We start from the raw sequence: 72,089 nt of genomic DNA on the forward strand, positions 1-72,089 counted from the left end.
AAAGAGTTACATAGAAAATGCGGAAAATACATGTAAAACCATAAAAAAAGTAAAATGAGACTACATCCTCGAATCGAATAACGCTCGGCCCCTTGACTCCATTCACCATCGATACACATCCTCTAAGCGTCACGAATCTTACCGCCTCTAAAGCTATTTTCCTGCACATAAAACAAAAAGGAATGGGTCTAATGCCCAGCAAGGAAAATCTAACACATAGTCATACACATAAATTTCATAATAAACGTAAAGACATACCATAACACTTAATACATACACTTATTATAATGGCCATTATTACTTGGGGTCCCATAGACTAAACAAGCTTATGCCCATGAGATTAGTGGGGTCCTACTAGCTAAGTAGATATATGCCCATAATCTTTTTGGGGTCTTGTTAGTCAAATAGGGCATAAGCCCAAGCCTACAAACATACAAATTCATAATATATTCATAACATATCATATTTCATAACATAACACATAAGATAATATAAACAATACACATATAGATTCTATCCTATTTTCCTTACCAAAGTTACCGGAATATGATGGATTGAGTTGGGACTTTTGGAACACTCCTAAAACCATATGAGAAAGAGTGAGTCTTATGAAGAAGAAGAAATGAAAATGAATAGGAAGACTAAACCATTGAGAAATATGCTTACCACAACTTATGTGCTTAAGAACTTGGATTCCCTAACCAAAATAAGAATGAGGTTAGGGGACTGAGTAGAAGGCTTTGAGAAAGAAAATAACATGAAACAAATGAAATAGAGTTTCGGGTTTACCTCAAAGACTTGCAAGATCAATCTATCCACAACCGAAATACTAAAGAACCTTACTTCCCAAAGTGTTTGATAAGCTAAAGATGATTAAGCTTATGATTTCCCAAACCAGGTGTTTACACTCTCACACTCACTTAGCACTAGCAGCTTCTGAACTTAGAGTAAAAGGTGAATAATGGCTGGGTACTAGGTCCTATTTATAGAGTTTGGGAATGAAAGTATCTTGATTTTACTTGAATAAAAATAACGGCATTTTAGGTGAAAATCATTTGAATAATCGTTCAGCAGAGGCTGAAGACTCGTTCAAAAGATGCTGGACTTATGAAGAAGTTTGAATGGCTGAAAGGAAAAGAATTCAAAAATGTTTGAATTTATGCTGGAGGAGGCGATATATCGCCCCCTATAGGCGATATATCGCCTGGACCATTGTTCCCGAGGCGACCGTGCATCGATTCGTGTTTTCCGTATCTACGTGCTGCGATATATCGCCCCCTATAGCTGCGATATATCGGCACACGCTGAATAATTAAACACGAAATTACACATTTTTAGCTAAGTTTGAATGGAGTAAACAGCCTTGACTAAGCCCTCGACGTATTCAAAGCTGCTGACTGACCCTATAACATTCAAACTTTACTCCTTATTAAATTAAATCCTCAAAAATACTTAATCCTTAATCACCATTCATAACATGTGCTTAAAATCCTATTGGTTGATATCTAAACCTTATAGTATAATAAATAAAATCCTTAATATCAGTCACATTAATCAAACCTTAGGTTAACTTAATATTCTTAAACTATAGATTAAACTTAGAAAATCTATAAGTACTACTATGAGTGTCCAAATAATTCCCGGTCTGAACCAAAAATCCACAGTTACAAAGATAATACTATACATACTATAATACTACTAAAAAATTAGCTAAGTAAAGCTCTTGGACTCTACATGTGTGGTGCTTTATTATTATTTGGTTATGCCAGGGTTACCTAGCACGAGACGATCTTAGGAAGTAAGCTAGTGGGAAAGTCATAACGGGATTTATTCTTGACTCAGAGTGAGTCAAGGGGTATTTAGAGCATTATCGGGTTATTAGGTAATGGGAATAAGTATTTGATGATAAATTGGGAGTTAGTAAGATCAGGGGGAAATTCTGGAGGTTTTGTCTATTTTGTCCCCGGGGGTGTTTTCGGGACCCCGAGCGTTAGGGTTTGTTTGAGGCTACTTAAGCTTGAAGTAACCTTTAAAGGAATAAAAAGAACGTTCAGGAAGTTCTCTCTCCCTCAAAGTTCCATTTTCGTCTTCCGATCGCATTTTCGAAGGAAACTTGAGTTCTAGGACTCAGATTCAAGCGAGGATCGAGACATAGAGATCCCAGGAAAGATTAGAAGCTTATTAGCCAGAGGATTTAGTTGGAAACAACTCAATCAGAGGTAATTCAAGTTTTAAGTTCTAAGTTTTTAAAGTTTTTAAGCTTGAATTGGACTTTGTGTTTTGATGAGTTTTTGGTTGAATTTAAGCTTGGGTTTTATGGGCTTGTGATCATAGGGATGTTTGAGAACTTTGATTTTTGAGATTGGAGATGTTTGCATAGGTTTTTGGAAGATTTTAAAAGGTTAAAAACGAGGAAAAGTGGCTGGTGCGAAGTTGGGCCGCAGCCCTGTTCTAGGGCGCCGCGGCCCTAGCTTGTTGAAGGTGTAGGAGGCTCTGCCAAGGGGGGGCGCGGCATGGTGCATGGAGGTCTGCGGCCCTTAAGGGAAAAATTGCCCAGAATTGTGTTTTTGTCATGGGAACGTAACTCTAAGGGCCTGGGATCGATCCTACTACCTAGTTGAGTGGGATTCGACGTCCTGGAGGCTTGGGTTGGGTTTGGAAGTATTTATTTACTCATTTTGATGAGGTTTTATATTATGGTTGTGACTAGGTTATCACTAGAGGCTTGGAATCGGGATCGTGCTTGTGGCTCGTTTATTGGTAACGTGTGCTTGGACCAAAGGTAAGAAAACTGCACCCCATATGTGACATGCATGATTATTCTTGATGCATGTTGGAGGTTTAAATGTGATCATTGATGGCATATCAAATGCTTAGCAATCTTGCTCACTTGTGTATGGTTATTATTAAGGCATTTCGGGTGTTTAAATGTGATGCATGTAATGCACGAGAAACATGTGTTTAGGGCATGCCATGAATGTTGAATATGAGACTGATCAGAGCTTGAGTCTCTGTGTTTGTGCATGATCATAATTGTGCTAGCAACTATTAAGTAAGCATGCTAAATGACCTAAGTTTGGATATTTGACATATGATATATGCCTAGTAGCATTACTTACTTGTGCATGGCACTGATTCATTAGTCAGCATTAGCAATGGTGTCAGTATTAACTGTGAAGCTGTGACTCATTAGTCAAGTTCGGCAGTAGTACTGAGCACTGGTCACGTGGTATTGGCTCATAAGTCAAGAATGGTCTTAGCATGTTTAATGCAAGCCGACAAAGATCAGATCTAATTGACATCTGCATTGAATGACTCAAATCAGCATTAATGCCGGACCGACCTCAAGTTCGATGAAAACTAAAAGCGCTTGTCTAGTCTAAATGCTAGTTATTTAGAGCCAGAGCTAGAAAGGCTAAGGTGACCTACAAGTCACATGGCTAGGAGGGTATGGGACCTCCAGAGTGTGACTCATTAGTCACTAATACAGAGTGTGACTCATTAGTCACTAATACAGAATGTGACTCATTAGTCACCTATATAGGGTATGACTCATTAGTCAACCACACAGAGATAGACTCATTAGTCTTCTATACAGAGCGTGACTCATTAGTCACCTATACAAGGTATGACTCATTAGTCATCTATACAAGGTATGACTCATTAGTCATCTATACAGAGTGCGACTTATTAGTCACCTATGCAGGGTGTGACTCATTAGTCACCCACTTCGAGATTGACTTACTAGTCATCTATTCAAGAAGTAGGTCCCCAAAGATTGACTCATTAGTCATCTATTCAGATGCAGGACCCCATAATTATTTATTTGCACCAGCTTGCATGCGTGATGAGGGCTATTATTACTAGGCATGCACATATTGATTTGATGACATGTTATTATAGTTCATGAGCATATTGAGTTTTCTTACTGTGCTTCGGCTCACGGGTGTTATGTGGTGCAGGTAAAGGAAAAAGAAAGTTGGACTATCCTTGAGTTGGAGAGCTTAGGTGATGATGTATACATATGCGGCTGCTCGACCGCCACGACCGAGAGTTGAAAGAGGAGTTAGGGTTAAACCCTGTTTTTCCGCTTAGATCGGCTGGTTGTAAATATTTTCTTGTAATAAACCTTTAAATTATATTTTTGGGATCCCAATGTATACAGTAAACGTTCTAGTGAAACGTTATATCTTAACCGAGATTTTTAATCCCTAAACCGCTAATCATACTTAGTACACGATTATGGCCAAATGTCTCGGTTAGCGAGTTTAGCACTGTTTAAAATGTGCACCGTAACGGTCCCTAGAGATTAGGGCGTTACAACTGTATTTAGTTTATTTAATTGATTTTTAATTCTTGTGGGACGATATTGGTCTCTTGACCACTTTATTACTTGTTTGACTTGTGCACTTGCAAGCATATCTATTATTTTTTGCAACAAGTTTTTGACACTGTTGTCGGGGATTAAATAAGTTAAATTGAATAAATATAGTGAATACATATTTTATTTTATTCTAAGCATTTGTATATGATTGTTTTTTATTCTTATTTTAATTTAAGCGTTTTGTATATTATTATTATTTTTTAGCTTATGGGTCATGTTAGAAGGTTTAATCTTATATGATGGATTATTCATGTTATTGCCCATCCACACATAGAGAATTGTCAAGAATTCGACTACCAAACGAATGGGCATGGTTGGATGAAATTAAAAATGAGATGGATTATTCTTGTTACTCTCCAACCATACGTAAGTAATTGCAAAAAATTAGACTGTCGGAAGAATGGAAATAGTTGGATGAGATTGAAGATGCAATCATATATGATAAAGAGTCACATGAGCAACCAATACATGTCTCTATTTCAATAGAACAAGAGATGCATGAAGAAGGAAATTTGTTGAATGGAGTAGAAGATGTGCAAAAAGAATAGAATGTGACAGTTAGAAGAGGATAAACTAAGTTTTCAAATTTCTTATTTTGTATTACCTAAATTGAAAAAAATTCTTTTATTTTGTAGGTGATGATGTGCTACAATTTATAACTAATCGACTAGTTAGCAAAAATGCAGTGCATTCGACGAATGAAATACTCAACCATCGATTAAGATTTGGTTAGTTTCATTTGAGACTATGATAGTGATGCCGCTACTGATGGCGGTGGGAGGACCGACCAGTGACTCTTTGACTGTTTAGGAGGTACGTTTTTTTTTCTTTCTTTTTCTTTTTCCCTTTTGAGTTTTTTTTAAACAGTGAGAACACTGTTTAATTTAAGTTTTGGGGGGGGGGGGGGGAAGAATGTTTATGATTTTTTTTATTTGTTTGGTTAGAGTCTAGGTATATCTATTTTATTATTATGGATTACTATACTATACTAAACTAAACTGAGATGTTAATTCTATAACTCGTGGGCTTCGATGATGACTATTATGTTTAACTCTTTCATGTCTCTTCATATGTGTTTTAAATCTTGTTGATTGTGTGCTTGACTTATCTTACTTGTTGTTAATGTTGTTATCTCATTCACTTTTGATCACATGTTTATCTATGATTCTTATGCAATATGTGCCTTTGTGGGTATTGTAGAGACTTGGATTCATTTTGATTGACATAGAGACAACTTGAACTTACTTGAGTAACTTGTTGAGGTGAAATCCTAAGTCTTTGTTATGTAGATATGATAGATGCATTTTATTTGGAACGTTTGAGCCAAAAAACTAACCTATACATACATTTTTCCTTTGTTTCACTTTTTGAGCCTAATATCGATATCTCATTCTTTGCTATTTAAACGCATCTTGAGCTTGTGATTTTCATATTTAAACTTGATTAATTTTTATCCTTTTACCCTCTTTTGCACCATAAATGTAGGAATGAATTGTATTGATTTATGAAGTGTGTTGTAAAGTGGGGAATGGGGTATGTTATGACATTGTTATTTGAGAAGGTATGATGTGTTATATTGAAATGTTTCTTATCAATGAAAATAAAAATATTTGTAAAAAATATATAATTTTTATATAATATTAACCATACAACTTTGATATATCATTCCACAAAAGCCATATAATCTTTATATAATATTAATCATACAATTTTGATATACCATCCTACAAAAAACATATACATTAGTTGGCAAATGATATACCAACAACCCATAAAAAATGAAAAAAATCAACATAAATTAAAAATAAAAACTAACTAGACAAAATTAATATACATATACCATGATATTAAAATATATGTAATGAAATAGTATCAATGTAATTTGTTAAATGGTATTTTTGGTAATATATAATATTAAGAAGGTAGCTGGGCTATTTTCCTACAAAATTAAAAACATAAATATTTACTTACTATCACACACTATTAAAGGTCATTTTGCACCAAATCCTATTTTGTTTTGAGTCTTTTTACTATACCAATCTTTGTTTTCCACTAATATTTTATCAAAATTTGCTTTTGAAAATCCATAACCTAAAATTCTTCCCCTCATTTTTTGTTTTGTAAACAAAATTAGAGAAAATAATCGGCCTAGCTAATTTGTGAGCATAAGAATAAAAGTATGAGAACAATTTAATTAAATTGAGTCCATTGAAAACGAAATTAGCACACTTCCACAGCAAGATTGATGCTTGGTTTGGTATTGATGTTCTCGTTGAGAAGCTCAAATATTTCCAACGGTAGATTATTCATACTTGTGAAAATGTTACCATAAAAATATGCTTCTTCTATTGTTTTTATGCAAAAATTCAAAATAAAAATTGAATTTGTATTACAATATAATATAATATGTTTCACTAATGTTCATATTCCATTTTTTATAGGATTTTTTAAGAAAGATAAATTCACTATTCAACAATGATGAGGTGATACACTAGATTTACTCCAAATATGACTACCATTTATATTATTTTATAAAATAATATAATATTTTGATTAAATGAATTTTGTGACAAATATTATTTTGTCAAATGTAACATATATTGTGTAGTTACAATTTGAGAAATGACGATCATAATAAGTTTTGTAACATATAGAGTGGAGTTACAGTTCTTAAAAAATGATGATCATACGTTTTGCAACTCTCCCAAATATTCAGTAATTGATGTGCAAAAGTAGTTACACATCTTGAATTTAATTTTCATTAGCTATAATATTTTATAGTTATTGTGCACATATTTCTAACAGCCAAGGGAGTTTGGTGGAATTAGAAAATCAAATGGTGGATGAAAACTCTATAAATAGAGACTATTTTGCTCACTTGCATGTATGTGAAAAAACACACTACATAGATTAGAATACTTGTGATGACATGCTCATCTTTAGAACACTATGATGAGTATGAGAGAAATCTTGATAAATCCTTAGAAACATTTCTAAAGTATTACCAAAGTGTTCTTATGATAGTGGAAAAAGTTTTTAAAACAAATGTTTTGAACCTTGTTTAAGCCTTGTGTTGTTCTTGAGATCTTCATCTTCTTTCTCGTATTCTTATGTTGATTTGCATAAGTTATGTAATCTCTTTTCATCTTTTTCCTTCACTAATCTAATATTATTTGTTAATGTTTTATATACATATATATTGTATCGTTTTGATTGTAATCATCTTTCATTGTTAATATTCTCTAGTATTACCTAAAACAACTAGTAACAGAAGTAGCAACTATATGAGTAACGGAAGAGCAAGTTCATGTGTCACTCTATTCATAAAACGCAAAATATATTAACAATGAACAAATTAAAGAATAGAAACGATTTTGAGAGAACTTTTGAAAAGTAGCTCAGTAGGTTGTCAAAAAATTACAACCCAAAAGGAGTGAACCTTTTATTTATATAGCTGAGTTAATACAGAGAAAATTACCCTTAAGCTAATTACAAGAGTAATTAAAAGAAAGATTAACACAACTGTAATGCCCTAAACTCCAGGCACCGTTACAGTGTGCCTTTTAAACAGTGCTAAACTCGCTAATCGAGTCACTTGGCCAAAATCGTGTAACTAAGTATGATTAGCGGTTTAGGGGTTAAAATTTTTGGTTAAGATATAGCGTTTCACTAGAACGTTTACTGTATACATTGGGATCCCAAAAATATAATTTAAAGGTCTATTACAAGAAAATATTTACAACCAGCCGATCTAAGCGACAAAACAGGGTTTAACCCTAGTTCCTCTTTCAACCCTCGGCCGTGGCGGTCGAGCAGCCGTATATATACACATCATCACCTAAGCTCTCCAACTCAAGGATGGTCCAGCTTTCTATAGCCTTTACCTGCACCATATAGCACCCGTGAGTCGAAGCCCAGCAAGAAAACTCAATATGCCCATGAACAGTAATAACATGTCATCAAATCATAAGGCACACGCCTAGCAAATATAACCCTACTCAAGCAGGAAATTAAGTTCACGTAATGATGAATATAAAACATCAATCGATGATCATAATAATCATCCAGGGCTTTCAACCCCAAATAGAAGAGTGACAGTTGTAATCGCCACTAAGGTGGGTTCCATTCCCATTAGCCATGTGACGATAGGGTCATCGGGGCTTTGTAGATAAGTGATCATTTCACTAGCTTAAACAAGATAGGTGTTCGATGAACTAGTCACCAATATAACCTACCGCATGACCATAGAGTCACAACCATGGGATTCCGCTCCCTAGCCATGTGACAAACAGTCACCTAGGCCTTTGGCCCTAGCTCTGAGCAACTAGTCCTAGACTAGTCAAGCGCTTATAATTTTCATCGACCTTAGGGTCGGTCCAGCATTAATGCTCCTAGAGTCATTCAACGCTGATATCGATTAGATCTAATCTTTTATCTGCCCTGCGTTCATGACGCTTATGTCGTTCCGGCTCTTAGATCAGTAATACGCATCCAGTGCCAACCCTGACTAGTCAGTGCCATACACAAGTAAGCAATGCTACCAAACATATATCATATGTCAAATATCGAATACAGGGCATTCAATATGCTTACGTAACAATTGCTAGCATAATTAGGATCTTGCATAAACGCAGAGGTTCAAGCTCTGATCAATCTCATATCCAATATTCACGGCATGCCCTAATCACATGTTTCTCGTGCATCACATTTAAACATCCAACATGCATCAAGAATAATCATGCATGTCACATATACATAGGGTGCAATTTTCTTACTTCTAGTTCGAGCGAGAATTAGAACAAGAACGACCCTTGAGAACGATCGATCCTTTAATCCCTTAGCGGTCACCTAGTCATAACCAAATACAATTTTCGATTAATGAAAATCATCAAAAATAGGGTCTTGACCTAAACCCCACTCTCGGGACGCCGAAATGTACCCACACGGTGAGTAGATTCGATCCCGGGCCTTAAGGATTGAAACCCCAAGCCAAAAACCCGTAAAAACACTCAAAACGGGATTCTGAAGAAGCAGGGTAGCATTGTAGCGCTACCCCCCTAGCGCCTCAGCACTCAAGACAGAACCAAAACCGCCCCAGAGCCACATCAGGTAGCGCTGTAGCACCCCCTTGTGGGCGCTGTAGCTCTACCTCCAGCCTGAAAATGCCCAGAAACTTCTCCCTTTGACTCCACCATTTCTAAACCAAACCAAAAGCTTCCCAACATCATTTAAACCCCCAATTGAACACAAATATCATCTACATACAACCTAGGCATCATAACCCAAGCATCCCTTGCCAAAACTCCCATCAATTCCCAACTTTCCAACTAAAAAAACCAACTGAAACTCAACTAGGAAAACATAGCAAAAACAAGATTTCTAATGGCTAAAAACTCACCTCAATCTCAGCAACACACCCTCTTCAATGGTAGAGCATAACCCTAGCTTATCATAGCTTGGTTCATTGGCTTGGTTCCTCAAAAAGAGCTTGAAAATCCAAAGAAAAATGGGGGAGAAAAACTATCGGGAGAGAAAGGAAGTGAGACTCTATTTTTTAAAAGCTTATACAGCCTTAATGGCTAATATAAATCCTTAAGGGTGAATAGACCTAAATGCCCTCAGGTCTAAAATAAACCTTAACAGCCACCAAGGGCACAATCATCCTTTCGCACCTATTTCGTTAATCATAATTAACACCCACCAATTCTCGTTATTCTCAATATTCTCAAATACCAATAATTCATATCCCATTACCCTTTAATTCCCAGTAATGTTCTAATCATCAAAATCACCTCGAGACTCACCCCGAGCCCCGAACTTAATCCCGTTATGACTAGACCGAAAACTTGCATTCCATGATCGTCTCATGCCGAAAGGCTCGAACATATCCACATATAATGTGGTACCATTCATAACTCACCCATATGCACGAAAATACACAATTACGGCCTTAACAGGCCATATTACCAAAATCCCCTTATAATTAAAAATAAACCTATATTGCATGCATTTATCATCATATTATAATATAATTCACATAAACATGCATATAATCATTTAATATCATAATAAATCAATTATGGCCCTCCCGGCCTCCTAATCAAGGTCCTGAACCTTATTAGGAAATTTGGGGCATTACAACAACTAATTAAAGTTGTTACAACAACTTCTAAACTGATTACATTCAAACAAGAATGACAGATGAGAGTTATTCAGTTACTGCTATCATCCCCCCTCAAGCGAAAAGGAGTTGGAGACACTTTGAGCTTGTATTTGAGATACTGAAAACGATCAATAGGCAGAGGCTTTGTCAAAACATCTGCAATCTGATCAATTGAAGGAACATAACGAACATCAAGTGTTTTGGACAAAATATGATCTCTAAAAAAGTGAAGATCTATCTTGATGTGTTTAGACCGAGCATGAAAAACTGGGTTTGCTGCTAGTGCAGCAACACTTTGATTGTCAACCCATATTACCGGAGGGGCGGCTAGTGTAAAATGCAACTCATAAAGCAATGAAACAAGCCACTTGATCTTTGCAGAAGCATTTACTAATGCTCTAAATTCACTTTCAATACTTGACCTTGCTACCACTTGTTGTTTCTTTGCAGACCAGGAGACTAGATTTTCACCCAAGAAGATTGCATATCCATCAGTAGACCTTCTATCATCTATACAACTGGCCCAGTTAGCATCAGAGTAACCATGTAATGACAGAATTGCAGCTGGTGTAAGAAGGATCCCATCAGAAATAGTACCTTTCAAATGCCTCAGTAACCTTTTGCAAGCTTCCCAGTGGACATCAGTAGGAGCATGGATGAACTGACTTAGCTTATTAATGATAAAAGCTACTTCAGGCCGTGTAAGAGAGAGATATTGCAGTGCCCCCAAAGTACTTCGGTATAGAGAAACATCAGCAAATGGAACTCCTTCATTGAGAGAAAGTTTGTGAACTGAACTTGTTGGATTAATTGCTGCCTTGGCACCTTCCATGTGCAGTTTGTCCAAAAGATCAGTGATGTATTTTGTCTGAGATAAGTACATGCCTATGGAAGTTTTGCATATTTCAACACCAAGAAAGTAATGTACTGAGCCCATATTTTTAAGAGAAAATGATTTATTGAGATCAACAATAAGCTTTGAGATAAGAACACTATTTGGTCTAGTGATGAGTATATCATCCACATAAACCAAAAGAATAACCAGCTGATGTCCTGACCCAAAAACAAATAGTGAGTTATCTGATTTCGAAGCAACAAAGCCCCACTGAAATAAGGCTTGTTTCAACTTTTCATTCCAAGCTCGGGGCGCCTGTTTCAGACCATAGATAGCCTTGTTCAACTTACAAACAAAAGTAGGCTTTGTTGGATCAATAAAGCCTTGTGGCTGCTGCATGTAAACTATTTCACTCAAGTGGCCATTGAGAAAGGCAATCGACACATCTAGTTGCTTGACAACCCAATTAGATGATACAGCAAGAGAAAGAACAACGCGAACTGTTGTTGGCTTAACAACCGGACTAAAAGTCTCTTGATAGTCAACCCCAGGTGTTTGGAGATAGCCCTTTGCTACTAATCGAGATTTGAACTTATCCAAAGTGCCATCTGGTTTGAGCTTCATGCGAAAAACCCATTTGTTGTCAACAAGGTTCATGTCTGATTGATAGGGAACAAGGGCCCACATACCCGTCTTTTGAAGAGCATCAAATTCTTGTTTCATAGATTGATACCACTGGGAATTCTCCAAAGCTCGTTTAGTTGAAGTCGGCTCTCTAGGAAGCAAGGACTCGGGTAAGGGATGTTTAGTTGCTGAGTAAGCCTTGGGCTTGTAAATGCCATGTTGAGATCAAGTGGCCATAGCATGAGTCCTTGGATTCGCTGAAGGAGCTAAAGAAGCTTCTAAAACAACAACTGATTGCACAGGAGCATGAGCTGACATTTGTAAAACAACTGCTGATTGCACAGGAGCAGGAGGTGGCACGGTTGAAACAACTGTTGAAGGAACAACAATAGTTGTTGTAGCAGGAGCTATTGTATTTGGGGGCAAGGTAGGAGAATTAGTGCCACTTGAAGCAGGTTGTGCAACAGAGGAAGCTCGTGGAGCAGCAACAGTTGAAGATGGGACATTGAGAGGAGCATTATTAGTGGATGTGTGCAAAGGTACAGTGGTAAAAGTAGCGGAATGATACAACATATTAGACAAGTTTTGTACCTGATTTGTTGATGAAGGGTGAAAGGCAGGAAAGTGTGTTTCATGAAATAACACATTTCTTGCAATATAAATTCTTCCAGCCTTGCTTTGACAAAGATATCCCTTGTGTTGCATGGAGTAGCCAATAAAAAAAACATTGGTCAGTTCGAAAATTGAGTTTGTGAGTTTGATAAGGCCTCAAGTGTGGATAAAAAGCACACCCAAAGGTCTTAAGAAATGTATAATCTGGGACTTTCTGAAAGAGGCATTCATAAGGAGACATATCTTGTAAAACAGGTGTAGGTAGCCTATTTATAGAGAACACAACAGCCTGAAACGCATACCACCAGTAGGAAAAGTCCAAACCCGACTGAGCTAGCATAGTGAGACCAATTTCCGTAATGTGCCTGTGTTTTCTCTCAGCCCATCCATTTTGCTCGTGCGTGTGGGGACAGGGATGTTGAAATTTTATACCTTGATCCATAAAAAATCTAGCAAAAGGCATGTACTCTCCTCCCCAATCAACTTGAATACCCTTTATCGGTAAGTCAAATTGTTTCTCTACCAGCCCATTAAATTTCACAAAAACATCTAGAGCTTGAGACTTTAAAGTCAGTGGAAAAATCCATGTATAACGACTGAAATCATAAAGAAAGTGGACATAATACTTAAAGACATCAATAGAAGAAACATGAGCTGGGCCCCACAAGTCTGTATGAATAAGTTCAAGGGGTTGGGTGGCTTTAGTTGTAGAGATAGGGAATGTAAGTTTGTGAATCTTTCCTTTTTGACATGCTTCACAAAATTGTAGATTTTTAAATGTGCCCGAATGTGGAACTCTAGAAAAAAATTTCTTCATTGTACTAAGGGTTGGGTGCCCAAGTTTCGAATGCCATATATTAATATCTTGCAAAGTAGTAGAAAGACAAATTGGAGATGAAGAATCACAAGAATCCGAACTAGTGCTCTCTTTATTGGAATCATACAAATCAGTACAAGAGTTTGTTGTCATTTTAGTGACAGTATTACAAGTACAAGAACAAAAACAAGGCTGAGTTGTGACAAGATTGCATTGAAGAGTTGTCTCTGAATTAGCAGTAGCAGCATCTTCAAGTAGATAAAGACCTCCTTTAGTCTTCTCTTTGTGCAGATTAGTCCCTGTTTGTTTGTCCTTAATAAAGCAGCAATTTTTATGAAATTCCACAAAAACATCATTATCCTTGGTTAGTTTGGACACACTAACCAGATTCTTGGTAATGTCAGGGACCAATAAAACATAATTTAATTGCAAAGGAGAGGAAGTAGAAGAGGGAAGAATGGCGTTACCAATGTGAGAAATATGAAGCTTCTTACCATTTCCCACTGCAAGGGTCTCCGAACCAGTGTAAGGGGTTGCAGAATCCATATTTTCCATGCCAAAAGTCACATGGTTTGTAGCACCTGAGTCGGCATACCAGGCATTATCATCACTAAAGTCATGAACAGAAGTGGTAACATGTGCTTGTGGATCATAATCAAACTCTTGTTCACTAAGATAGGCCCTAGGTTGAGAATGTCCAACTTTAGGTGTAATAAAGTTTTTGTCAAACCTATAGTGGCACACGGCAGCAAAGTGTCCAATTTTGAGACACACTTGATAGTACAAACGATTGTTGGGTGTTACACTGCGAGGCACACCACGACTATAACTTTTGAGACCAGAATCAGGAGGAAAATTGCGGCCAGAACCTCCATAGGACCTGTAGTTGCCGTTGGTGTAGTTTCTTTGGCAGACATCTTCATAGAGAGATCCCCAATTGTCTGATGCCTTTCAAGACGATTCTCATGAGACATCAATAGAGCTTGAAAAACCTCCAAAGATAGAGAATCACTTCGAGATGTAATGCCCGAGACCACAAGGTTAAATTCAGAGCCAAGACCATTGAGGATGTGCATTACAATATCATCATCAGTCATTGTACATCCAGCTATAGAGAGGCTATCACACAGAATCTTAAATTTATCAACATACTCAGAAATAGAAAGATTACCTTTCTGTATGTGAGAAAGTTGCCCCTTGATTTGGAGAAGTCTTGCCTTCGATTGACTGGAAAAACATTGCTCAAGAGCACGCCACACCGAATAGGAAGTGCTGAAAGTAGCAATGGAGGCAAGAACACCATCAGACATAGATGAGCGAAGCCAAGAAAGCAGAAGTTGATCCTTTCTTCTCCAACTGATATACTCAGGATTTGCGGAACCGTTAACAAGATTCTGAACGGGATGAACATCACTGAAGAGAAGATCATCAAGACCATGACCAATGATCGTGGGTATGACCTGTGACTTCCATGAGAGAAAATTTAAGTGATCTAATTTGACAGTAAGAGAAGAATTGAGAGAATTTGAGAATGGGTTTCAAGAACCAAGAACATTGAAAGATGAATTGGTAGAAGTTGTTGTAGGAGGATTTTGTTGTTGAGAAGAGGTATTCTGTGGATGACCTTAGTCAGTAGCTCTGGATACCATGAACAAATTAAAGAACAGAAACAATTTTGAGAGAACTTTTAAAAAGTAGCTCAGTAGGTTGTCAAAAAATTATAACCCAAAAGGAGTGAACCTTTTATTTATATAGCTGAGTTAATACAGAGAAAATTATCCTTAAGCTAATTACAAGAGTAATTAAAAGAAAGATTAACACAACTAATTAAAGTTGTTACAACAACTTCTAAACTGATTACATTCAGACAAGAATGACGGATGAGAGTTATTTAGTTAATGCTTTCAAACAAGAACCACCAACAACATTAAATAGAAATCAACAAATCTATACCGCTTGAATCAAATTAAACACCAAATAATATTTGATCAGAAAAGCAAGCAAATGACTCCATCATAAAATACTTAAATAAATGGTCATTTTAATAAAATTTAATGTAGTCATAATAAACACAAAATGATCACATAATTTAAAATAATAGATTCTCAATTTGAAATAATAGTAATTAAAAGTCATAGTACATATATTTATAATTTATATATTTTGATGGTGAATGAATGGAATGTATTCCAATTATAAAGAAGGAAGACTTATTAGTTATAATATGCTTTTTAACAGCTTTTGTTCAGCTACTACTGTCTTTATCATTGTTATCAGCCAGCCTTTGCAGTTTTTATCTCTCAATGGTCCCACTTCTACTCATAATAAACCATATATGAATTTACAAAATATTTATATATACATACATATAAATGTGTATATCATGATGATTGATTTCTTCTGTACACTTCTTTATTGGAGTATCATAATAAGGAACTCAGATACTATGTTATCTACAATTATTTAATGAGTAATATCTAACTTAGATAATTTTTAACACTCACGTTTGGTTGCTTGAACAAGTTAATTTTTAAAATAAAAAAAAGAACATGTATCACCAAAAAAAAAAGTGAGTGCAAAAAGCCAAATATTATTCATTGCTAAATTATATCTATACAAAAATGTATTTTTTAATCCAAAAATATATATTTTAATATTACTTTTGTCTTTTCTTTTTATGGAAAAAAGAATAATTCAACTTCAAAAGATACCAAGATAGAAAGAAATAAAAAAAAGCAGAGACAAACTTTCAAACTTTCGTGAGTTTGATTTTTTTTTTTTTTTGAGAAAAGACCAATTATATATATATAAAAGTATTGTAAGTTTGAAATTTTAATCAACAGTTAGTACTAATTTTTTTTACCACTTTTATCTATTGATTTTATTTTGTGGAATGTATTTTTTTTAAAGCTCAACCAATAATTACGTAATTTTTTTTTATAAACCAATTATTACGTAATTAGATACAATAGTAAGAATGTATTTTTTTTTTTTTAAAGTAAAGCTAAATGTTTAAGTTGAAAAAGAATAGCATTCTTTAAAAAAAAGACTTTAAACTAATAATAATATTTGTCATCTTTTATTCGAATAAAAGACTTTAAACTAAAAGTTATGAAAGCCAAACGCAGTTATTATATAAAATTAGATTAAGAATGATATAATCTAGTATAGAGCACAGTACAATCTTGGTTCCCAAACACTGGATTATAAATTAAGAGTGAGTGACGGCCGGGAAACTCTTAAATCCCAACAAAAATCAATCCCTTCCGCATTTTCAGTTTTCCCTCCATTCGTGAGCCGAGCCTCAAAAAGTGGCTGAGAAAAAAACCCTCACTCACAGACACTCAAAAAGGTAATTACACTCTTTTTGTTCTTCCTTAGGGTTTCGATTTGAACTTGCTTATGCCTCATTTCAATGCTTGCTTTCCCATTTTCTATAGACTACATTTTAGTTATTTTATTTTACATGGCGAACTTTTTGTCTTCTTTTTTCCGATGGATTTGAATATATTCTTCTAACTTAATGGCAGATCTGTTGTATGCACCGCGAAAGTTTGAAACCTTTTGGTTGTCTACAAAGGAGTTTTTTTTTTTTTTTTAATAAATATGAAAATAAATACTTACTTTGTTTCATGTATGTTTGTTTGGTATCTTTTATTGTATTGCAGAAGATCCTAAGTTTAATTTAGTTTTTTTTGGTAAATTTTGTAATTTATGTTTATGATCAGAGAGCGTTTCTTTTATGTTTTGAAGTGCGCTTCTCTGTTTAATATTTTTTTTTAGATAACAATGTTTTTGAAAAAATCATGTTTGCTATGTTGAAAATATAGCATACCCAGAGGGCCAAACGTTGAGCCCTTTTAATACCTGGGCTTATTATAGTGTTAGATTATTTTAAAATATATATATATGTATATTTTGCATTTTAGTTTTTTTTTACTACTGTATTATGGAGTTTCTTGCTTGATTTAAGAGTGTGTAATCTGTTGGATGATTTAAAGTGTTGCTTACCTATTGAAATTTATGTGTAGATCAGTGTTATAATGGACGCAACTAGTATGAGTACACAAAATCGCCCATTTTCAATCAAACTGTGGCCTCCTAGCCAAAACACTAGGCAAGTGCTCGTTGATCGGGTGATAAACAATCTTTCAACTGAATCCATTTACACTGAGAAGTATGGAACTCTGAGTAAGGATGATGCTGAAGAGAATGCAAAGTACATTGAGGAGAAGGCATTTTCCACAGCAGATCAACATCATGAAATGGAGCCAGATGGTGATGGAGGTTCTGCAGTGCAGCTCTATGCAAGGGAATGCAGCAAGCTCCTCCTAGAAGTCCTAAAAGGAGGTTCTATTAAAAAGGACAAGAAGTTAACTTCTGAAAACAATATTGCCTCCAAGGAAACATTTTTTGATATATCCAAAGGCCAACGAGCCTTTATTGAGGCTGCGGAGGTTGAAGAACTTCTAAAGCCATTAAAGGAGCCAGGGAATTCTTATTCAAAGATATGTTTCAGCAATAGAAGCTTTGGTTTAGAAGCAGCCCAAGTTGCTGAACCCATTTTGGCTTCTCTTAAAAGCCAGTTGAAAGAAGTAGACCTATCAGATTTGGTTGCTGGGAGACCTGAGGCAGAAGCTCTGAAGGTGATGAATATATTTGCAGAAGCCTTGGAAGGAAGTGTTTTGAAGTCTCTGAATCTCTCAAACAATGCCTTGGGTGAGAAAGGAGTTAGAGCTTTTGGAGCTCTTCTTAAATCACAAGCTGAGTTGGAGGAGCTCTATTTGATGAATGATGGCATCTCTGAAGAAGCTGCTCGAGCAGTTTGTGAGTTGATTCCTTCTACAGAGAAACTTAGAATCCTACATTTTCACAATAATATGACAGGAGAGGAAGGAGCAGTTGCTATCTCTGAGGTTGTGAATCGTTCTCCTCTGTTGGAGGACTTCCGTTGCTCCTCTACAAGAGTAGGCTCTGAAGGAGGAGTGGCCTTATCTGAAGCTCTAGGGACGTGTACCCATTTAAAGAAGCTTGATTTGAGGGACAACATGTTTGGTGTGGAAGGTGGAATTGCATTGAGCAAAGCACTGTCCAAGCATGCACACATGACAGAGGTTTACCTGAGTTACCTTAACTTGGAAAATGAAGGTGTGGTTGCTATATCCAACACTCTCAAGGAATCGGCTCCTTTACTTGAAGTCTTGGATATGGCTGGTAATGACATAACAGCTGGAGCTGCTCCAGCTCTTGCAACGTGCATAAAATCAATGAAGCATCTCAGCAAGCTGAACTTGTCTGAAAATGAACTCAAGGATGAAGGTACTATCCAGATCACCAAGGCATTAGAAGGTCACTCACAGTTGACTGAAGTGGATATGAGCACTAACTTAATAAGAAGAGCCGGAGCTCGTCTTTTGGCTCAGGTTGTGGTCCAAAAGCCTGCTTTCAAATCATTGAACATCAATGGAAACTACATCTCTGATGAAGGCATTGATGAGGTGAAGGATATTTTTAAGAAAACTCCTGATATTCTTGGTCCTTTGGATGAGAATGACCCTGAAGGAGAAGATGCTGATGATGATAATGATGATGATGGTGATGAGGATAAAGATGAAGATGAATTAGGATCAAAGCTGAAAAACCTTGAAGTTGGTGCAGCTGACTAGAGGCCATCCTATGCTAAAGTATTTTTCAATTAAGACAGTCTAAGCCTCATAGCCATTAATATCGCTGGAGGCATTTAATTAAGCATTAGGATTGACTGTTCTACTGAATCTTATTTTGAGGAAGAGATGGGGTAGTTTAGGCAAAGCATTTTGGATCTACAGATATCAGTAGAATTAGTTGTGTTAGTTATTTGGTTGTTCATTGTTCCATTCGAAGTTGTTATTTTGGATTTAAGGAGTTTATTATGTCATCAGAAATCTTGGCAGAAAATGGTTCCTTGGAACTTACCAGGGATCCCATTTCCAGGGGATATTTTAATATTTGAAACTAGTATTCGCTATTTTTGCAACGCAGCAAAAGTGTCTTGTATGGGTGTCAGTAATGATTATAGCACTTATATTTCAGTATTTTGGCAGCAAACCCATGAAATTTTCTTATATTAAACATTATGTACTTGTTAAGCAATCCCTTCCCTGGGAGAATTGAAATTTGGTTAATGTGTTTGATGACATGCCTCTTACAAAAATAAGAGATGCATTTCGTGATTGATCATTTTACAGTGTTGCTGATTAGCGCAAAGACAAAGTAGAATAATAAAATAATTGATTGTAAGTGGGCATTAGCCATCTTCATATGCCCAAATGTCTGATCTGCCCTATTAAGTTAGCTTAGACCCCATGTACAAAATCAATCTAGAGGGCTGCTGAATATGTACTTAGACAACAATTTTATCCTTTCTTTCATCAATCAACTATGATCAACTCCATCCATTTCCTCTTCCATTGCTGTTCTGACCTTTGGAATCAGAGAATGAGCCCTGAGTAGAGTAGCTTGATCTCTTCTTTTTGTGGGTTTTCCATGTCAATATCTGTCCGTTCCAACTACTTACACCAACACCTTGATAATCATGTCTCTCTGCACTTGTTCCTTCTTCTGACTTGAGTCTCTTCAGTGCTGGTGTCTGAGCATAGGTATCTTCACTTGTTCCTTCACTGGCGAGCGGTGTAGTTTCAGTTAGTTCTATAACCTTATCCTCTTCCACACCATTACTGTTATTACTAGCTTCACTGGTCTCTGATATAAGGTGGTTTTTTCTTTTTCCTTTGCCAGGAAGCCTTGATATGTCTTCTCCATTTTCCACTGCTTTCATCCATTGTACATCGCTCAGGGAATCAGCATAAACAACTTCTTTTCTTCGTCGCTTTCCTGTTATACTTCCGCTATGAAACCCTTTGGTCTCATGTTCTTTGTCAGGTTTAGAATATGCCCATTCAGGAACCTCATGATCTTCCATAAGTCGAGATCGGTAATTCTCCTTTTGCCTTCTCTCCTCGTCCATCTTCTCAAACATCCAGAACTCATCATCTGACCGAGCAGCAAGGCGGTTGATTTCTCTCTCACTTGGCACGTCTGTCCCAAGTGAACTTGTACCTCTGCGCATGATCTCTTCCAACATCTCTCTTCTGTCTTGAGCTGCATAATAAGTACAGCATGATTGTTACCTCCTATTAGAAAGGTGCATAGGGTTTATAAACAAACATTTTCCACTCATTTCAGGCATGCAGGGACTCGTTCATGGAACTGACTATATGATAATTGGAGAGCCCTATTAATTTGTCTTCTTTTTCCAAGAGAAGAGAAAATGAAAGCATGAAAATTAAAATGTTTCACCAGGTGACCCTGAACCCTGAGAGCTCTAAACCATGTAGGAGCAAAAAATAGGACTGACTCTACTATCCTAGAATACACTGATGAACAAGTATTTTTCAGACCACACTGGCATAGCGGTGCAAGTGTTGTGTGCTTCAAATCACAAAAGACATGATTACGGTGTACAAAATGCAAGACAACGAACCTGTTGAAGTTGTATTGAATAATCCAGCTTGAATAACTTTGGCATCTATACCCATCTTCTGTTTAGCACGTTCCAAGATAACCTCTTCAATAGATCCAACACTAACCAATACAAAAACCCTGACTTCCTTTTTTTGTCCTATACGATGCGCTCGATCCTCTGCCTGTTGGTCCATTTGTGGATTCCAATCGCTGTCAAAAATAATTACTGTATCTGCTGTTTGTAAGTTCAAACCAAGACCTCCAGCACGAGTACTCAGGAGAAACATGAAGAAAGGGGAGTCTGGAGCATTAAATTGCTTTAGCAGAGTCCCTCTTTCCTCAGTTTTTGTTGAACCATCAAGTCTAAGAAACTTAATTTCATGAAGGCGCAGATAGATTTCAAGAATGTCCATAAGACGAGTCATTTGTGAAAAAAGCAGGACCCTGTGCCCAGCTCTTTGGAGTTTTGGGAGTAAACGATCCAGCAGTTCAAATTTTCCAGATGCTCGGATGATCTCTTCCCTGCGCCACATATTATACTCTCCCACAAAAAGATATGGGTGGTTACAACATTTCCTCAGCTGCATTGTAAGGTTCTGTAGACTCTTCGACTTCCCACTGCCTGCAAAAAAATAAACATTAAGTAAACATTGTTGAATGCTATCTGCTGGAAATATGCTGGTATCTGCTGTCAATCTGTCTTGTAAATGGTACCTGCTGGAAATATGAAATTGCCAATGGGGTGTAGGGAGGGTTTAAAGAAAAGGGCCTTTGAAGTACAATTAACTCAAACATTTTGAAAAGTGAGTTTGCCATCAAAAGAGTGCCCAAACTAAAAGCAAAACCTACTTACCATTATCTAGTCCAACTCTACCCACATCAGTAACTTGTTGATAATATACTTTCTGCCACGCTGACATATCACATTTCAGTATGACCTGAGATTTTTGAGGAAGGTATTTCTCCACTTCATCTTTTTTCCTCCTCAATATAAATGGTCTTATAACCTGTAAGTCCATAGAGGATAAGGACACAAGAAAATACTATAAAATGATAGAAAAAAGACACTAGGAAACAATGATAAGACACTGACATGATGAAGACGGCGAATAATCAACAACTGTTCCTCATCTGTTAGAGAAATATCTCCCCGATCAGCAAATGGTGCATTAAACCAATCCTCAAAGTTCTGAACTGAATTAAAAATGTGTGGAAGAAGAAAATTAAGCAGGGACCATAGCTCCTGCAAACTATTCTGTATTGGAGTACCAGTCAATAGGAGTCTCCGTCGCATATCATAACTGCGTAAAATGCAACAAAAAGAAATAGAAATGAGATGGTGTATAAATCCATGAAAAGTAGAACAGCATGGTCAAATTCTAAATAATTTTTTTTAAAAAAAGGAAAACAGACTAATATTTAAACATCAAAGACATACAGCCTTTACAATGAACATAGAATTATATACCCTGCCAGTGTTTGTGCAAGAGCACATTCATGATTTTTCAATCTATGGCCTTCGTCTACAATCAGGTAGCACCAAGGAATTTTCTTTAAAAACGTTTTATCTCTCATAATTAGGTCATAATGTGTGATCAGCACATTAAATTTTCCTTCCCCAGCTAACTCTTCTTTCATTGCCTTTCTTTCATCCAAACGCCCATCATAGAGAATAGCTGCAATACTGAATCAAGAAGAAAAAAAGAAAAGTCGGTTACTTAAAAGGGAAAATTCTTCATCTACTAATTTGATATATTAGTGAGAGAGAGAGAGAGATTTATTAAAGAATACTTTGAAGATACCTAGGAGCCCATGTTGCAAATTCATTAACCCAGTTTGGTAGAACTGCCTTTGGGGCCACTATCAAGTGGGGTCCATGCACGCCCTTGTGCTCAATGAGGTAAGCAATCAGAGAAATGGTTTGAATTGTTTTTCCTAGTCCCATCTCATCAGCCAAAATTCCATTTAGGTTGTTATTGAACAATGAGAGCATCCACTGTAGTCCTTCTACTTGATATGGTCTTAATTCTCCACCTTGCAGCATGGATGGTTGCTCTGTTACCTGTAGAATATTAAGTTACAGTAAGGCCCTCTTTTACCAAGCAGTTCCCATTAGCAAAAATGCAACTGTAAAGCTGAAGGCACTACATGAGAAGTAACAAAAAAATAAAAATAAAAGATCTTTGAAGTTATCACAAAATACAGAAAGACAAATGGATTAGAATCCCATCAAACACTGGTTGACACTAAATATTAGCATATACAAAACCTTGTGCAAAGTTCACAAACTAATCATGATAAGCATGAAACATAATTAAGCTCATCAAGTTGCAAGACGTGGAAATTTGGACAAGCAGAAAATGCTAATAAAACTGCCAGAGAAAGTGCAATGCCCTCCTGCCTACAAATAGGCTGCACTACAAATGACATAGAGGTATAAAACATATAGGGTTCACCCATGGATAATTAATATAGGTAGGCAGTATGACACATTCAGATAAAAGATGGTAAATAAAAACAATAATACAATGAGGAATTCATAAATTACCTTCTCCTGAATGGAGTGAATGGCTGAGTTATACTGCCGCTGACCTTCAAGTAAGTCGTTGGCCTCATCATTTCGATCAGAATCAATAAATTCTTCATCCAACTCAGGCGAATCAGATTCAGAGCCATTCAAGGATTCAATTCCATCTGAACTTTTATTATCTTTCTGACGTTGAACAGCAGCTCCCAAATTAACAAGGAGTTTATTTGTTTCTTCAAGAAGAATTGTCAATCGCTCATTCTTGCTCTCCTTCACCATTCTCATGTAAGCTTCTTGATCATCGGCTTTTAATGCTTGAAACCTCAATTTCTCAGCCCGTGTTGCACGTTGCCTTTGCCTTCCATGCCATGCCTGTTAAAACACTCTTATTATATCTTCTAGCGAAATTTGTAATGAATTGTCAATTATCCTAACTATCATTAGTTCAATAATTCAACAAGGAATAATGACCATAGATCAAACTACTAATTCCTTAAACAAGAAAATCTCCAACAATCTTCAATCATATCTCCACCCATAAATTATAGACATTTTTACGAACTAGTAAAAAAAATCTTCGACCCCAACACTCTATTTCACTTTCCTACATTCACACATATTTTCTATAATGCAACTTATTTTGCATGGCAAGATTTCCCCTTGGAAATTTAGATCACCATGAAGTTCAAGAATTTTTAAATGACTTTCTGCTTGTGTCTCTCCATGCTGTGTGTGTATATATATGTATAGCTATTCCCATTTGAGCATGTAGAAGTTGGAAAGAGGGGAAAGGGGAGAGAGAGTGATAACATACCAGGACTCCATCATTCCTTTGTTTTCGGCGTTTCAAAGAAGCTTGAATTTGCAATTGGAATTCACGAACTGCATTAAGGACTTCAGCGAAAAATTTTCTTTTCCGAGTTTCAATCTGATTTTTCTCCTCTTCTTGTAACCTTGAGAGCCTCTGTATCAGACATTTAATTGTCAGTAAACAATTAATTTCCAACATACAATTCACCTACTCATGATATAGAGTTAAACAGTCTCCAATTTACAACAACATTCTTCCGATTAGGTTTGACATGATATATCATACTAACCTCAGCTTCCCGTTTCTTTCTGAATTGATCATCAGCCTCCATGGCAAAAGCATCACCAACACCATATATTGGGCGACGCAAACGCATCATGCCCCAGTCAAATAGCTGTTTGTCAGGATGTGCACAGTTTGTGCGTAGCCAATACTCTGAACTGACATCAGAGCGAACCTTCTTTTGCAAGTCTGCTAGCTGCCAGAGAAAAAGTCCTTGTTCACAAGGACAGAACCCATGTTATTTCTTACAAGAGAAGCGGAAATTAGCCATTATAAAACTGAAACTCCTACTGTATTGATAGTCTATCAAACAAATGTCTTTGAATCAATGCTTAGGTCAAATTCTTTTATGTAACACAGGCATCAATTCAATCATTTCTCAGTGAAACAATATTCAGAAAGCAAATTGTAAATGTATCTTGCGTATGATTTTTGCAAATGGGAAAAAGAATCGATTCAACTTCTATCAAATAAAAACCAATCTTTCCCGTCCCAAGCAAATTGTTCCTTCATCTCCTATGCCTTTTGCACACTATGAACTTCACATGCTTTAACCACTTGAAAGAGATGTCTCAAATCAACTTTAATCCATCAAGTTTACCTTTAATCCATAAAGCTCAAGCAAGCACTTCGTCTGCAAGTCCTCTCCTCTACTTGAAGGTAATTCTGATTAAAAAAAAAGCTTTTAGATGAGTGCTTGTTTTTTAAAGACGTTCGGAAATGCAACAAATAAATTAGTAAAAGTACCGTAAAAAATGCCACTTGAGACTACTCAAATGGTTGGGTTAGTGCATGTGTAGGAGGAGTCTGGGATTCAAGTCCCAATAAAAGTCTTACATGAGATTACTAAAAACACGATATTATATAATAATAAAAGTGTCAACTTCTTCCGATCTCAAAACTGAGACAAATGATAATGTTTATGTAACATAGTTACCTTCAAGTTCAGTTAATCGATGTTGAATGTGGCTTTGATAACGTTTTTCCCTTGATTCTGTTAATTCAAAACTTGACATGCCATTAGAACGCTGTTTCAGCAGTGCCTCTTGAAGTTCAGGTAACAATTCTTCGGAAATATCAGCATGATTTTCCTGTCACAAATATCAAAAACCAACCTTCTAAGAAAAAACACCCAACAAATACAATTTAGGTGCTAACAATACACTGTTAATCTCGAAACAATTATGCCATGTCAAGTCTTCAATATGATCATATCCAATATAATCAAACTTTCTTGTCCTGCATCACAAATTAATTCATTGATTCTACAAGTGCTTTACGTTATGGATGGTGCTAAAAGAGTCAAATAATTGGTTTTAAACTGCTCCAAAGACGGGGGGACATTTCCTTTTCTTTTTTCTTCACAAAAATTTAAACCAATGAACAACGAACGTCAATGATCAAATGAAGCACTATTTAGTAGAAACACTTGATGAATAAAATTAGTTAGTTTTAAATGGGACCACGAACTTCACTTGCATACAATTTACAGCCTGAGCTATCTTTCAAGAATTGTTTTTTTTCCTTTCCTTTTTTTTCTTCAATCCTTGCTGACTGCAGGGGCTTCATTACCATCAATTTTTCCTAGCTTTATCATATACATATGTGTGGATGTGATTGTTTTCAAAAGCACAGAAGAACATTCATTACAAATTTATCTAAAACAATAAGTTCTATTAAACAACACGAAAATAAAACCCAGCAAAAGCCTAAGCCTAGCCTTAAAGGTTTCCATGTAGCTATATAAACATCAATCAGAACAAGTACAATTAAAGAAAGAGAAAAGAAAAAGAACAGATACAAGTTCGAATTCAAACATGTTGTAACCAAACCTCCTCTTCAACAAGAACCCAGATTCACGAATCCAAACAAAATCCCAAATTGACAAGTACCCACAAACAAAAATCAACCCCAACATTTAAAAACCGCCGAAAAACCAAAAACCCCAGTAGTCAAAAACAAAAAACAAGAGAAGGGTATGGGAAGAAAACCATACCGAGTCACTCTGGTCAGATCTTGCGAGGTGGCTATCTCGTTCGGCGTCATGATAGATGGAGGAAACGGTGTCTAGGAGGTCAGCAGGGAGAGGGAGGTTCCGGGAGACGAAGTTGAGAGCGGAAATCAAAGACTTGGTCTGGTGGATGTGGTCTAATGGGGGTTGCTGTTGGGACTGGCTCTGGCTCTGGGACTGGGTCTCGAGCTGAGCCATGGCGGGAGAAGAAAACCCACTTAACGGCTATTTAAAATGGAGTTTTAATCTGTGCTCTTGTTGTGTGGTTTGCAATAACAAAAACTAACACACCCCCACACTATCGAGTCTCGACTCGAGCCACTCTCTATAATCGTTTTTTCTTTCAAACCAAAACCCTTCTTCGGCGTTTCTCTCTCTCTCTCTCTCTCTCTCTCTCTCCCCCTTTGGTTTTGTTTGTAGTTTAGGGAAAGAGTATGGCCAAATTACGAAGAGATCCTTTCGACTTACATGTTTGGACCAAACACGTCTCTATTCTTTTAAGAAATTATAATCTAACCCTGATGACTTCAAATTTTCTACTTTTTAGTCCTTCCCAATACCATACTCTTATTTCTCATATATTGGACTACAACACATTTTGACAATTTTGTTAAATTATTAACTGTACCATACCATTTAGTGCTTTTATGGCAACTTATTGTTTAATTTTTAATAGCCAAAATAAGAAGATAAAAAAGGTATAGATCCTTTTTAAAATGGAATATTTACATAAAGTGACAAAAAAAAAACTACTTTTTAAACAATTTTACCAACACACGAGTTTTTTTTTAACATTTTTATTGTTCATTGTTTTTTTTTTCTTTTATTTTTACGAACTCTCTTCTTCAGCTCCGGTGGAGCTCTCGCATGTGGGAAGTCGGCAAGGCTGTGTGGGTGCTAGTGGAGGGGCTCGCGCGAAGGGACTCTCGGATGGTGGTTGCGACGAAGCGTGGGAGGGGCTCAGCGTCGACATCAATATTTTGGGTGCTGGGTCTATGGCTTCGCAACTGGTTTTGCGCGTAGTAAGGTTGGGTGCTTGGGGATCTAGCGACTTGGAGTTGAGATGGGGAGAGGCGAGGGGCCCTGGGCTTGCACAGAGGTCTGGGTCGGGTTGACTTGTACAGGTGGAATCGCACCTGTGACATGCAAGGGCTACAGAGCTCGAAGCTTGGACAGGGTCACGAATCGCAAAGGTGCTCGGAGCTTGGGACGGGGTGCACCTGAGCTCAATTTTGGGGCTTGGGTGAGGATGAGGCTAGAGGTTCTGGGTTCAAGGTTGATTTGGCATTGATGGCTGGGTGCAAGTTCAGGGTTTTTTTTTCGTGTTCTGGGTTCAAGGTTGTTGTCGTGTTGTTTTTAAGTGTAATGGGTTGCATTGTGTTGTTGTTTTTGTGTTTTTAGATTTTATGTATAGTTGTTTTCATGTTGGTTTTTAGTTGTTTAAGTTTATATATAGGTGTTATGTTGTTGTGTTGATATCAATTTGTTGTTTAGTTGTTTTCATAAATATTTTGATTTTTTTTTAAAAAATGTGAGTTAATGTTTAGTTGTTGTCTTATTGTTGTTTTTTAGTTGTTTCATTGGCACCGTATTTTTGTAAATATAAAAATTTAAAAACGTATTTTTCGAAAACTTAAGATAGTATTTTTGAAAGAAAAAAATCAGGGACAGTAAAAAATTTAAAAAACACCAAAAAAAATATGTATATTAAAAAAAAAACACTTTTTAAATTAACTATTATTTTTCGTGCAATTTTTTCTCCTATTTTGAAATGATTTAATTTTTTTTCTTTTAAGATTGAGCATGGCTTTGTCACACGAGTGTATGGGTAGAAAGAACTGTTAATTTAACTCACTTATATTTTATTTTTAATATAAAACTATATATTTAAAAGTATAATTTTTATTTTTTTATTATTATTATGTTATATAAAAAAATATTAATTTAAAAAAAATTATTTTATAAATATTGAAAATAAAAAAAAACTTTTTCATTAAATGGGTACCCATCGGCCGACCCCATTTAAATAGGGATTAAAGTTGTGTGTAGTGTTCAAAATATAAACAAGAACTTATTAAATAATTTAGGGTTTATACATTTTTAGACCCTATGTTTTATCTCATTACCTGTTTGGACCCTGTGTTTTGACAAATTATTTTTTGGACCCTATGTTTTCTAAAATAGTTCAAATAGACCCTTAAATCCGATTTTGATCAAATTTTTTTGAACTAAAATCACAAATAATTCATCAAACTAACATCTCAGAACAAAAATACAGTCATTCTGCCTAAGAACTGTGTTGTTATACTCGATTTTTTGTTCATCAAAATCAGGTTTATGAGCCTATTTGAACCATTTTACAAAACACAGGGTTCAAAAAATAATTTGTCAAAACATAGGGTCCAAATAAGTAATGAGGCAAAACACAAGGTCTAAAAAGGAATAAACCCAAGAATTTAATCTAAAATATAAAGGATGGATCTCATAACCTAGTAGTTAGGACCAATATGATTGGCGTGGGCTATGGCTTGCTTAGGTGTGTATAGTGTTACGTTAGGCCATAGCTCACCCTTGTTAGGCTCCTTCGAGTAGGCTCAGCACTTTCCAAGTACTAGGTTTATGGCCTAGGGACTTACCCCGCATAGCCCAAGGACTCTCCAACTCATTTCTCACCTAAATCGACCTTTTAAGCTTGAATTAGCTAGATGTTAACCTATGACACTGTCCATATGAACTCAAGAGTAGGAATATGCTATTAATCGATCTAAGCGAGGCCTTTCATGTAGACTCCACTTGGGAAACTGCACTATACGCAACCTCATTCAAGCCAATGTTGGATTAAAATATGAATTTACAGACACATATGTATAATGTATGATATTGTTATTAAGTGTGCTACAAAAAAATGACCAATTATGTTATAAGTATCATAGGGTATTAAAGTGTAATTGATTTAATGTGTAGATACATAAGTTGTATTTATAATTTGATGAGAGACCAAATTATAAATACTCAAAACTAATTTTTATGATCAACTAAAATAAAATATGTAGTGGTCCCCCAGAAACACAAGATCTTGTATTCTCTCCTTCCACGTCAGAGAAATACATTGTGAGAAAAGTGTATTCTTGGAAGATCTCAAACCTTTTGAGCAATCTTCAACAATGACTTCAAGTTAGTGCTTCCGCTTTTAAGCTATTCTTCTCTTCTATCTAGTAAAAGGTTTATAGAAATATTATTAGGGTTTTATATTAAATCACTTTTAGGATCATGATTATAATCTGGGTTTGTGTGTTGAAATATTGATGTTTATGCATGTTGATTGAGTAGTTTATAATCCTAACAGTCAAATCTCAGTAAGATAGTACCCTCTTCTTCCTTAATAAAGCGCGACATCTCTTTTTTGTCTCCTTAGGCTTGACTTTCCTATAGGTTTATGAGTAGCCTTCTACTTGAAGACAAATCTGTAACGCCCTGGATAGCCAAGACCATTACACTGTGTATTTTAAATAGTACAAGACTTGTTAATCAAGTTGTTTGAACATAAACATGTTTCTAAAGTCAACTGACAGGTTAGGGTTAAAAGATTTTGATCATAAAATAGCTGACTTTCATTAAAATAAGAGTTTGGTACACAGGATCCCAAAAATAATGTTTACAAGGCGGTTACAACCCTCAAAAGTAAATACAATTGAAGCCATCATAAATGGCAAAATACAATTTTGGCTCTAGTCCTTGTCAATCCCTCGGCCGTGGCGATTGAGCAACTGCCGATGTACACTTAACTCAAACAAGCACAAATAAACAACAATATATGCATAGTAAACTTAGATCAATAAGCTCAGTCAACAACATAATATAAGCAATAAGCTTAATAGAAATGTTCAGTTCAAACAACCACATGAACCATTCACATCAATCAATAGACTATATAAGTGCAAGCCACACTTCTGTTTATTGTATAATAATCAAGCCTGGCACCCTTAGGTCGAGTCCTATGGTTTGAAAGCCAACCCTGACACACTTAGTCTGGGTTGCGTTCCGCATGCTCATTATCGGTCCTCGGCACCCTTAGGCCAGCCTTCGAAATAGATATCATCACAAATATGCATCGCACATCAAGCAATCAAAGGCAACCTACATAAGTATGCCTAACTGGACATTCTCAAATACACACATATATATATTCATGACCCAGGTGCAGTTTTCTTACCTCAGATCCTGAGCTGAAGATGTAGAGCAGTCCCGAGCACGATCCTCAATCCCGAGCCTTAACGGTAACCCTAGTCACAAAGCGACAATGGATAATTATTCAAATACAAACCCATTAAATGCTTTAAGAATAACATACCAGCCTTTGGGACCTCGAATTCTACTAAACTGGGGAGTATAACCCTTCTTGAGCACTTAGGTTTAAGTTCCCGAGCCCAAAAACCTAATTTGGCTAAGGCTGCCTAGGCGGGCCGCGACCTGGCCCTAAGGGTCGCGACGCACCTCAAAGTCAGAGGCACCAACCCCTACACTCTTAGGGACACATGTCATGACTTGCCCTTTAGGGCCGCGGTCTGCCTACGAAATAGCAAGCCCCCCAGGGCTTTAGGGGTCACACGGGCTGCAGTGCCCAAGAACAGGGTCGCGGGGCGACCTCGCAAACCCAGAAATCCTAGGGCTTTTCCTGCGTTTTATTTTAACCTAATTCATCAAAATCCAACATAACATGCATCAAATCCAAAATTGAGCCTCTACACCTCAATTATATGCTCAAAGCAACACAACCACCTAATATTCTAACCAAAATCCTCCTAGAAACTCAGAAATCAACCAAAACCCCTTTGAAACTTGAAGAGCTTAAGAACACCTATACTAACAACAAAATCCACAAAGAAATCAGGTTATGAAGCTTACCTCAGGAGAGATTTCGACCTTGAATTGATCCTCAAGTAGTTCTAGCTCAATTTCCCAGATTGAATCCACAAATTCCAGCCTCAATCCTAAGCTTTCTCTTCAAACCCTCAATGCCTTAGAGAAAGAGAGAGAGAAGGCTGATAGGTATTCTGATATGTTATGGTTATTTCCTAAGGTCTCTAAGCTTACCCTTCACACAAAAGACCAAAATACCCCTAGTATTATCTCAACCCCTCATTTCCCTTAAGGGTAAAACGATCATTAGCCCCAATTCCTGCTAATTCCTCGAGTCATCCTACAAATTCCCAATTATTCTTGGCATACCAAACTAATCACCAAATAATTTCCCGTTAACCAATAATTCCCAAATACACACTAAGCCCCTGAAATACCCCTTGGCTCACCCCGAGTCGGGTACTAAACCTCGTTGTGACTATTCCGCTAATCCACTCATTAGGATCGCCTCGAGCCAAATATTGCAAATATATCCACATAATAATATGGTCTCAATCATTTAACACACATAATCACATTTATGCCCTCAACGGGCCAAAATTACAAGTACGCCCTTATTAACAAGAATGGGCCCACATGCATATTTAATACTCATAAACATGCATATACATTCATATTATCATATAAGTCATGCATATCACGTAGTCACGCATTTAATCAATTAATTACACACATATATCCAATTAGGCCCTCCCACCACACTAATCAAGGCACTAAACCTTATTAGCATTTTTGGGATGTTACAACTATCCCCTCCTACTGAAAATTTCGTCCTCAAAATTTACCTGAATAACTCAGAATGTTGATCCCACATAGCGACTCTAGCTCCCAGGTCACTTCCTCGACCTTGTTATTCCTCCATAAGACTTTGACTAGAGGAATCATCTTGTTCTCTAAAACCTTCTCCTTTATGTCTAGGATCTGAACTGGTCGCTCATCATATGACAAATTTGTCTGTAGCTCCAGATCCTCATATCCCAATACATGGGTCGTATCTGATACATACTTCCGAAGCATTGAGATGTGGAACACATCATGAACTCTTGATAATGACGGGGGCAGAGCCAATCTGTAGGCTACCTGCCCGATCCTCTCCAGGATCTCAAAAGGTCCTACAAATCTAGGGCTCAGCTTGCCTTTTTTACCAAATCTCCTTACCTCTCGCAATGGTGAAACTTGCAGAAATATGTGGTCCCCTACCTGGAACTCCACGTCCCTACGCTTAGGGCCAGCGCAGTTTTTATTCTACTCTGCAAAGCGAGCATTTGAGCTCAGATCTTCTCAATAGCTTCATTAGTCTTCTAAACCATCTCTGGTCCCAAATACTTCCTTTCCCTCATCTCATCCCAATGAATGGGCGACCTACACTTTCTTCCATACATCATCTCGTATGGAGCTACTCCAATCGTTAATTGATAACTATTGTTGCACGAGAACTCAATCAATGGAAGGTACTTACTCCAAGACCCCTTGAAGTCTACCACACATGCTCTAAGCATGTCCTCCAATATCTGAATTGTCCTTTCAGACTGCCCGTCTATCTGAGGATGAAAGGTTGTACTGAACTTCAACTGAGTCCCCATAGCCTTCTGCAAACCACCCCAAAACTTGGAAGTAAATATGGGATCCCAATCCGATACTATAGACTTTGGGATCCCATGGAGATGTACGATCTCCCTCACATACAGCTCCGCACACTGGTCCACATTATAGGTTGTTCTCACTGGCATAAAGTGAGCTGACTTGGTATATCTGTCTACTATAGCCCATACCAAGTCATGTTGCCCCACTGTCCTGGCCTACAAAATCCATGGTAATATCTTCCCACTTCCACTCGGGAATACCTAAGGGCTGTAACAACCCCACTGGCCGCTGGTGTTCATCCTTCACCTGCTGATAGGTTAAACACTTTGCTACGTAATCAACGATGTCATTCTTCATCCCAGGCCACAATTACAATGATCGTAGATCCTGATACATCTTTGTGGTGCCTGGATGGAGTGAGTATGCTGTAGTGTGAGATTCATCGAGAATCTCTTGTCTAATACTCGTATCCATTGGAACACAAATCCGATCCTTATATCTCAGCAAACCAGTCTCCAAAATGGAATAATCCTTAGCCACTCCAGCTAGGATATCCCTTTTAATCTCCTGCAACCGTGTATCACCCATCTGACCCTCTTTTATCCTCTCCAAGAGGGTAGATTGTAAAGTAATATTGGCCAACTGGCCCACTACCAATTCTATTCTCGCTTTGGTCACTCCTCTGCCAATTCCTTTGATATTTTCTTCGAGCTAAAAAACTATCCTAGGCCCCTCTGGCTCAAAGCATCTGCCACTACTTGGCTTTTCCTAGGTGATAAAGGATGTCATACTCATAATCCTTCAACAACTCTAGCCAACGTCTCTGCCTCATATTTAGGTCCTTCTGGGTGAAGAAATATTTTAAACTTTTGTGATCGGTGTATATCTCACATTTCCTTTAGCTGCCGCGATGCGTAGGCAATAACCTTCCCACTCTGCATCAACACACATCGTAATCCCAGTTTCGACGCGTCGCAGTACACTACAAACTTGTCCCCATCTGAAGGAAGGCACAACATCGGAGCAGTAATCAATCGTCGCTTCAGTTCCTAGAAGCTATCCTCACATTTTTCTGACCATGGGAACTTCAAATTCTTCCGTGTCAACTCAGTCAATGGTGTGGTAATCTTCGAAAACCCTTCCACGAACCGTCTGTAATATCTCGCTAACCTAAGGAAACTCCTAACCTCTGAGGCATTCCTTGGCCTTGGCCAATCCCGAACTGCTTCTACCTTGGCCGGATCCACTTTATTCCCGTCTCCACTGACAATATGTCCAAGGAATGTGTAACGCCCTACTACCCAGGGACCGTTACAGTGTGCATTTTAAACAGTGTTAAACTTACTAACCGAGTCATTTGGCCATGATTGTGTAACTAAGTATGATTAACGATTTATGGTTAAGATACAACGTTTCATTAAAATGTTTACTGTATACATTTGGATCCCAAAAATATAGTTTAAAGGTTAGTTACAACAAAATATTTACAACCAGCCGACCTAAGCGGCAAAATATGGTTTAACCCTAGTTCCTTTTTAAATCCTCGGTCGTGGCGGTCGAGCAGCTGCATATGTACACATCATCACCTAAGCTCTCCAACTCAAGGATGGTCCAGCTTTCTGCCTTTACCTGCATTGTAATGCCCCCGAATTCTCCGTTATGGTTTAATGACGGGAATAGTAGGCCGGGAGGGCCATACTTGTTTAATTACGCCATTAAATGAATATATGCATGTGTTATGTGAATTATATTATGATATAATGATATATGCATGCATGTGGGTCCACATTTGATATATTATGATGTTTTGATAATTTGGCCCATTGAGGGTAAATTTGTGTATTTGGGTGCATGATGTGGGTTTGTTCGAGCCATTCGGCATAAGACGATCATGGTATGTTAAATAGCAGTCTGGTCATAACAGGCTTAAGCTCGGGGCTCGGGGTGAGTCTCGGGGTGTTTTAATGATTAGAGTGTTACCGGGAATTATAGGGTAATGGGATATGAATTATTGGTGTTTGAGATTATCGAGAATAGCGGGAATTGGAGAGCGTTAATTATGATTAACGAGATAGGTTGGAAAGGACAAATATGCCCTTGGGAGCCTTTAGAAACCCTTAAATGACCTAGGGGTATAATGGTCTTTTTACCCCTAGGATAGATATAAACTCCTTTATGCTGTAAGTTGATGGGAGAAACAGAGCAATCTCTTGAGCTTCCCGTACCTTCTCCTTCTTCCACTTTCTTTGTGATTTTTGGTGATCTTGTTGAGGATTCAAGCTTGGGAAATAGACCTTGGGAGTTTGGGAGAGTGTTCCACCATTGAAGAGCATCACAACCTGAGTTTGAGGTAAGATTCCAGCCATTAGTTTATTGGTATACTCTGTTTTGGTGTTAGTTTTCAGCTTGTGTTTTTGTGGTGGATTGATGGAAGTTTTGATTGGGGTTTATCTTGGGTTTTGCTAAGGGAGTGATATAGATCAAGTGTAGGGGTTGTATTGGAGGTTTGAGTGGTGTTTAAGTTGGGTTTGAAAGGTTGGTTCCAAGAGAAATTGCAAGGGAAGAAAAACAGGGGTTATGGCTGAACTGGAGGTTGGGCCACGACATGGCCAGGGAGGGCCGCGACCCTTGAGGGATGCTAAAGTTAGGCGCCTCTGTTTGAGGGGCGGGCCACGGCATGGCCAAGGAGGCCACGAACCTTAGTGGCTTTTTGGCCAGAAATGGTTTTTTGGCTTAGGGATGCAAGCCTTAGGCCTCGGGGTCGATCCTACTACCCAGTTTAGTAGTGTTTGATGTCTCAGAGGCTAGGTTTTGATTTGGGAACCCTTTGTTATTCATTTTATTGATGGAATCCCATAATTGGTTATGACCAGGTAATCGCCAAAGGACCAAAAGGTTGATCATTCTCAAGGGTCATTCTTTTATTCATTCTAGCTCGAATCAGAGGTAAGAAAACTGCACCCCAAATGTGACATGCTTGGTTATTCATGAGGCATGTTGGTTGTATAAATGTGGACATGAATTGATTATGAAATACCTAGAAAATATTGCTCACTTGTGCATGGTACTGACTCATTAGTCAGATTTGGCAAAGGTGCTAGTATCAATTGTGAAGCTGTGACTTATTAGTCAGGTTCGGCAGTGGTACTGGGCACTGGTCACATAGCGCTGACTCATTAGTCAGGACGGCCTTAGCGTGTTCAACGCAAGCCAATAAAGATTAGATCTAATCGACTTTCTGCATTGAATGACCCGGACCGACCTCAAGGTCGATGAATAATATAAGCGCTTGAAGGCTAGTGGCTTACCTAGCAGCCACTCTTCCACTTGAATTAATGACTTGCTTGTCAGTCACTCAGTATGGTTTACCAGAACCTGTTGAAGGCTAGTGGCTTACCTAGCAGCCACTCTTCCATTTGAGTAAGTGACTTGCTTGTCAGTCACTCAGTATGGTTTACCAGAACCTGTTGAAGGCTAGTGGCTTACCTAGCAGCCACTCTTCCATTTGAATTAGTGACCTGTTTGTCAGTCACTCAGTATGGTTTATCAGGACCTTAAGTGATACTCACTCACCTGCTTGAAAGCTTTGAGCTCAGTGTGATTATAATGATAATCATTTGATGATGTTTACATATAATGCTATGTTTTCTTGCTGGGCTTTGGCTCATGGGTGCTATGTGGTGCAGGTAAAGGGAAAGAAAAGCTCACCCAGCCTTGAGTGGAGAGCTTAGGTGGTGATGTGTACATATGCGGCCGCTTGACCACCACGGCCAAGGAGTCTTCAGAGGAACTAGGGGGTTTACCCTATTTTTGCCGCTTAGGTCGGCGGGGTTTGAACTTTTGGAACAGTAATGACCTTTTTGAGTTGTAAATAAATTGTAAATGTTCTTGTGGGCCCATGAACAGTTTTATGTATCAGTAAAACATATCCTTTCCTTTTTATTGGTTTTCACCTTAACCTGTTAATAACACTTAGAACACGTTTTTAACCAAAGGACTCAGGCAATGAGTCAAATTTCCGGTTCACCGTAACTGTTATGGGGCAACCAGGGCGTTACATGCACCACATAGCACCCGAGCCGAAGCTCAGCAAGAAAGCTTAATATGCTCATGAACAAGTAATAACATGTTACTAAGTCATAATAGGCATGCCTAGTAGTGATAACCCTACTAATGCATGCAAGCAGGTACAAATAAATGTTTGTGGTGTCCTACGCTCTGAGTAGATGACTAATAAGTCTCTCGCTTTGAGGTAGATGATTAATAAGTCTCTCTCTGAGGTAGACGACTAATAAGTCTCTCTGAATAGTTGACTAATAAGTCACTCTCTAAATTGATGACTAATAAGTCTATCTTTGTATAGATGACTAATAAGTCTATCTCTGTATGGATGACTGATAAGTCTTTCTCAGTTAGATGACTGATAACTCTATCTCGGTTAGATGACTGATAAGTGTTAGGAAAATATGTATTTTGCCTCAATGGAAATAATAATAAATTACAACTCTATGCAATATATTACAAATAAATAATGATTGATTAAAAAGAGTTACAACTTTATAACTGAAAATTGTAAATAAACAAAGAAAATGAAGAAGATGATGAAGAAGAAGAGAATAGTAAAATACAACTCTAAGGAAAAGGTTACAAATAAAGTAAAATGTTTGAAACAAAAAGAAAAGAAAAGATTACAACTCTTGAACAAGAAATACAAGTAAATATAGAAGAACAATATAAAGATGAAAAGCAATAGAATGAAAGAAAGGAACAAGAAACAAAAGATAAACAACTCTCACTCACACTACCAAAGTGAAGAGTGTTGGGGATCACCAACTTGAACAAGGTTTGAAACATTTGTCCAAAAGCTTATTTCCCCCTAACTCAAGCACTAAGGGATCTCTCACAGATTATAGGAAATGCTTTCTGGAATTATCAAGCCTCAAGGTGTTTCTAGCCAAGTGCTCTAATGGATAGAAATGTTGTGTCTTACAAGTGAGCTATAGGCTCCTATTTATAGAGTTTAGAGACACCCTTTGAATTTCAAATTCCACCAACCCCCATGGCTGTTATCAATGTTTAATTGGATTAATATGGAATTAAAAATGAGATTTGGGAGTTATTTGAGTTTTTTGAGCCATTCAACAAAGATTGAAAAAACTGAAAAAATGGTCAGTTTTTAGCCTGTGGCCGCGGCCAGAGACATTAGTGGCTGCGGCCACTAGCCTCTGTCCCACAGGCCGCGACCACCAACATTCAGTGGCCACGGCCACCAACCATTTTTAGCACTAAAAAATGTGATATTTTTCCAAACGGTTCCAAACCCTCCCAACTGATTTTGTAACGCCCAAAACACATTATTGGGGTTAAAATCATATCTCTAACAGCCATATAACATATGGCTTTATGAAATTCATCTCAATATTGTGTAACAACAAATTTACACAATAAAGGGTAATATTTGGAAGTTACATATTTGTAACACCAAATATGTTACATTATTTGGATATATCTCATATATCTAAATATTGTAACTCTCTATTATATGTTACAATATGTGACACTATTTGTCACATTTATATAATCTAAAAACATTATATTATAATATAATATAACATTCCCCTACTAGATTAAATAGTTATCTATTGTAACACTTATTTAATCAATCATTTTATTTTGAAATATAACACATCCCCCACTTGATTAAATAAGAACTCTTTCTTATAGGAGTCATTGCATTAGTGCATAAAGTAAAGTGTTTTTCAACTTGAACTTTACTATAGTGTAATTATCACAAAATTTGTCGAAAATTTGGTTGCACTAGGCATTGAACCATCTTTTCATGATAACAAATCGGTGATAACACACACACATTTGCGATGTTCACTTGAGACCTCTATGTCTCGCTTTGCACCGTTAATGACCATGTGCACTTTCCATTCATGGATGTTCTTGAGAATACTCCCAATTCTCATGAGAGGCGGCACCACCCCTAGGTCCATATAGGTAGAATTCTTACAATATTTTGTTACCAAAAATACTTGTCTTTACAAGACTGAATTCTATTAAAAAACCTTTCGGTTTTAACCCTCCACTTGGTAACACACAAGTACTCAATATCTCAGATGGGACTTGTTTTGAGTACAACTAATATTCACTTGGTTGACTTGTTATTACCTATTGAGCCTAACACTAAACTAGTGTTAAGATAGGTTACCATCAATCGTGAATATCTTTAGGGAGTTTAAGTCCCATCCCTCGAGATGATGCAGCCACTAAATCCCTCGTTAGTGGCTTAGTGAAAGGATCCGCCAGATTTTCACTTGTTCTCACATAGGATATTGAGATGACTCCTCTTTGAATCAATTCTCTTACATATCCATGTCTTAGACTAATGTGTCTAGACTTCCCATTATACACTCCGTTGTATGCTCTAGCCAATGTCGCTTGGCTATCACAATGTATCGATATAATAGATACATTCTCTTTGATTAGGGGAATCTCTATCAACAGATCCCTTAACCATTCGGCCTCTTTGCCGGTAGCAGCTAGAGCTATGAACTCTGCTTCCATAGTGGAATGAGATATACAAGTTTGTTTCTTGGAACCCCAAGAAATTGCACCTCCACCAAGTGTAAATACCCAACCAGTTGTGGACAAGTTGTCACCAAGATTGGATATCCAACTTGCATCTGTATATCCTTCTAATATCGAAGGAAATTTGGAGTAGTGAGGGCTTAGTCCTTTGGTTTTCTTAAGATAACCTAGGACTCTTCCAATTGCCTTCCAGTGATCCACACTTGGATTACTTGTAAACTACTAAGTTTACTTACCGCAAATGCTATATCAGGTCTAGTACACTGGGCAACATACATTAGACTCCCTATAGCACTAGCATACTCCAATTGAGCCACTGCTCTTCCTTCATTCTTCTCTAGTTTTACACTATGATTGAATGGAGTATTGGCATCTTTAACCTTGAGATGGTTAAATTTGTTCAATACTTTCTCAACGTAGTGGGCTTGCCCTAACGCAAAACCCCCACTATGTTTCTTTACTTTGATACCGAGTATGGTATCAACTTCTCCAAGATCTTTCATCTTGAAGGTTGATGATAGAAACCTCTTCATTTCTTCTATCCCTTTCATGCTATTACTTAGAATAAGCATGTCATCCACATATATGCAAACAATGATCACATATCCCTTACAAGTTTTGGAATACAAACACTTGTCTCCATTGTTCTGTCTAAACCCATTAAACATGATGGCTTGATCAAATTTCTCATGCCATTGCTTAGGAGCTTGTTTCAATCCATATAAGGATTTTACAAGTCTACAAACTTTATGTTCATATTTTGGTAGGACAAACCCTTCGGGTTGTTCCATATAGACCTCCTCATTGAGGTCACCATTAAGGAATGCCGTTTTGACATCCATTTGATGAACATACAAGTTGTGTATAGAAGCTAAAGCGAACAAAATTCTTATAGAAGTTGTTCTTGCAACAGGCGCATAGGTATCGAAATAATCGATACCCTCTTTTTGCCTAAACCCTTTAGCTACTAATCTAGCTTTAAAGGTTTGGATAGTGCCGTCAGTGTGGTATTTTCTCCTAAATACCCACTTACACCCAATTAGCTTAGACCCTGGTGGGAGGTCTACCAATTCCCAAGTGTTATTGGAAAGAATGGAATTCATCTCATCATTGATAGCTTCTTTCCAAAATGCACTATCTCTCGATTGCATAGCTTCTCAATAAGTCTTAGGATCATCCTCAACGAGAAGTACAACATGAATTTTCCTAATGACTTCTTCTCTATTTCCTTCTACCATATAGAATGAAATTCGTTGAGAATCTATCTCATCCACTACTAGACTTTTATGATTTTTAAGCCTTTGACTTCTTCTAGGTTAAAAGGGTTGCTTTACATCCTCTTTGAGAATTCTCCTCTTGAGAATCAACTTTGGATGTAGAAGCTTGAGAATTGTTCTCATATAACAAATTATCCTTTAGAGATGTTGAAGCTTGAGAATTGTTGTCACATAACATATTCTCAAAAAATCCAACTTCTTTAGATTCAATCACAACATTGGACTCTAAGTCTAATAGCCTATAAGCTTTACTATTGTGGCATAACCAACAAAAGCACACTTTATGGCTCTTGAACCTAACTTTGTTCTATTAGGTTCATTTTTCTTGCAATATGCAAGACACCCCCACACTTTGAAGTACCCTATGTTGGGTTTTCTTTCATTCCATAACTCATATGGAGATATCTAATTTTTCTTCATCGGTATTCGATTAAGAATGTGACAAGCGGTTAAAAGCGATTCACCCCATAAGTTGAAGTTGAACTTAGAAAATACCAACATAGAATTTATCATCTCTAGATAAGTCCTATTTTTCCTTTCGGCAACACCATTGTGTTGTGGTGTATAAGGTGCAGTGCACTCATGAATTATACCATTTTCTTCACAAAATGTATTGAATTCATTAGAGAAGTACTCTCCTCCTCTATCCCTTCTTAGCACCTTAATATTTTTGTTTAGTTGAATTTCAACTTCTAATTTATACAATTTAAAAGCATCAAAAGTTTCATCTTTATGCTTTAAAAGAAACACATAGGTATATGTAACGCCCTACTTCCTTAGAGCCGTTACTAAGTGTGTTTAAAATCGTGCTTTCTACTCGATAATCGAGGTTTTAACTCAAAACGTGTAACTAAACCATTTTTTTTAATAAAAAAAAACATTAGAGAAAGTAGTTTTTCACAGCTAATCATAAAAGTTTACACTTGGGATCCCAAATCATAGTTTAGAGAATATTTACAATACAAAACTGATCGGAGTCAACTAAACAACAAAATCTAAGTTCATTTACAAGCATCTCCCAAAATCCCCTAGCTGTGACAGCCAGGCTGGCCAGACATGTACACGCCGCCTCACGCCAGCTGTGCTCATGGTTGGTTGATTTTCTCTTTACCCTTACCTGCACCACAGAGCATCTGTGAACCGAAGCCCAGCAAGAAAACCCATAACAGATAACATATGCAATACATAAATCAAACATATAAGCAGGCCACCAATGGCTAAACACATACGGCTTAGCCGCCCCAGGCGTTTACCAAGCCCTGGGTTCGCAGACCACGTCGTAGGGATATCCCAGGTATCCTGTTAGGGACTCGCCCTGGCAACTCGCACCCCACGTGCTCAACGCCGCTCCCGGCCTCTTGCCGTTCTCGGCCTTGCACTCATCGTGCTTGACGCCGTTCTCGGCCCCACGCCGTTCCCGGTCTACACCGTTCCCGGCTCTTGCCGATCACACATATAATATCAAACACAATATAGCAACAAGCACATAATTTAAGTATGAACAGATTAAGAGCCATGCTCCACAATTCTAATATATAGGGCTCGGCCCTGCACACAAGCTCTATGGAAACAGGGGTTTTCTTACCTGAGTTCCGAGCTTCCTGAGCACTGATGCCCCGAGCACAGTCCGCTAACGTGAACCTCGCCGAAATCCTAGTCACAACACATAACAATATCCGACCATCAAATCCCAACCCAACAAATAACCACTAATCGTAATCCTAACCTCCGGGATCCTGAATTCTATCAATCCGAATGATAAAATCCATCCCGAGCCTTACCCTTTAAGTTCCCAAGTCAAAAATATCATTAAAATCCTCACTGACACTAAGGGCCGCGGCCCCTCTCACTAGAGCCGCGGCTAGCCTCAAAACAGAGGCTAGCTCTCCACTGACCACCACGCGGGCCGCAGCGCGCTCGAATTTTCTCAGCCTCCCATGGCTGCGCGTGCATGCGGGCCGCGGCGCACCCCTCCTAGGGCCGCAGCGCCAAACGACGAACCCAGATTTTCCATCAGTTTTTCCATCCTTTCTTCAGACCAATTACCACCAAAACCAAACTAAGACTCCTAGATTTTCAACATAATTACTCCAGCACAGAAACAACAACAAAACCTCATCAAAGTGTGCTCCGAAGCTTAGCTAAAACACCCAAAGATTAATCAAGCTTAACTACATGCAATCCTTTAGAACCAGCAGAAAACTAAAGACTAGACTTTAGTGTTTAGAGCTTACCTTGCTGAGCTTAATCCCAAAATTTTGATCCTCAACCCCAAAGCTTCAAGCTCCTAAAGCATCCCAGTTGAAATCCCCTTAGTTCTAGCCAATTCTTTTGAGTTCCTTCTTGAGTGTTGTCTTAGAGAGTGTAAGAGAAAGGAGAGCTAAAGCTAACTTCAGTTCTTAGGAGAGTATGGGTTGGTTTCTCAAGGTTTCTAAACAGTTCCACTCATTTATTTGTTTTATATAACTTAAGTCTAAAGGTTACCTCAAGGCTCGGGGTACCAAAACGTCCCCGAGGGCAAAAATGGCAAATTCCCCAAATATTCCCGCCTAGACATTCTATCCTCGAATATATCTCCAAATATTTATTTCCATGTCCCGATAATCCCACAACTCAACTAATACCCGAATTACCCCTCGACTCGCCCCGAGTCCGAATCTCAACCCCGTTGTGACTCTCTGGCTAACCGCTCCCCAGGACTGTCTCGGCTCGTGCTGTACAGAAATGCCACACATATACAACATACACTTCATTTATCACATTTAACTCAATTTAACATGCATCATAATCATATATACACATAAATTCACATACAAGCAAATTAAATCACTTATTGCCCTCCAGGCACACTAATCAAAGCCCTAAGCCCAATTAGCAAATTCGGGTCGTTACAGTATATTTACTAAAATTATCTATAAAAGTAAGAAAATACCTTTTACCACCTCTAGTTAAAACACCATTTAATTCACAAAGATCACTATGGATTAAATCTAGTAAATTAGATGATCTTTCTACACTAGGAAATGGTTTCTTAATCATTTTTGCCTTAACACATGTTTCATATTTACCATAGTTTTTAATATTGCATGCAATCATACCACATTTTACTACTCTTTTCATGGTTGAAAAATCTATATGCAATAGTCTAAGATGCCCCAAAAATAAAGAATCATACTCAACAATATAGGCGGAATTGGCATTTTTATTGATAGCATTGAAAGTTACATCATTGGTGCACAATTTAACCATTCCCTCACAAGAGTACCCTTTTCCCAAGAATACATTTGATTTGGTAAGTATAAGTTTACTGGACTCAAGAACGGCTTTAATGCCGGGCTTGCCAAGCAAATCACCACTTACCAAGTTTCTACTCATTTCGGGAACATAAAGTACATTCACTAATGTAACTTTCTTGCCGGAGGTGAAATAGACTTCAATAGAACCTTTGTCAAGTACCTTGGATTTGCCCTCATTGCCCATTTGTATCTCATGGTTGCCCTTTGACTCTTCAAAGGTCTTGAACAATGATTTGTCATAGGTGACATGGACGGTGGCACATGTATCATACCACCATCCTTTCACCTTGCCTTGGACCGCATTCACCTCACTAAGCGTAGCAACTATGTTTTCCTCTTAAGTTGCGTTCACCTTAGGTCCTTGTTGGTCTTTTCTATGCCTACACTCTCTAGCATAGTGACCCCTTTTCCCACACACAAAGCAAGGGCCTTTCTCGCCCTTAAACTTGTTTGGGTTGGTTTTTGGACCCAAAGGTTTCTCATTACCCTTTTTCCCTTTGTTTTTGGGATGTTTTGGTTGTGAAACCACATTTGCTTTGGAAGTCTCTCCATTAGACCCCTCCACAAGTTTATCTCTACATATCAATTCCTCTTCGATTCGAATATGTTTTTAGATTTCCTCCAAAGAATAATCCTCATTTTTATGAAGGATTCTTTTCCTATAGCTCTTCCAAGTTGGTGGTAATTTAGCCACTATAGCACCAACTTTAAAGGCCTCGGGAAGCTCAATCTTTAACACTTTCAATTTGTTAACAATTATTTGCAATTCATGAATTTGAGGAAGAATAGGTTTATCACCAAAAAATTTGAAATCGAAGTATTGAAATATCAAAAAAAATTTGGTACCTTCCTCTTCCGCCTTAAACTTTTTCTCAAGTGCATCCCATATCTCCTTGGCCGATTTGGTCTCGGTGTAGAGGTCATAGAGCCTATCAGATAGGGCGTTGAGGATATGACCCCTACAAAGGAGATTGTCCTCCTCCCTCTTCCTTCTTTTCTCCACCTCCTCAGGAGTGTCTTTGTCGGATGGCTCGGCTAGAGGTGCCAAGGATGACTCAAGGATGTAGGCTATCTTGAGTGTTGTCAAAAAGAATTTCACCTTGTCTTGCCACCTAGTGAAATTGGATCCATCAAACCTATCCAACCTCACTAGATCTTGGTTCATGATCTTTATGGTCTCACCTTCCATTGAAACAAACAAGAGATAAGCTTTTCAATGTTAGGAAAATATGTATTTTGCCTCAATGGAAATAATAATAAATTACAACTCTATGCAATTTATTACAAATAAATAATGATTGATTAAAAAGAGTTACAACTCTATAACTGAAAATTGCAAATAAATAAAGAAAATGAAGAAGATGATGACGAAGAAGAGAATAGTAAATATAACTCTAAGGAAAAGGTTACAAATAAAGTAAAGTGTTTGAAACAAAAGGAAAGAAAAGATTAAAACTCTTGAACAAGAAATACAAGTAAATAGAGAAGAAAAATATAAATATTAAAAGCAATAGAATGAAAGAAAGGAACAAGAAACAAAAGATAAACAACTCTCACTCACACTACCAAAGTGAAGAGTGTTGGGGATCACCAACTTGAACAAGGTTTGAAACCTTTGTCCAAAAGCTTATTTCCCCCTAACTCAAGCACTATGGGATCTCTCACAGATTATAAGAAATGCTTTATGGAATTATCAAGCCTCAAGGTGTTTCTAGCCAAGTGCTCTAGTGGATAGAAATGTTGTGTCTTACAAGTGAGCTATAGGCTCCTATTTATAGAGTTTAGAGACACCCTTTGAATTTCAAATTCCACCAACCTCCATGGCTATTACCAATGTTTAATTGGATTAATATGGAGTTAAAAATGAGATTGTGGAGTTATTTGGGATTTTTGAGCCATTCAACAAAGATTGAAAAAATTGTCAGTTTTTAGCCTGTGGCTGCGGCCAGAGACATTAGTGGCCGCGGCCACTAGCCTCTGTCCCACAGGCCGCGGCCACCGACCATTTTCAGCACTAAAAAATGTGTTGTTTTTCCAAACAGTTCCAAACCCTCCCAAATGATTTTGTAACTCCCAAAACACATTATTGGGGTTAAAATCATATCTCTAACAGCCATATAACATATGGCTTTATGAAATTCATCTCAATATTGTGTAACAACAAATTTACACAATAAAGGGTAATATTTGGAAATTACAAATTTGTAACACCAAATATGTTACATTATTTGGATATATCTCATATATCTAAATATTGTAACTCTCTATTATATGTTACAATATGTGACACTCTTTGTCACATTTATTTAATCTAAAAACATTATATTATAATATAATATAATATAATATTACATTATATTATATTATAAAATAATATAACAATAAGTCTATCTCTTAGGTAGATGACTAATAAGTCTCTCTGTATAGATAACTAATAAGTCTATCCTTATGAAATGAATTATAAGTCTATCTCTGTTAGATGACTGATAAGTCTATCTCTGTATAGATGGCTGATAAGTCTATCCCTGTATAGATGACTGATAAGTCTATCCCTGTGTAGATGACTGATAAGTCTATCTCTATATAGATGACTGATAAGTCTATCTCTGAGGTCCCATACCCTCCTAGCCATGTGACGTGTAGGTCACCTTAGCCTTTTGGCTTTGGCTCTAAATAACTAGCCTTTAGACTAGACAAGCGCTTTTAGTTTTCATCAAACTTAAGGTCGGTTAAGCATTTCATGCTTACGATGATAATGCTTATTTCGATTAGATCTTATCTTTTCAGCTTGCGTTAAACACGCTAATACCGTTCTTAACTCATAAGCCAATACCATACGACCAGTGCTCAGTACTACTGTTGAACTTGACTAATAAGTCACAACTTCCCAATTAATACTGACACCATTGCCGATTCTGACTAACAAGTTAGTACCATTCATAGATAAGCAAATTGCCAAGCATTTGATATGCATTCCAGATATACAAATAGAGCACTCAACATGCTACATAAAAAAACATGCATGTCACATACTGGGTGCAGTTTTCTTACCTCTGGTTCGAGAGAGAAATAATAAATGAACAACCCTTGAGAACGATTGATCCTTTGATCCCTTAGCGGTCACCTAGTCATAACCAAATATAACTCCCATCAATGAAAATGAGCAATAAAAGGTTCTTGACCTAAACCTCACTCCCGGGACCTCGAATCGTACCAAAATGGTTAGTAGATTCAATCCCGAGCCTTAGGAATTGAAACCCCGAGCCAAAAACCCTCAAAAGTGCCCAAAAGAGGACCCTGGAAAAACATGGTAGCGCTTCAGTGTTGCCCCCCTGGCACCTAGGCGCTACAAACAGGGATGACTTGCCTTGGACAGCGTTGTAGTGCCCTCCCTTGGGTGTTGTAGCGCTAGAACCAGGGTGATTCAGCCCTGGTTTTTCCCCTTCGACTTCTCCACTTTCCAACATTCAAAACCTGATTCCAAACGTCAACCAAACTCACAAATGAACCCAAATACCCATTCTACAAGTCCTAAGCATCAAAACCCAACCAAACTTTGCTAAAAACTTCCTTGAATTCTCACTATTCAAAACAAAAATCCCAACTGAAAATCAAAAGAAAATAGAGCATAACCAGAGTTTCATGGCTAGAATCTTACCTCAAGCTTAGAATTACATCCTCTTCAATGGTAGAACACAACCCTAGATCCTCAAGGCTTGGTTCCGTAGCTTGAATCTTCAATTGAGGCTTCAAAAATTCAAAGAAAGAAGAAGGAAAAGTGATGATCGGGAGGAAGAAGAAAGAGGCTATATTTTTGTTCAGTTCTACAGCCTTCTAGTTGATATATACCCTTAGGTCAAAAGACCAAAATGCCCCCAGGTCATTTAATTCCCTCTTAAGGCTACCAAGGGTAAAACCGTCCTTTCTCCTTTAATCCCGTTAATCATAATTAACGTCCTCCAATTCCCGTTATTCCCAATATTCTAAAAAGCTAATAAATCATAACCCATTACCCTTTAATTCCCGGCAATGTACTAATCATCAAATTGCCCCGAGACTCACCCCAAGCTCCTAAATTAACCCCATTATGACCAAACCGCTAACTTGCATTCAAAGATCGTCTCATGCCGAATGACTTGAAAAAATCCTCATTATAATGTGGTCTTATTCATAATTCACCAAGATGCATGAAAATATACAAATATGCCATCAATGGGCCAAATTACCAAAATGTCCTTATAATGAAAAGTGGACCCATATGCATGCATTTATCATCATATAATAATATAATTCACATAATCATGCATATAATCATTTAATAACATAATAAATCAATTATGGCCCTCTCAACCTCCTAATCAAGGTCCTAAACCTTATTAGGAAATTTGGGTCATTACAGAATGTTACCTCCAGTAGCCAGAACTCACTCTTCTTAAATTTAGCATACAACCGATGCTCCCTCAACCTTTGCAATAACTTTTGGAGATGCTGCTCATGCTCTACCTCCGAATGAGAGTAAACCAAGATGTCGTCGATGAAGACAATCATGAACTGATCTAAGTAACCCTTGATCACCCTGTTCATCGAATCCATAAATGTTGCTGGGGCATTGGTCAATCGAAAAGACATGACCAAGAACTCATAATCCCCGTACCTCGTGCAGAAGGCCGCCTTCAGAATATCCTCATCCTTGATCCTTAGCTGGTGATAACCAGATCAAAAATCAAGCTTTGAGAATACTATCTTAACCTGCAACTGATCGAACAAGTCATCTATCCTCGGTAGTGGGTGCTTGTTCTTGATAGTCAACTTGTTCAACTCCCTGTACTCTATACACATCCTTAGGGTCCCATCCTTCTTCTTTACAAACAAAATCGGAGCACCCTATGGTGAGAAGCTAGGTCTGATAAATCCCAGATCCAGTAACTTCTGTAACTGTATCTTAAACTCTTTTAGCTCTACTGGAACCATTCTATATGGTGCCCTCGACACTGGTTCGGTACCCAACGCTAACTCAATGACGAATGGGATCTCCTTGTGCGGCGACAATCCCGGTAAGTCCTCAAAGAACACATTCAATAACTCACATACCAGTCTAGTCTCTCATGGTCCTACTGATATGACCCTAGTGGTATCCACACACTGGCTAGAAAACCTATACAACCTCCTTGTAATAGGTCCCTAGTCCTCAACGCTGATATCATAGGAATGCGAGGGTTCATGCATAGTACCCACGAAAACAAAGGGGTTGTAACGCCCCACGTCACTATTGTAACACCCCATGTCACTATGGATGCTTCCTAGAATGACGATTGGCCCTACAAACCAACACGAGTCTTTCCAGCGTGCTTTGTCCTCACTCGCACGCTTCCTGGGAAAACTTCCCAGGAGGTCACCCATCATGAGACTAATCCAGGTCAAGCACACTTAACTTTGGAGTTCTTAAGTGATGGGTTACCAAAAAGAAGATGCATCTTGTTGGCATACGTAGTACCCATCAATCCCTTTAAGCCATCTTTAATTGTGTAGTCCCATACCTACACAGTCTTAGAATCATCACACTTGACATTCCACAGGCAATGTGGGATTGCACAGCTTTTACCAGTCTTTCCCCAAATTTTTACTGTCACAATCACCCTCCCTTAGGGGTCCGACATCTCCGACGGCCACACTTTCGGCTAGGTCAAGGCACTAATACCATTTGTAACGCTCTACATCACTATGGCTGCTTCCTAGAATGATGACTGGCCTTGCAAACCAACACGAGTCTTTCCAGTGTGCTTTGTCCTCACTCGCACACTTCCTGGGAAAACTTCCCAGAAGGTCACCCATCATTAGACTACTCCAGGTCAAGCATGCTTAGCTTTGGAGTTCTCAAGTGATGGGCTACCGAAAAGAAGATGCATCTTGTTGGCATAGGTAGTACCCATCAATCCATTTAATCCCTCTTCAATTGTGTATCCCCATACCTACACATTCTTAGAATCATCACACTTGATGTTCCCTAGGCGATGTGGGATTGCACAACTTTTACTTGGTCTTTCCCCTTACGGATCACAGGATTCTGATTGTCACAGGGGTCCTCACCCTCAGGCTCAAAAGTCACCATCTTTTTCCTGCAGTATATAGTTGCCCCATATCTGACTAACCAATCCATCCCCAAAATCATGTTGAAATCATCCATTCCCAACTCAATCGAGTCTACTAGTAATTCCCTGCTTCCACCATCATTGGCAGTGCTCTAATACATCTCCTAGAAACTACCAGTTCCCCTGTAGGTAGTATAGTCCCAAACCTCGCAATATAATACTCACTAGGCCTACACAATCTATCAATCGCTTTGCTAGAAACAAATGAATGTGTAAGCACCAGAGTCAATCAATACAGTATATGAGGAGCTAGCGCTAGAAAGCTGACCTGTCACCACCAAGAGACTAGCCTCAACCTCTGCCTGAGTCAAGGCAAACACTCGAGCTGGATTTAAGCTGTCCGTCTTCTCAGGTTCTTCCTTCTTCAAAGTCAGGCAATCTTTCTTGAGGTGCCCAATCACCCAGCACAAGTAGCAGTCTTTTGCCCGACATTCGCCCAGATGGCGCTTCCTGCATCTAGCACACTCTAGGTAGATTCTCCATGTCTCACCACCACCCTGGACACCCCGGCCCTTCCTATCAGGACCATCAGTGGTCGAGGTGTAAGGGGTATTCTTCTTCTAATCACTGGGGATTTCGCCCTTACCAGACCTTGTAAGTGGAGGCACTGCCCTGCGAACATCCCATCAATCAATACAGTATATGAGGAGCCAGCGCTAGAAAGCTGACCTGTCACCACTGAGGGACTAGCCTCAGTCTCTGTCTGAGTCAAGGCAAACACTTGAGTTGGAGTCAAGTTGTCTGTCTTCTCTGGTTTTTCCTTCATCAAAGTTGGGCAATCTTTCTTGAGGTGCCCAATCACCCAGCACAAGTAGCAGGCTTTCGCCCGACATTTGCCCAGATGGCGCTTCATGCATCTAGCACACTCTAGGTAGCTTCTCCATGTCTCACCACCACCCTGGATACCCCAACCCCTCCTATCAGGACCATCAGTGGTTGAGGTGTCAGGGGTATTCCTCTTCTAATCACTGGGGCTTACGCCCTTACCAAACCCTGTAAGTGGAGGCACTGCCCTGCGAACATCCCGTCTCGCAGGGCTCTCCCTCCATATCTTGTTTTCTGCCTCCTCAATAGTGAAGGCCTTCTTAACCACCTGGGCATAAGTTGTTGTTAGGAACATGTTTCCTAATACGCAGCCGAATGGTGGTGGGTTGGCCCAGTGTACAACAAAAAAATTTGTAACATATTTAAACTACCTTTAAATATGCGGATCCATTAATATACATACATTAATCATAAGCAAGAAAAGAATAGAAAACATACCTATTGATGCCTATCAAGTGTCCTTGCTATCTTTTCGTAATTTGAACGAACGTCCTATCTAAGTTGCTCCCAGGTACTCACACCAAGATCTTCCACAACGTTCTCTACACCTTAAGAAGTGTGTGGGCACTTAGAGAATAAAGGATGGTAAATTTCTGATTCAACTTGATGTACTCAACACATGAGATCAAGAGAATAGGCCTGAGATTGGTTCTGTATCTTTTTCAGGGAGAGATAGAAAAATATCGTTATTTTCTTTAGAGCAAATAAAATAGTGTTTTTTATTTTCTGATAAATCTAACTTAAATAGAAAATATTTAAATTTTAAAAAATAAATCTATAACCAATTTACAATTTATCTTTTAATTAATTAATTATCTCATTAATAAAAATATAAAAAAAACTAACTTTTGAATTTTCAATTAATTAATTAAATAAATAAAAGTGAAAAATATATCCCTGAAAAATACGTGGCTCACGCCACACACAGTCCAGGGACTGTGTGTGTCGTGTATCACCCTATATTTTAGGGATATTTGATTTTTCCACAATTATTTAATTATTTATTCAAACTACCTTATCAGATAAAATCCATCAACCTCATAATTAATTCAAATTTGAATTAATTATCTTTCTAACTAATTATCAAATATAATTAATTATTTGAATAAATATCAATCTTTTAAATTCAAAACCAATTTGAACTTATCAGATTATTATCTCCCACTCAAATAAAGATATATAATTAATTCTACCAATTAATTAAAACCAATTTTAATTAATAATAATTTCAAAAATTAAATATGAATTTTTATTATAAGTTCGAAAATTATAATTAATTAATTATTTAATATAATTTCAAAAATTATATATTAAGTAATTTTGTTAATTACAACTAATTTTTAATTAATTAATTAATCACTATTATCACATAATTGCATATTTGGCCCGAAGAAAAAAATTTATTCTTAAATGTCTTTTCACCATTTTTCCCTTTATATCAACTCTTGTCTTGAATAGTGTTGATAGAGCCGCTGTGGGGACCTATGGACCTATAATTCCAAGCTCCAATAAATTTGAGATTATTAATTAAACTCTTTAATTAAATAATCTTAATTTATTAATCTCATGATTATTCCACTATAAATATGAGACTGCACTCCTGTAATTATAAACATTTCATTTACTGAGTACTTTATAATAATAAATCGTCCATTGATATAATCATTACATACAAATTAACCCTCTAATAATGGTTCACAATTAATCGGGAATAAAATTATCGTTTTACCCTTTTAATTATATCTTGTTTCCTTAAGTACCATTGACTTTACCAGAGAAGGTTAATTCATAACTAAATTATGAATTTGAGCTCAATAACCTTTTCAGTCCCAAAAGTCAACCCTTAAGAGAACCATTATTCAATCTCTTACGAGAAGGTATAAATTCCATATCTATATACTATGTCCCAACCATTTACATTAATGAGTTCCCAAAATAAAAGTTTCTAGCCTGATCATTCTCATAGACCCTAACGAGTGAATCAAAGAACTCATATAACATAAACAAGAGTTCATAGTAACTTCAGGATTAAGATCTATTTGTATATGATCATTAATTAATATATTTAATTAATACTTTGAAACATTATTTAACTAAGTATTAATAAACATATCTGGTCCAGTTCTATATATTCTCTAATATATGAAGTACCTCCACTAAATCAATGGGTTTGATATTCTTAGGTGGATTTTCAAGAACCCAGACAGAATTGGAATACATTGATTCCATTTCTTGGTTCATGGCGTCTTGCCATTTGTCCTTGTTAGAATCATTCATTGCATCTTGAAATGTCAATAGATTGTCTTTGTTTGTGTCAAACACAAGCATTTGAACTTCGTGTTTATAGCGTATGGGTTGCTTACTAACCCTCCCACTACGACGAGACTTTCTACTATTCTAACTAGAACAAGCAGTTTCCTCTTGCCGCTTTTTATTGGTTGTTGCTGGTGACTTTGCAACTTCATTCGAGACCATCTCCTCCAGTACAACCTTACTGTGAGGTTTGTGGTTATTGACATAGTCATGTTCAAGAAAAGTTGCATTTGTCGATACTATTTTATTTTCTTTTGGACTATAGAAAATTGCACCTCTTGTCTCTTTGGAATATCCCACAAACACGCACACTTTAGAGCATGATTCCAACTTCCCGGTCTTTCCTTTAAGCACATGTGTAGGACACCCCCAAATTCAAAAATGGTGTAAACTAGGTTAACAATCATTCCATAATTCCATGGGTGTCTACTAGATAGACTTAGATGTTGGGAATTGTGCCCTGAAAATATACGTAGTAGACATTGTTTTAAGAAATAAATAAATAAATTGAATTTTTATGCATATATTTTATGGACTATATTATTCTGTGATAATATTATGTAAATATAAAAAAAATTCCTAAGTTCATATATGTGATCTCAAACACGTATTGGTATGAGAGGATTGTGTTGGAGATAAATGAACTTGAATAGTTCGCAGTAAAATAAAGTTATGGAATCTCTAGATTAATTACTGCAAGTACAGTCCAATAGTATTATGAATACATGTGATCTAGATCCGAATCACTAGTGTAGTAGGACACTTTAGTGGAGGTACTTTATATATTAGAGAATATATAGAACTGGACCATATATGTTTATTAATACTTAGTTAAATATCATTTCGAAGTATTAATTAAATATATCAACTGATGATCATATACAAATAGATCGTAATCCTGAAGTTACTATGAACTCCTGTTTATGTTATATGAGTACTTTGATTCACTCGTTCGGGTCTGTTAGGATGATCAGGCTAGAAACTTTTGTTTTGGGAACTCATTAATGTAAATGGCTGGGGACATAGTATACAGATATGGAATCTATACCTTCTCGTAAGAGATTGAATAATGGTTCTCTTAAGGGTTGACGTTTGGGACTGAAAAGGACATTGAGCTCAAATTCATAATTTAGTTATGAATTAACCTTCACTAGTAAAGTCAATGGTACTTAAGGAAACAAGATATAATTAAAAGGGGTAAAACGGTAATTATATTCCCGATTAATTATGAACCATTATTATAGGGTTAATTTGTATGTAATGATTATATCAATTTATGCTTTATTATTATAAAGTACTCAGTAAATGAAATGTCTATAATTACAAGAGTGCAGTCTTATATTTATAGTAGAGTTATCATGAGATTAATAAATTAAGATTATTTAATTAAAGAGTTTAATTAATAATCTCAAATTTATTGGAGCTTAGAATTATAGGTCCATAGGTCCCCACATCGGCTCTATCAACACTATTCAAGGCAAGATTTGATATAAAGGAAAAAATGGTTGAAAGACATATTTAAGAAGAAATTTGTTCCTAGGATCAAATATGCAATTATGTGATAATAGTGATTAACAAAATTAATTACAAATTAGTTGCAATTAACAAAATTAATTAATATTTAATTATTTTGTAATTATATTAAATAATTAATTAATTATAATTTTTGAAATTATAATAAATTAAATGTTTAATTTCAAATTTTATATTGGTTTTAATTAATTGGTAGAATTAATTAAATATCTTTATTTGAGTGGGAGATAATAATCTGATAAGTTCAAATTGAATTTGAATTTAAAAGATTGATATTTATTAAAATAATTAATTATATTTGATAATTAGTTAGAAATATATTTAATTCAAATTTGAATTAGTTATCAGGTTGTTAGATTTTTATCTGACAAAGTAGTTTGAATAAATAATTAATAAAAATAGAAAAATCAAATATCCCTAAAATATAGGGTGGTACACGACCACACATAGTCCATGAAAAAGTCAATTAAAAAATTGTAAATTGTAAAAAGATAGTTTATGTGTGTGGCATGTACTACATAATTTTCAGGGATAGATTTTTCAATTTTATTTATTTATTTAATTAATTAATGGAAAATTCAAAAATTAGTTTTTGGATATTTTCATTAATAAGATAATTAATTAAGTAAAAGATAAATTGTAATTTGGTTACAGATTTATTTTTTTAAATTTGAATAATTTCTTTTTAAGTAAGACTTATTAGAAAATAATCAGAATACTGAAAGTATACTGAAGATACTCAAGAATTCGCTCTGTGAAAAAGAATGATACTTTTCTATCTCTCCCTGAAAAAGATAAAGAACTAAGCTCAGGCCTATTCTCTTGTTCTCATGTGTTGAGTACATCAAGTAGAATCACAAATTAACTATCCTTTATTCTCTAAGTGCCCACACACTTCTTGAGGTGTAGAGAACGTTGTGGAAAATCTTGGTGTGAGTACCTGGGAGCAGCTTGGATAGTGTAATGCCCCAAAATCCCTAATGAGGTTTAATGGTTGGATTAGTAGGCCGGGAGGGCCATAATTGATTTATTATACCATTAATTGATTATATGCATCTTTATGTGAATTATATTATTATATGATGATAAATGCATGCATGTGGGTCCACATTTTGTTATAAGGGCATTTTGGTAATTTGGCCCGTTGAGGGCATAATTGTATATTTTTATGCATGTTAATGAATTATTGATGAGGCCACATTATTATGTGGATTTGTTAGAGCCATTCGGCATGAGACGATCTTTTAATGCAGGTTAGCGGTTTGGTCGTAACGGGGTAGATTTGGGGGCACGGGGTGAGTCTCGGGGTAATTTGATGATTAGAACATTGCCGGGAATTAAAGGGTAATGGGATATGGTTTATTGGTATTTGAGAATATTAGAAATAATGGGAATTGGAGAGCGTTAATTAGGATTAACAATATAGGGGGAAATGACGATTTTGCCCTTGGTGGTTGTTAAGGGTTTTATTTAAGCCTAGGGGCAATATAGTCTTTTCACCTAAGGATATATTTGAACCATTTGAATGCTGTAGAACTTGCAAAACAGAGCATTGTTTTCTTCTCTCTTGTTCATCTTTTCTCTTCCTTTTCTCTTTTGGATTTTTGAGCTTCCTTTGAGGAATCAAGCTAGGGAAGTGAGTCTTGAGGGCTCAGGGTTGTGTTCCACCATTGAAGAGGGTTCTAAACTGAGCTTGAGGTAAGTTTGTAGCCATTAAAACTCAGGTTTTATACTATGTTTTCATTTGGATTTCAGCTTGGATTTTGAGTTGGATAGTTGAGGATTGATGGGAGTTCTTGGCTATGATTGATTGGGTTATGATGCCTAGGACTTGTAGAGTGGTTATTTGGTTTCAATTGGGAGTTTGAATGAGGTTTGGGAGTACGTTTTTAGGTTGGAAATGAAAGAGTCAAAGGAGGGAAAAACTAGGGCAGTTCTGCCTAGTCCTAGTGCTACAGCGCCCAAAGGAGGGCACTACAACGCTAGCCAGGGCAAAACTCCCCTGCTTGTAGCGCTGGGGTGCTAGGGGGCAGCGCTGTAGCGCTACCCTGCTTTTCCAGATTCCTATTTTGAGCACTTTTGAGGGTTTTTGGCTCGGGGTTTCAATTCCTAAGGCTCGGGATCAAATCTACTCATCGTTTGGGTACTATTCGAGGTCCCGGGAGTGAGGTTTAGGTCATGAACCTTTCAATACTCATTTTAATTGATGAAGGTTATATTTGGTTATGACTAGGTGACCGCTAAGAAATCAAAAGAATCGATCGTTCTCAAGGGCCTTGGTTCTTGTATCATCTCTCACTCGAACCAGAGGTAAGAAAACTGCACCCTATATGTGACATGCATGGCTATTAATGAGGCATGTTGAGCATTTTAAATATGGACTTTGATGCATATCAAATGCTTAGCAATTTGCTTATTTGTGTATGGCACTAACCTATGAGTCAGGAATCATCAATGGTGTCAGTATTGACTGCAAAGCTGTGACTTATTAGTCAAGTTCAACAGTAGTACTGAGCACTGGTTGTATGGTATTGGCTTATGAGTCAAGAACGGTATTAGCGTGTTTAACGCAAGCCGAAAAGATTAGATCTAATCGACATAAGCATGAAATGCTTGACTGACCTTTAGTTCGATGAACACAAAAGCGCTTGTCTAGTCTAATGGCTAGTTACTCAGAGCCAGGGCCAGAAGGCCCAGGTGACTGCATCGTCACATGGCTAAGGGTGCAGAGCCCAAGTTCGTGACTCACACATTAGTCACTTATTTGATTCAAGTTTGTGACTCCACAGTCACTCATCTGGCTTAAGTTCGTGACTTACTCATCAGTCACCATCTGATTAGGGCTCACGCCCCAGTATGATTATTAGAATCTCAATATTATCTGAATAGAGCTACAAGCCCCAGCATGGTTACTAGAATCTTGAATTGATATTCACTTATCTGTTTAGGGCTATAAGCCCAGTATGATTATCATAATCATCTACTGATATTGTATACATGCAGTAACGAGTTTTCTTGCTGAGCCTTGGCTCACGGGTGCTATGTGGTGCAGGTAAAGGGAAAGAAAAGCTCACCCAGCCTTGAGTGGAGAGCTTAGGTGGCAATGTGTACATATGCGGCCGCTTGACCACTATGGCCAAGGTGTTTCTCAGAGGAAATAGGGGTTAACCCTATTTTTGCTGCTTAGGTCGGCGGGTTGTTATTTTTACACTGTAATGACCATTTTGTTTTGTAAATAACTTGTAAACATTTTTGTGGGCCCACGTACAGTTTTATGTTTTAAATAAAATATATCATTTCCTTTTGATCGAGATTTTAACCTTAGCCTATTAATAACATCTAGATGTATGTTTATAACCAAATGACTCGATTAGCGAGTTATGCACGATTCAAAGCTCACAGTAATGGTCTTGGAGTAATCAGGGCGTTACAACTTGGTATTAGAGCCTGCCACGGTTTAGGGTTCCTGTAGACTAGCTGGGCATGTACACTCGCCACTGAAGACAAGCTCGACTCATGGTTTGGTAATTATTTATGTAGTTATATATTTAACTGCTTAAATAAAGTATAAATGCTTTACCTGTCTACATGAAATACATTGATAAGGCTGGGCCTTAACTACTGCATCAGCAACAAGAACATGCTTATTAGTATTGATATTACTTGAACATTCTTATTAGTATTGTTCATTGTGAATTATCAACTGATATGTGTTAAATGCTAAATGCTATGATCATGTATCCATTTGTATATCTGTATAATTGTGGAATATGGGTGATTATCTGCTTGTTCTTGGACCGTGAGGCGGTAAGAGGTTTAGTTATCACTGCCTAACTGGCCACATTGATTATTGCAACAAGGTTTAAGTTATAAGAATGATTCCAAGACCATCAGATTCATCAGCTGGTCAGGAAGATCAAGGCCTGAATAGTAGACAGGGTCAGGAGAATGACCAGAATCAAATTCCACAGCCAGCTCCTGATAACTGGCAACAGTTGTTTAATGACCTGCAAGCCAGGGTTTTGAGGCAGGAAGAAGAAATCCGCCTCCTGAGACAACAATAAGTTCCTACAAGGAACGTTTTGCCTGAGGCACCACCTGTATTGGTGCCAACAGTTGAGCAGCTGCCTAAGGTTGGAAGCAAATGGGAGCCTCTTTATGAAAGGTTCAAGAAATAACAACCTCCAGTTTTTGAGGGTAGTGCAGATCCAGCTAAGGCAGAGCAGTGGATGAGCATGATTACCACCATCCTTGACTTCATGAAGGTGTCTGGTAATGAGAGGGTGGCTTGTGCCACGTATATGTTTCGAGAGGATGTACAAATTTGGTGGGAGGTTATATCCCAGACCAGAAACATCAATGCCCTGGGTTGGGAAGAGTTTCAGACTCTGTTTAATGAAAAGTACTATAATGATGCCATCAGGGCCGCTAAAGCTGAGGAATTTATCAGGTTAGTTCAGGGGAGTTTATCAATAACTGAGTATGCCCTGAAGTTTGATAGATTGGCAAAGTTTGCCATGGAGCTAGTGCCCACTGATGGAACCAGGAGGGAGAGGTTTCTCCAGGAACTACAACCTAGATTAGCTCGGGATGTTCGTATCACCACTGTAGCTGGAGTTATTACCTATGCACAGGTGGTGGAGTGGAACTCACAACTGAGAGCGTAGAAAACAAGATATGGCGAGACAATGCAGCCAGAAGAGAATTTAGGAGGACAAGTCCTCGATTTGTGGGTTCTGGTAGGGGTGGAGGCCCCAGTGATCAGAAGAGGAAGGTTCCTGACACCTTCCCAGCTCCAGGTCCTGACAGGCAACCCCGTGGTATTACAATTGGTCGTTAGGGTGGCAGTGAGGCCTGGAAGATTTATCCGGAGTGCCCTAGGTGCAAGAGGCGCCATTTGGGAGAGTGGAGGGAAAAGGCTTGCTTCTTATGTGGGGTAGTGGGTCATTTCAAGAAAGATTGCCCAAATGCAAGAAAGGAAGAAACAAGAAAGGTGGACAGCTTGGCCCCAGCTTGAGTGTTCGCATTGACACAAGCAGAAGCTGAGGCTTCACCCTCAGTAGTTACAGGTCAGCTTCTTAGTGTTGGAGCCCCTTATACTTTTTTGATTGATTCGGGTGCTACACATTCTTTGTTGCTAGTAGAATTATTGATAGACTGTGTATACCATGTGATTATTATGTTGTGGGATTCAGGACCTTATTACCCACTGGGGAGTTAGTAGTATCCAAGAGATGGGTCAGATCTTTGCCAGTGACAATGGAGGGTAGAGAGTTGTCAGTGGATTTGATAGAGTTAGTTATGACTAACTTTGGCATGATTTTGGGTATGGATTGGTTAGTGAAGTATGGGACAACCATTGATTGCAGAAGGAAGATGGTCACCTTTGAGCCTAAAGGTGAGGATCCTTTTGTGTTTGTTGGTACTGTGCATGGACCTCGTATACCTATGATTTCTATTCTGAGGGTTAGAGACCTATTGCAAGGAGGTTGCATAAGATTCTTAGCCAGTGTGGTGGACACCACTCAGGTCATGCCAGTGAGACCAGAAGAGACCAGACTAGTCTGTGAATTTCTGGATGTGTTTCCAGAAGATTTACCAGGGTTGTCACCACACAGACAGATTGCGTTTGTGATAGAATTGGCACCAGGGACGGAGCCAGTGTCTAGAGAACCTTACAGAATGGCCCCGGCTGAGTTAAAAGAATTGAAAGTATAGTTGCAAGAGCTATTGGATTTGGGTTTTATCAGACCTAGTTTTTCACCTTGGGGTGCGCCGGTTCTATTTGTGAAGAAGAAAGATGGTTCTCTGAGGATGTGTATTGATTACAGGGAACTGAATAAGTTAACAATTAAGAACAAGTATCCTCTGCCAAGGATAGATGATCTGTTTGATCAATTACAAGGTAAAATGGTATTCTCAAAGATAGACCTTCGTTCTGGTTATCATCAGTTGAGGGTCAAGGAGGGAGACATACCAAAGACTGCTTTTGGCACTAGATATGGGCATTATGAGTTCTTAGTCATGTCTTTTGGATTGACTAATGCCCCAGCTGCTTTTATGGATTTGATGAACAGAGTGTTCAAAGATTATCTGGACCAGTTTGTGATCGTCTTCATCGATGATATCCTGGTTTATTCTCAGTCAGAGTTAGAGCATGAACAACATTTGAGATTGGTTCTACAGAGATTGGGGGAACATAGACTGTTTGCAAAATTTAAGAAGTGTGAGTTCTGGTTATCTCAGGTATCTTTCCTTGGGCACATTGTCAGTAAGGAGGGGATTAAGGTAGATCCAGCCAAGATAGAGGCAGTCAGAGATTGGCCAAGGCCAAAGAATGCTTCAGAGGTGAGAAGTTCCCTTGGATTGGCACGTTATTATAGACGTTTCGTGGAAGGGTTCTCTAAGATTGTTATTTCATTGACTGAGCCGACGCGCAAGAATCAGAAGTTTGTGTGGTCAGACAGGTGTGAGAACAGCTTCCAGGAACTGAAGCAGAGGTTGATTACAACTTCTGTTCTAAGTCTTACAACAGATCATGAGAAGTTTGTGATTTATCGTGATGCCTCACATCAAGGTTTGGGTTGTGTCCTGATGCAGTCAGGGAAGGTGATCGCTTATGCCTCACGTCAGCTGAAGGAGTATGAACAGAGATTTCCCACTCATGATCTAGAGTTGATAGCTGTGGTCTTTGCATTAAAGGTATGAAGGCATTACCTTTATGGGGAGAAGTATGAAATCTATACTGACCACAAGAGTCTGAAGTACTTCTTCACGTAGAAAGACTTGAATATGAGACAAAGGCGTTGGCTGGAGTTAGTAAAATTATAATGACTGTGAGATTTTGTATCATCAGGGAAAGGCCAACGTGGTAGCTAATGCTTTAAGCCGGAAGGGTCCGGGACAAATTTATAGTGAAAGGCTGATAGCCAGAGAGTTAGCAGAGGATATGACTAGAGCTGGTATAGAGTTGCTGGTGGGCTAGTTGGCCAATATTACGCTATAGTCTAGACTGTTGGAAATGATCAAGGAGGTTCAGTTAGGTGATCCATAGCTGACCAATATCAGAGAGGATGTTTTGGCTGGAGTATCCAGAGATTATACAATGTCTGATTTGGGCTTGCTGAGATACAAGGATCGGATATGTGTTCCGTTAGACACTGCTTTGAGACGAGAGATTCTCAATGAATCTCATACTACTCCTTATTCTTTGCATCCAAGCACCACAAAGATGTATCAGGATGTGAGATCGTTGTATTGGTGGCCAGGGATGAAGAAGGATGTAGTAGAATATGTGGCTAAGTGCTTGACATGTCAACAGGTCAAGGCTGAGCATCAGAGGCCGGCAAGACTATTGTAGCCTCTAGATATCCCAGAGTAGAAATGAGAGGACATCACAATGGATTTCGTGGTGGGATTACCTAGGACTGTTGGTCAACATGATTCAGTATGGGTTATTGTGGATAGTTATACCAAGTCAGCTCACTTCTTACCAGTGAGGACTACATATACAGTTGACCATTACGCAAATCTCTATGTGAGAGAGATCGTGCGTCTTCATGGAGCACCGAGGTTGATTGTGTTAGATCGGGACCCTACTTTCACTTCCAAGTTCTAAGGGAGTTTACAAAAGGCCATGGGAACACAGTTAAAGTTTAGCACTGCTTATCATCCTCAGACAGATGGACAATCTGAGAGGACGATTAAGATATTAGAAGACATGCTGTGAGCATGTGTGTTGGACTTTGGTGGATCCTGGAGTAAGTATCTAATTTTGATAGAGTTTTCCTACAACAATAGTTATCAATCTACCATTGGGGTGGCACCTAATGAGATGTTGTATGGTAGGCAATGCATGTCTCCCATTCATTGGGATGAGACAGGAGAAATGAGATACTTGGGTCCTGAGGCAGTTCAGAAGACCAGTGGAGCTATTGAGAAGATTAGAGCTCAGATGCTTGCTTCTGAGAGTAGGCAGAAAAGTTATGCAGATCCTAAACGCAGGAACATGGAGTTCCAAGTGGGAGACTATGTCTTCCTTAGAGTCTCACCATGGAAAGGGTTGAGAAGATTTGGGAAGAAGGGCAAGTTGAGCCCTAGATTTGTAGGTCCATTTGAGATCCTGGAGAGGATTGGTCAGGTGGCTTACAAGTTGGCCTTACCATTGGCATTGTTGGTTGTGCATAACATATTTCATGTTTCAACTCTTCGGAGGTATGTTTCTGATGTGACTCATGTTTTGAGTTACGAAGATCTGGGGCTTAAGGCAGATCTCTCCTACGAGGAACATCCAGTCCAGATACTTGACAGAAAGGACAAGGTCCTCAGGAATAAGATGATTCCTTTGGTTAAGGTATTATGGAGGAACAACAAGGTCGAGGAAGCAACCTGGGAGATGGAGTTAGATATGCATAATTAGTATCCCGAGCTGTTCAGGTAAATTTTGAGGACGAAATTTCTGTAAGGAGAGGATAGTTGTAATGCCCCAAAATCCCTAATAAGATTTAATGGTTGGATTAGTAGGCTGGGAAAGCCATAATTTATATATTATGCCATTAATTGATTATAGGCATGTTTTTGTGAATTATATTATTATATGATGATAAATGCATGCATGTGGGTCCACATTTTGTTATAAGGGCATTTTGGTAATTTGGACCATTGAGGGCATAATTGTATATTTTTATGCATGTTGGTGAATTATTGATGATGCCACATTATTATGTGGATTTGTTCAAGCCATTTGGCATGAGACGATCTTTTAATGCAGGTTAGCGGTTTGGTCACAACGGGGTTGATTTCGGGGCTCGGGGTGAGTCTCGGGGTAATTTGATGTTAGAACATTGTCAGGAATTAAAGGGTAATGGGATATGGTTTATTGGTATTTGAGAATATTGGGAATAACGGGAATTGGAGAGCGTTAATTAGGATTAATAAGATAGGGGAAAAAGTACAATTTTGCCCTTGGTGGTTGTTAAGGGTTTTATTTAAGCCTAGGGGCAATATAGTATTTTCAGCTAAGGACATATTTGAACCATTTGAAGGCTGTAGAACTTGCAAAACAGAGCATTGTTTTCTTCACTCTCGTTCATCTTTTATCTTCCTTTTCTCTTTGGATTTTTGAGCTTCCTTTGAGGAATCAAGCTAGGGAAGTGAGTCTTGAGGGCTTAGGATTGTGTTCCACCATTGAAGAGGGTTCTAAACTGAGCTTGAGGTAAGTTTGTAGCCATTAAAACTCAGGTTTTATACTCCATTTTCATTTGGATTTTAGCTTGGATTTTGAGTTGGATAGTTGAGGATTGATGGGAGTTCTTGGCTATGATTGATTGGGTTATGATGCCTAGGACTTGCAGAGTGGTTATTTGGGTTCAATTGGGAGTTTGAATGAGGTTTGGGAGTACGTTTTTTAGGTTGGAAATGGAAGAGTCGAAGGAGGGAAAAACTAGGGCAATTCTGCCTGGTCCTAGTGCTACAGCGCCTAAAGGAGGGCGCTACGACGCTAGCCAGGGCAAAACTCCCTTGCTTGTAGCGCTGGGGCACTAGGGGGCAGCGCTGTAGCGCTACCCTGCTTTTCCAGATTCCTATTTTGAGCACTTTTGAGGGTTTTTGGCTCGGGGTTTCAATTTCTAAGGCTCGGGATCAAATCTAATCATCGTTTGGGTACTATTCGAGGTCCCGGGAGTGAGGTTTAGGTCATGAACCTTTCATTACTCATTTTCATTGATGGAGGTTATATTTGGTTATGACTAGGTGACTGCTAAGGAATCAAAAGAATCGATCGTTCTCAAGGGCCTTGGTTCTTGTATTATCTCTCACTCAAACCAGAGGTAAGAAAACTGCACCCCATATGTGACATGCATGGCTATTAATGAGGCATGTTGAGTGTTTTAAATATGGACTTTGATGCATACCAAATGCTTAGCAATTTGCTTATTTGTGTATGGCACAAACCTATGAGTCAGGAATCATCAATGGTGTCAGTATTGACTGCGAAGCTGTGACTTATTAGTCAAATTCAACAGTAGTACTGAGCACTGGTTGTATGGTATTGGCTTATGAGTCAAGAACAGTATTAGCGTGTTTAACGTAAGCCGAAAAGATTAGATCTAATCGACATAAGCATTATCGTCATAAGCATGAAATGCTTGACTGACCTTAAGTTCGATGAACACAAAAGCGCTTGTCTAGTCTAATGGCTAGTTACTTAGAGCCAGGGCCAGAAGGCCCAGGTGACTGCATCGTCACATGGCTAAGGGTGCAGAGCCCAAGTTCATGACTCATACATTAGTCACTTATCTGATTCAATTTTGTGACTCCATAGTCACTCATCTGGCTTAAGTTCGTGACTTACTCATCAATCACTATCTGATTAGGGCTACACGCCCCATCATGATTATTAGAATGTCAATATTATCTGAATAGGGCTACAAGCCCCAGCATGGTTACTAGAATCTTGAAGTGATATTCACTTATCTGTTAAGGGTTATAAGCCCAGTATGATTATCATAATCATCTACTGATATTGTATACATGCAGTAATGAGTTTTCTTGCTGAGTCTTGGCTCACGCGTGCTATGTGGTGCAGGTAAAGGGAAAGAAAAGCTCACCCAGCCTTGAGTGGAGAGCTTAGGTGGCAATGTGTACATATGCGGCCGCTTGACCACCATGGCCAAGGTGTTTCTCAGAGGAACTAGGGGTTAACCCTATTTTTGCTACTTAGGTCGGCGGATTGTTATTTTTACATTGTAATGACCATTTTGGTTTATAAATAACTTGTAAACATTTTTGTGGGCCCATGTATAGTTTTATGTTTTAAATAAAATATATCATTTCCTTTTGATCGAGATTTTAACCTTAGCCTATTAATAACATCTAGATGCATGTTTATAACTGTAGTGTCCCAGAATATTTACTTAGTTATCTAGATAGTAGTAGTAGTTAGTATTAGTTTGTAGTGTGATAAATTCCGTGGATTTTGGTTCAAGACGGGACTTAGTTGGACACTCATAGCAACAATTATGGATTTTATAAGTTTAACTTATAGTTTAAGAATATTAATAATAACATAAGGTTTGATTAATATTGCTGGTTCTAGAAATATATTTATTATAACCTAAGGTTTAGATAGAACCATTAAGAACATGACACTCGTCATAATCATGTTTATTAAGGAATTAAGTATTTTTGATGGATAGTTTAATTAAAAGAAAGATCTAGAAGCTCAAGGACCTTCCAGAAACTATTAGGATCGTATTATGACTCAGTCAAAGTTGTTTTATCAATTCAAAATGTGCTGAAAAAATGCAAATACGTGTTTGATATATCAACGTATGCTGATATATCACAGCTATAGAGGCCGATATATCGCCTACAGAAGATACGGAAACCACGTCGACTTTGCACGAACGATTGAACGGGGCTCAGGAATATAGGGGTAGGCGATATATCGCCTATGGGGGGGGGGGGGGGGTGATATATCGGCACCAAGCTTAATTTTTGAAAAGTTGATGATTTTTAAATTTAAAAATACCCTTAACCACTTGGACCTGCCTTTGAACGATTATGACCGAGTTCTGGGCGTCTGTTAAACGAAAATTCAAGTCTTTTTCATTTTATATTCATTTATTTATTCAAATTAAAAGGGGTTAGTTTCAATCCTTGAACTCTATAAATATGACCTAGTACTTAGCCATTTTATTCATTCTTCAAGCAGTCTTCAAAGCCTCCAAGTTGCTAGTGTTACTATTGAGAGATACACTTGGGTTTTTGGGTTAAAAGCTTTATCATTTTAAGCTTTTCTAAACACTTGAGAAGTGAGATATAGTGAGATTTCGGTATTGAGGTTTAGATCAATCCATAAGATCATTCAAGGTATTCTTATTCCTAAGTTCAGTTCTTTGGTTTTCTTTAGTTTTCTTTTATTCAGATCCTAACTCTTGTTTATGATTCTTGATTAGGTATTTAAGTTTCTTGAAACTTAAGGTTCTTCTTAGTAAGCTTCTTCTTGATGGTTTAGTTTTCTTTCCATCTATATTCTTTAGAGATACTCACCATTTTTACTATTGGTTTATAGGAGTGTTCTAATCCCGTTCTTGTTCCCAAATATCCCGACTATTGGTAAGGAAAATAGGATAGATTATAAGTGCTTTTATGTTTATGTTTTATGTTATGATATGTATATTTATGTATGAATATGTCTTGTAGTCTTTGGGGCTTATAGTTGCTTAGTTAGCAAACCCCAATGTTTTTATGTCGCCTGGGGCTTATAGTTGCTTAGATAGCAAACCCCAAGATTATTTATCATTTTCATGGTTTAGAGTTATGATTTACCCTACCTCGACTAGTAGAGGACCTAGATGGGTTATCATATACTACCATGTGATCTAACCTACCTCGATTAGTAGACAGAGGACCTAGATGGTTTATCACATGCCATGTTAATGAGTTAGTGGCCATTAATATTGCAGTCCTATATGATATATGTTTTTATAGTCATATGTTTTATAGTATATGTTTATGATATAGTCTTATGTTTATGATTTATGTTATATGTTGTTAGTAGATTTTCCTTGCTGGGCATTATACTCACTCCTTTATTTTTAGCTTGATGCATGAAAATGATTATGGAAGGTGGAAGGATTCTTGGTTGCTTGGCTTGTGTGTTAAGGATGAATGGACTGTGTGTCGATCGAGGATGATGTTATTTATTTTAAGTCTTTTAAATCATGTTTTGATGTAATTCCGCAAATAGTAGTTAAACAAATGTAAAGTTTATGTTTTATGTTTTATAAACAATGGGATCCCATACCATATTGCATTTTATTTTATATATTTTTTTACCTTATTTTGCATTGGTACAATATTTTGGGTTTTAAATAAAGTTATGTTCTTTCTTATGTATGTTTCCCAAAATAGTAGCTATGTCTAATAGTTTTAATGGTCCAAAGTCTTAGAAATAGTTGGGTCATTACAATAACCAAATGACTTGATTAGCGAGTTAAGCACGATTCAAAGCTCACAATAACGGTCTTGGAGTAACTAAGGCGTTACAGAAAGGAAGTTCGTTCAAATTACGAAAAAATAGCAATGACATTTGATAGGCATCAAGAGGTATGTTTTTCTATTCTTTTCTTGCTTATGATGAATGTATGTATATTAATGGATTTGCATATTTAAAGGTAGTTTAAATATGTTACAAAATTTTTGTTGTACACTGGGCCAATTCACCACCATTCTGCTGCGTATTAGGAAACTCGTTCCTAACAATTGGTACCAGAGCGGTCATTAATCTCTGAATACATTAATTACTATGTGGGCACAATATACATTCTTATGTTATTGTAATATATGTGAATGGATGGTTGTATGTATCTTTAAAGTTTATTCTTAAGGGTCATTAATTATATGGTGTTTTGGGTTTTGGAATTGTTCTTAAATTTCTAGATGAAAAATGTAAGCCATTTTGGGGCATAGAAATTTTTTGTAATTTAAGTTTTTGCATTAAATTATTTGAAAAAATTATGTAAGGCCCGAGCCTCGGGTTCCGTGCCTCGAAGCTCGAGCCTATACCCATCCGTGCCCAGCCCCTGCATTGTTGCCAGACCAGCACGCCCTTGCGCACCTCGCCCAACTACATGCCCTGTGCCTTTCGCGCGCACCTAGCGCGCCCCTACACCTGCTATTGTCGCGTGCCTGCTATGCTCATCTCGCCTGTTGTTCGCACCTCCCCCAGCTGCGCGCCCTGCGACTGTTGCACACACCTGCGCCTGTCACACGCACATCGTGCGCCCTAGCTGCACCCTCCAGCAGCTGCCGTGCTCCGCCGAGCCTACGTGTGCCGCCAGCCCTAGGATTTTTAATCCTAGGGTTTGCACATTGTTGTTCATTTAAATTGTGGGCCTAATTAATTTTAGCCCATAATTAAAAATTGTTTTACTTTGAATTAATTGTATGAGCCCAAATTCAAAAATGGGCCTAATAACTTATTGGGCATTAAAACCCAAGTTTCTTAAAATTTGTTTAGGATAATTAAAATTTATTTTAATTCAAAATTAAATGGAAAAGTGGCTTACTGGATCAAGACTACTTACGAAGGCCCAAAGTTGAAGATAGAGATCTTTTTAGGTTTTATTTAGTCTCTTACATTTTTGTGTATATTTTGCAAGTGTTGTAATTTTTCTAGAAATACCCAAGACACTCGACCCACATTTATTTATTTAAATGTTTGAATGTGATTAAATTGTTTAATTCTTTATCATGCATTTTTGACACGCCATACATATAACCCACACAATATTAATTATGCATGCATCTCATATGAGTAGAAACATGCCTTAGGATTGTCCTTTGTGATTATATGCTTTATGTGATGGACCATATAATAATAAATCTAGTTTTAATTAGTTCAAGAGTGGAAATAGATTTTAAAAGTTTTTTTAATTTCTTGTATTTAATAATTTTTTTTGTTAAATAATAAATGATATTCTTAGTAATTATAGTAAATTAAAATTGAATTAATTAGGGCATAGTTCTATAATTTTAATTTTGCTTAATTTGATTAGTGATTATTAGAATATCATTTGGTAAAAATAGATCACTTTATTTTTACAACCAATTAAAAAGCATAGGATGTTTTGAGAAAACACATATTTGAAAATAGTGAGTGGGAGAGGGAGCTATGACAATAAGTCCCAATGTCTCCATTATTAGTTGGCACCGAGTGAGCATGGAGAGAGCCTCGCGGCATCATTGCTTGTGTCCCCCTAAGGAAGGCTTCTGACTGTGTTATTCTCAAGGAAAACTTCTTTTTCAAGAATAGGATTTAATGATGTAGTTCAAGTTTGATTGACCCTAAGACATACTCTTGAGTTAAGTCATTGAGCTAAAATAATGGGTTACACTCACAAGGTACATTAGGCTTTCGAGTGGCCTAGTGTATTCTTGACCAAACAAGCGGTTGTTTATAAGTCAAAAGAGAAATATTGATTTGAGTTTTCACTTATATATTTGAGAACTTGTCTCAAAATTAATTTGGAATTAGTCTGACCTACCCTAAGGCTGGTCCATTAATGTTCAAATTAATTAATCGTGGAATTAGTAATTATTTTCTATGTGTTCTTTAATTGTTGCATTCATTCATCACGTTTACTATTCCGAAAATAACTGATATTTATTATATGCATAAATTCATTTTTGTTTATTTAATTATTTTCAGCAATAATGTCTAGCTCAAATCCTGTATCTTATTTACTTGCAAATGAAAAGTTGACTGGTGAAAACTACATGAAATGGAAATCAAACTTGAACATTGTATTAATATGTGAGAACCACAAATTTGTCTTGATTGAGGAATGTCCTGAAGTCCGTCCCGCTACCGCTGCCAAAACTGCAAGGGAAAAGTTTGATAATTGGATCTTATCAAACAACAAAGCAAAATATTATATGCTTGCGAGTATGAGCGATGTGCTCAGAAAGAAGTTTGAAAACACTGAAAATGCTTATGAGATCTGAGATACCCTTCAAGATATGTTTGGGCAGCAGTCAGATCAGTGCAGGCATGAGGCCACCAAATCCTACATGACCTAGAAAATGAAGAAAGGAGTTTCTGTCAGAGAACATGTATTAGATATGATCAAGATAATGCACGATGCCATTATCTATGGGGCAATCATTGATGAAAGGACTCAAGTAAGCATTATACTTGAATCACTTTCTCTAGCTTTTAAAGGTTTCACAACCAACTATGTCATGAACAAATTATCATATAACATGACACAGCTGTTGAATGAATTGCAAACTTATGAATCTCTTAACAAAGGTTCTAAGAAAGAAGGAGAAGCAAATGTTGCTGTATCTAAGCCATCCTCTTCAAAGGCTAAAACCAAAAAGAGGAAAAATGGAAATGGAAAGGACAGGGAGAAAGAAAAAGACAAGAATTCAAAGAAGCCTAAAAAGTCATCCAAAGACAAAGAGAACAAGAACACCAAAAACTCCAAAGTATCTCGTTGACCTAAAAGAGAAAAAGAAAGGTAAATTTGATTTACTTGTGTTAGAAGCTTGTTTAGTGGAAGACAATTCCTCATCCTGGATAGTAGATTCAGGAACCACTAATCATGTTTTTTTTTCTCTACAGATTCTTAGTTTGACGAGGAAGCTTGCTGATGGATAGGTGACTATGAGGGTAGGCAGTGGTCAGATTGTCTCTGCAGCAGCAATTGGAGCAGTCCGTCTGGAATTTAAGAAGAATAAATTTCTTGTTTTAGAGAATGTTTATTATATTCCTGGATTTTCTAAAAACTTAATTTATGTTTCTATGTTGCATGAACAAGGTTTTAAAATTACTTTTAATAATAATTCGATTGTTATTTTAAGATATGGCTTTGAGATATGTTCTGCAAAATCTATTGATGGGCTTTATAAACTACAAGCTAAAGAGAAATCTGCTTATAATTCGGAATTATTTAAAACATCTAATCCAAGATATATTAAACGACAAAAGACTGATTCTGATAGTGAAAAATATCTGTGGCACTTGAGGTTGGGCCATATTGGTCTAGATAAAATTAATAGGCTTGTAAAGGATGATCCTTTAAGAGAACTATTTATTGGATCTCTTCCTGTTTGTGAATCCTGTCTAGAAGAAAAAATGACCAAGAGACATTTCTCTGCTAAAGGTTCAAGAGCTACAGAACCACTTCAGCTGGTACATACGGATGTTTGCGGTCCACTTAATGTAGAAGCAAGAGGAGTAATCATGGGATTAATAAATTAAGATTATTTAATTAAAAAATTTAATTAATAATCTCACATTTATTGGAGCTTGGAATTATAGGTCCATAGGTCCTCACAGCGACTCTATCAATACTATTCAAGGCAAGAGTTGATATAAAGGGAAAAATGGTTGAAAGACATATTTAAGAAGAAATTTGTTCTTCGAGCTAAATATGAAATTATGTGTAATAGTGATTAATTAATTAATTATAAATTTGTTGTAATTAATAAAATTAATTAATATTTAATTATTTTGTAA

At 37.4% G+C, this 72,089-nt stretch overlaps 2 protein-coding genes across 3 annotated transcripts; one reads left to right on the forward strand and one right to left on the reverse strand.

Moving 5' to 3' along the window:
* The first annotated feature begins 16,628 nt into the window (after positions 1–16,628).
* LOC133819229 (RAN GTPase-activating protein 2) lies at positions 16,629–19,506 on the forward strand. Of its 2 annotated transcripts, none has more exons than XM_062252421.1 (2): positions 16,629–16,787; positions 17,467–19,506. In XM_062252421.1, exon 2 carries the CDS (start codon positions 17,479–17,481, stop codon positions 19,099–19,101), a length of 1,623 nt encoding a protein of 540 aa, XP_062108405.1. In that variant the 5' UTR covers positions 16,629–16,787; positions 17,467–17,478; the 3' UTR covers positions 19,102–19,506. The 2 variants fall into 2 exon arrangements, with proteins under 2 accessions (XP_062108405.1, XP_062108406.1); XM_062252422.1 differs by having other exon boundaries at positions 16,631–16,787; positions 17,472–19,506.
* Positions 19,507–19,619: 113 nt separating this feature from the next.
* LOC133819228 (probable ATP-dependent DNA helicase CHR12) lies at positions 19,620–26,949 on the reverse strand. The gene is made up of 12 exons (XM_062252420.1): positions 26,555–26,949; positions 25,496–25,649; positions 25,160–25,224; positions 24,566–24,754; positions 24,280–24,429; positions 23,487–23,837; positions 22,741–23,000; positions 22,407–22,622; positions 22,032–22,239; positions 21,792–21,945; positions 20,958–21,560; positions 19,620–20,575 (listed from the first exon to the last, which is right to left on the reverse strand). Exons 1-12 carry the CDS (start codon positions 26,765–26,767, stop codon positions 19,860–19,862), a joined length of 3,279 nt encoding a protein of 1,092 aa, XP_062108404.1. The 5' UTR covers positions 26,768–26,949; the 3' UTR covers positions 19,620–19,859.
* Between the last annotated feature and the right edge of the window lie 45,140 nt (positions 26,950–72,089).

Source organism: Humulus lupulus, chromosome 2, assembly GCF_963169125.1.
Source record: "Humulus lupulus chromosome 2, drHumLupu1.1, whole genome shotgun sequence".
Lineage (NCBI taxonomy): Eukaryota > Viridiplantae > Streptophyta > Magnoliopsida > Rosales > Cannabaceae > Humulus > Humulus lupulus.

What these genes read in the sequence shown, in the direction of transcription:
- LOC133819229 (XM_062252421.1), top strand. Translation starts at nt 17,479, where the DNA reads ATGGACGCAACTAGTATGAGTACACAAAATCGCCCATTTTCAATCAAA.
- LOC133819228 (XM_062252420.1), bottom strand. Translation starts at nt 26,767, where the DNA reads ATGGCTCAGCTCGAGACCCAGTCCCAGAGCCAGAGCCAGTCCCAACAG. An exon ending in CTTGCACAAACACTGGCAGG is followed by an intron (nt 22,240 to 22,406) that starts GTATATAATTCT and finishes CATTTTACGCAG; the next exon opens with TTATGATATGCGACGGAGAC. An exon ending in ATTCAATACAACTTCAACAG is followed by an intron (nt 20,576 to 20,957) that starts GTTCGTTGTCTT and finishes CTTATTATGCAG; the next exon opens with CTCAAGACAGAAGAGAGATG.